Consider the following 71394-nt stretch of genomic DNA (forward strand, 5'->3'; position numbering starts at 1 on the left):
CTCCTTCCTAATTGTCTGCCGCGCAAATCTCACGACCTGGGTTCCGGGCCGAGGGGATGTGCGTTAACACGCGGTTTCCTGCTTTTGGGTGCGGTGCGGTTTCTGCGCGGGCGTGCCAGCACGGTCTACCGTGCGTCGAGGTGTTGATGAGTGTTGGATGGATAAGTGGTGCGCCTGTTTGAACTCGTTTTCTAATCAAACGGTTGTAGCCGAGAGAGGAACTGGTCTCGGCTGTTAGGTTCACGGCCTGAACTACAAGGCCGTTGAGTGATAATGTTGGTGGTGGGTTTTGGGCGGTGCTCCGGCGCGCTGTTCAGGGAGCGACGGTCGTATGATATATGGGGTGAGGAAATGAACAACAAGGATGGTGCTCCGGCGCCTTGAAAATCAAGGGTCGTATGATATATTGATGAACGAATTTTCCTTACAGTCTAACACTACTCCTAGGAAAGCAAGTAAAGATATTGAAAGTGCATTACAGGAAAAAATAAGTTGCTCCGTGGGAGGCTTTGTTTTGGTGTTGAACCCTTTGAATGTAGCTCGAGCTTTGTATTTATAGGAAGAGTTCCTGGAGGAGTAATCGAGGCTGAAAATCTGCATGGTGGAGTCTGATTAGAGCAAGTGGGCAGTCCAATCGACATTTGGGATCGTGAAGTATGGTGGTGTGACCCCAGAAATCCTGGTGAATCTCGGCCGCCGCTCTTGATCGTGGATTCTGAGCTTCTAGTCGTGGAGACGCATTTATGGCCTGGATAGCTGGTGAACCAATATCTCAAGCTGTCAGAATTCTTGTGAGAATGTCCACGTCTAATCACTCTGATCCTCATCACCAAATCCTGACCTCAGTCACTTCCCACCTTCGCTCATGCATTAAATGCTTATTTGTGGCCAGTGGGTTTGCTGCATTAAACAGGCACTACTTCATTAAATGAAGCCTGGGACCCTGTTGTCACGTGATGATTTGTCTTTAATGCCTCTGGCCGTGATTTCGTTCGGCCTCGGCCTCGGCCTGCACTCGAGGCCGAGATGATCATGCCTTAGCATTTATCTTTTGTCCTCAGGAAGGCAAAGCACCCTGTTGAAACGCTGCATTCCAGTTTTACGAGCAAGTGCCAGGGCCGAAAAAAGGGGCTCCTTCGGTCAGCTCATGGCCGTGATTTATTAGGCACAAACATTGCCCCCACATCCCTGGATTCTTTGGCCTCGGCATGGGTAGGGGCCGAATGGATTCCAAGGGATGGACCCTTTGTATTCTTTCTGAAGTGATTGACAACTGGGGCATTAAATGCGCAGGCCAGTCGGCGCATTTAATGCCTCAAGCACGTCGTGTAGGCCATCATTGCCCAGGGCGTCACTTCGTTTTGTCAGAGGAAACGACGGCCTCTGGGCTTTTGACACGTCATTGCGCCTGTTGAGCGTTCTGACAGAACGTTACGTCTCTCGAGAGAGACACGCCCTTTCGTTTCGAATTCTAGCGCCAATATAAAAACCCAGACTTCCTTGCTTTCTCCTTACGCTTTCAGAATTCTCAGACGCCCAAGCTTTGCCAAAAACCCTTCTCTCCACCTTCAAGCCTACCAAGCCCTCGAACCCTCAAGTTTACCGAAGATCCTTGCCTGGAATCACGATTCTCTTTCCCTCCTGAGCTTCTCGGTTTTTGAAGACCTGCAGACCCTCACCCTTTTCTGGATTTTCTTCCAGTGCTCTTCACGTTTATCAACTTGTTCTGCATTTTCCCCTTTAAACACTCATTTTAAATCTGCCTCCATGGCCTCCAGCACCTCTACATCTGCTGAAACTCGGTCCCAAGCCTTCCAGACTGAGTTCGAGGATATTTGCCGAGAAATCCAAGACTCGGTCTAGCCCAATATTATCACGCCCTGGTCCGATGACGATGGCGTCCCTACTGACTCCTGCCTCCTCGGCCCTTCTGTAATTGGTGGAATGCCAGAGACGCTAGTGGCGCTCCTGAAGAACAACCTGGTGGACCTCTCGGCCTTTGATAGGGGAGACTTCCAGGACTGGAACGTCCTCAGGCCGTAGCAACAGTGGCCAACCGTGACCCCAGACTGGGAAAAATGGCTGCCGAGGATGGAGCATTTCTTCGGTCAGCAATGGAAAGATCAAGGCATCTACCACTTGATCAAGCTATTCGATCGGCCGCTCGTCATGGATCGGTCGCTCTTGGCCGCGGCCCTGTGCTTCTAGTCGTCGGCCACCAACACCATGAACTTTCAGTTCGGCATGATGACGCCGACCGTTCTAGACATGGCCGCCCTGTTCGGCCTGTCCCCCCTCGACGTGGAAGTAAACGCCGCCCTTGTTGCTCCCGAGGTGGAAGGGAGCTTTAAAGCCACGTGGCCTACTCTTGCGAGAGTTGCTGGGAGCAAAGCGAAGAACATGATCAACTACTCCAGTTTCTACAGCAACTTTGGTGTAGAGGACAGCGCTGAAGACGACGCCATTGCCCCTCTGTTGCGTAGATTCAGCTGCACCAAAATGGATTCAGCTGCATCCTCAACTTGTGATACTCGCAAGTGCACGAGCCGTTGGTAGTTTAGCATATGTAAGTGCGAGGTCGATTCCACAGGGATTGGTGATTGAATGATCCAATTCAATTTTCCTACACAAAACAAAAATGAAAACAAAAGGAACAAAACAAGAAGAAAGAATGTACATTACAAGAAAAATAAATTACAACTAAGAAAACATTAAGGAAACTAAGAGAACTTTGAGGAAGAAAGGAAGTGTTTGAGAACTTTGAGGAGGGAGAAGAAAGTGTTTGGGAACTTTAGAGAATTTTGGAAGAACATGTGTTTGAGAGCTTTGAGGATTTTGGAAGGGAATGTGTTTAAGACATGGGGAATTTGGAAGAGAGTGTTTGAGAACTTGGAGGATTTGGAGAAGAAAGTAGAGAGGTGTTTTGAGAGCTTTGTGGATTTTGGAAGAGAGTGTTTAGGAACTTTGAGAATTTGGAAGAGAGTGGTTGAGAACTTGGAGGATGTTTGTGAACTTGGAGAATTTGAGAACTTAGGGAAGGAAGAGAAATGTGTTTGGGAAGTGTTTGGAGAAGAGAGTATTTGAAGAATTTAGAAGAAGAGAAAGGAAAAGTGTTTGATATTTAGTACAAAGAAAATTTAATAGAATGATCTTATTACAACAATTGAGAACTACAAAGGGAAACTAAGAGAATTTGAGGGAGAGAAGGGAAGGGAGCTCTAGAGAAGTGCTTGAGAGCTCCCCCCCTTGGGGTGTGTTTACAAGCTTAGAGAACTTCCCTATTTATAGGCCTAGGGGAAGTGAAAATCTGAATTCAATATGGCTAATGCATACAACACTTGTTTTATAAAATCTGAAATGGTTGATGCACTTGTATTAGAAAATCTAAATTGGGTGATGCACTTGTATTAGAAAATCTTGAATTGGTTGATGCACTTCACCAATAGATCCCACCAGCAGCCCTAGCTCATCTTCATGTCACCATGACCAAGCTTCCAACCAGAAATGATAGCTCATACCTAGCTCACCATGACCAAGCATCCAACCAGCACATGCTGAGGTCAGCATGACCAGCAACTTCAAGGGCTTACAACTTGGGCTTCTCTTAATCAAATTAGGACTTTAAGCACTCAAAATTGAAGTTCAGAATGTCTTCTTTCCAGCCATATGTTATTTGGGCCAATCCAAGGTCGGAGGAAGAAGTTAAGGCCGAAACAAATTGCTAACTCATTTTCCGCGCTGATAAGATCCATCATGAGCATGGTTCTGTGTTTGCTAGGTAACGGACTCCAGAGTTATCCAATGGGGCTGAATTTTGGATATGTTATAGTACACACCAATTGGAACAACTTTCATGAAGAATGTGGCCTCATTCGAGCTATGTAGGTTGTTGAAACAATGCTTGCAATATGACCTACGGAACTGGACTGGCAGGGGGCTGTAGCCAAAATGAGTTTGTCTTTAAGCTCTTCATCCATTCATCCAAATTAGGCCTTAACATGCTTGAATTGCATGAATTATGCTCTCTAAAGCCATCATTATTACCTAAAGCTCAATGAACTGAAAGATAAACACAAAAAGGATTAAAAGCACAAGTTTAACTCAAAAACATAACCAAATCATAAGTTAAAAGGGTACAAAATGATATGTAATTTATGCACCGATCAAATACCCCCAAACCTAGATTTTGCTAGTCCTCGAGCAAAACAAAAGGAAAACAAAGATAAAAACAAACAAGAAGTTAATTAAACCACTTTCGTAGGTAACTCGATTGCATTTAGCGTATGCAACAAGCCTTTAAACCTCTAGGCATCCCTAGTAGGAGGAGTTGTGTCTCCTGAGGGTTTAACAGATACGATACCCACAAACGTTTTTCTAACTCTACAAAACAAAATGGTTAGAAAACTTATTAGATTTGTTAGTCCTTAAGCAAAATAAAAATAAAAATAAAAATAATTATACAAACAAAAATAAAACCAAAAACCAAAAAATAAATAAATAAAATAAATAAATAAAAACAAAACAAAAGTAAGACTCAAAACAATCTTCCCGAACATTTTCTGAAGAGAAATGACTCATGCACATGACTCAAAAGTTTTTAACAATAAAAACTCAATTTTAGACATTATTCACAAAGCGGCAAAGTTCAAAACATAATATGCTCAAAGTGTAGTAGTGTGATAGCCAAATGCAACAAATTCCCCAATCTTAGTTTTCACACAATTTCAAAAATCATACAAAGCACAAGTTCAACTTCAAATCTCACCAAAGTTGTCCTCTCACAAATGAATCACTCAGAAGAGGGCTATAATGCAACACTCAGTTATAAACATGAGATTAGAGTTAAACCATAAAGACTTAACTCAAAATAGAAAGATGAAGAACTTGCATTAATATGATCTCAAGAAGGATGCCAAACACTTAAAAGCAGAAAATGAATGCAATTCAACCACATGACATTTAAGATCAATTTAGGTCTTTAGTAAAGGTTGTAATTGGGCCAAGGGAGTAAGGTGAGTAAGAAATGAAAGGTATGGATAATACAAAGTCCAAGGAACTCGCAATGTAAAAGCATAAAATAATTGTTTACAAGACTTCGAATCATCACGATTAGATTTTTTCTTTTACATGATCAAAACTCCTTATACCTTCATTTACATTGATTGATACTCCTTTCCTTTAATTGAACAAACACCAATTTATTTTGAAGGCCCAAAAATGAAATTTCAATCAACCACCACTTAAATTTTCTCTTTTCTTTCACCAATTGTGTGATTTTTTTTTCTTCGAAATGTAACACCCATTCCCAAACTTAGTATGAAAAACACATCCCAATTAAAGCTCATGAGTTCCTTAGAAAGGTAAATATTTGTTTTTCGGGCTAAGGCGAGGAAATAAAATTGGTAAATGAAAGAAAAGGTTTACATGTAGGCTCAAAATGGTTAACAATGGAAAATCATGCTTAAGCATGCATAAGGTTAGCTTGAAAGGCACAAACGATCCAAAGAGGGCCTTAATATCACTTCTTAAATGTCATGAAATCAAATTGCATAAGAATGAATGACTTTTAAGTTTTCAACCAAATCAATGAATAATGAGATCAAACAACAACTTTGATGACAAGAAAATAAGAGTATGTATATAACACTCATGAATTGAAGTACAAGGCTCAAAAGCTCACTTTATATGGTTGGTTATATAAGTCTAATTTATGCTTCATACAATTCTTTAGATCATGCAAATCCTTTAATTGGAAAATTATGAAACAAATGGCAAGTTTAAAGAAGGTTTCACGCATATCATGTTAGAACAATGCCAAATTAAATTTTTTTTTTTTAATTTTTTTTTTTAATAAAGAAAAAAAACACTAAAATAAAATGAAATCCAATTTTCATTTAAGTCATGCAAACATTTATCACAATCTCATCAAATGTGTTCGGAAAGTGAATAAAATCAAAATAAAAATAAAAGCAAGACTCAAACAAAATAAAATAAAAATAAAAACAAGCAAAAAAATTAAATTAAATTAAGGAAAAAAATCAAATTTACATGCTAAACTCCAATACCCCCAAACCTAGAAATGAACATTGTCCTCAATGTTTAAAAATTAGGAACAAGCAATGTCATAGCAAGAAATGAAAGGTACTAAAGTAAATATAAATCACAAAACACACAAGAATTAAAATACACAAATAAAATAATTACAAAAATAAAAATTACAAAACAAACAAACAAACAAACAAAAACTGAAACAGTAAACCCTAATCACACAATTCTGAAACCCAAAAAAATTTGAAGCCCAAAGCCCACAATGAAATTAACCCACCTTGAAACCCAAACAAGGTGAAAAACCGACCCAAAATGAATTCTGAAGCCCACACATTTTATTATTATTATTATTTTTTAAAAAAAAGAAGATAAAACGTGAATTATGAGCGCAAAGTGGGATTTCTGAAAAGAAAGCACGTGGTCCCTAATGTCGTCTCATGGATAGTCACGGGCAGAAAGCAGGAGCCACGTGTCGACGCATAGAGGCGCCGCAGACTCCACAAGCAGAAATTACGGGGCCATACAAAGTCGTGATGACTTTACTGAACGCGTCCGTTCAGAAAGGTCACGTCGAGATAAATGTGTTGGGTACGGTTGGAAAGCGAGAAGGTTGTGGGACTCGATGAATGCTGGAGATTCAGAAATGCTTAGACGCTGCAATGGCTAGGGTTTGTCAAAGACTATATCTATAAGAAGGAAAAAGAAGGGGATAAAAACAAAACCACAAACTCAGAAACACAAAAGAGAAAAGAAGAAAAAAGTGAGAAATCAAATGGCCTCTTCCTACCCATTTTCGTTGGATCTCAACCTAGCTCCACCGACTCAAACACGGGGCCAAGCAGCAGCACCAGTATGGATGCCCTACTTTGGCTCCTCACGGGGGCCTGTGTCTGTCAATGACTCAATACTCCTAGACAACGATGTTGCTATTGGAGTTGGCAGAAATTTAGTGACTCCCAAAGATATACATGTGTTCGGGACAAGGGATGACAACCGAGTCACGAGTGATGCCCTGGCACTGAGCGTGCAGAGTACAGCATGTGTTGCAAGTTTGGGTCATCGCCTACTTGCGAAGTCCCATGAGGTAGAGGTGCTGAAAGCTCAGTTGGCGGCGGAGCGAAGTATGGTTGAAGATTGTCAAAGTGCTATAAAGAGCTTAAAAAGGGAGAGGTCAAGGATAGTGGAGGTGAATCGACACCAGCTAGAAGTATTGCGGGACGAGAATAAAAACCTATCAAAGATGGTAGAGTTGTATTCTCGCGACATGCGAAAGCAGCTGGAGGACCTAGACCGACCGGGTAAACGCAAGCAAGCAGATCGCGAGAGTAGTTACGCTCAAGCTAAGATTGCGATCTTTGGGAGCTCAAGTGATGAGCCCCAAGAGGCTGTGCGTGAAGCCCCGGAAGAGGACAGCCAGAGGGCCAAACTCAAAGCTCCTATGGTCGAGACACCAAAGGCCAAGAAGAAATGATTTCAGTTTTTATTTAATTTTAAAGTGTATGTGTGTTTTTTTTTTCTTTAATTGGGAAATAAAAACGTTAGCTTAACTCAAAGAAACGATTGACCTTAAATTTAAAGAACGACAATCAAACAAAAACACGAAGACCCAAACAAGATTTTTTTTTTTAATTTTTTTATTTTTAGTTAAGTAAATACACAAATAACTGCTTCTTCTTTTAAGAGAAAAACTTAAGGATGACCAGTTAAGGGCCTCAGAAAACACAGCCAGGGGTTCCGGGAAGGTTGGAGGGGTCACAATGGTCCCGCTTAAAACCCTAACTTCTTAGACACCGAAGGTGTCGCCTTAAAGAACTCCTAGACACTGTATAGACTGCGGTTGCTCACTGGAGTTACCAAAAATTTAGCTCCTTCAAAGAATATCCTATGAGTTTTAAATTATACTACCTAATTAAATAAAAAACAAAATAAATAAATAAATAAATAAACTGAAATAAACACGCAATTCAAACAAGAATTTAAAAGAAGAGTTGAGATTCTTGCACCAGGTGTCCAAGACGCATCTTTAATTTTGTCTCTTCTTCCAACTACATTATTAAGAAACCTGTCAAACAAGAAGAAACTAATTGAAAATAAAATAAAATAAAATAAAATAAAAACTGAAAAAGAAAAAACACAAACATCAGAAAACAGGGAGGCAAAAGTAAGTGAAAGTGTAGACATGCTCCCTTTAATGAAGGGATCCGAGAGAAAAGAGCACAGGATAGCACCCTCGAGATCCGAAGTGCTTTCAGCTCCCTCGTCTGTATAAGTCTATTTAAACTCATCTCGGTGAAGTAGAAGAGTAACCCGCATTTCTTCCTGCAAATTCAGAGAAAAACATCAAAAAATCCAAAAACAAAACAATGGCATCCTCATGCACTCACCTTGATGATCTCAACCTTGAATTGTCCCTTGCGCCACCGAATGCGCAGATAAGGGCTCCTCAAAACCATGTCTTCCCAAACTCCACATATCATCATGGTACGGCCTCAAACTTTGCTGAGGTAATACCGAACTTTTCTGAGGCAGTGCCGAACAGAGCAGCACTGCTGGAAGGCATGATTGGCAGCAAGCTCACATCGACAGATCATCTGCATGTGGCAAAGAGGTCTGACAAGGCAGCAGTGGAGGAGTCCCACAATTTAACTGTGCTCCACGCGGTCTCGGCTACCAATTTGGGCATGCGTTTACTGGCGAGAACACGGGAGTGTGCCGCGATGAGCGAGGAAATAGTTTCCTTGAAGGCTATGGTGGCGGACTTGCAGAAGCGGCTCTACTGTGCCAATCAGCACGTGGAAGCACTGCAAAGAAAAAATGAGGACCATGTGGAGCTGCTGCAGATTCTGCAAGTAAGAGATAATAGAGGCATGCCATGAAGATGAAGATGAAGACGAAGAAGAAGAAGAAGAAGTTGTTTTTATTTTTAATTTATTTGAATGTTCTTTTTTGTATGTTTTTGTTTTTGTTTTTGTTTTTGTTTTTTTTTAATTTTTTACTTTTTTTTTCTTTGTTTGTAATGCAGTGTTTGAGTGAAATAAAAATAATATGTTTTTAACACTCAGAAATAAACTAACTAACCACACCACGTAAATAAATACATAAACTAACTTAACAAAACAAAAAAAAGAAAACAAAGAAGTTCCAAATTGATTTTTTTTTAAAATTTATTATTATTTACAACTAACTGACCACACAAAGAAAAATAAATAAATAAATAAAAAGAAGTTCCAAATTGCAATTTACAAGGATAAAAATAAAAACTCAAATTTCAATTTTTTTTAATTTTTTTAATTTTTAATTTTTAATTTTTTAATTTTTTTTATAAAACACACAAATATACAAGCAACTCATGGATGACCAGTTAAGGGCCTCAGAAAACACAGCCAGGGGATCCGGGAAGGTTGGAGGGGTCACAAAGGTCCCACTTAAAACCCAAACTTCTTAGACACCGAAGGTGTCGCCTAAAGAACTCCTAGACACTGTATTGACGGAGACGCTCACTGGAGTTACCACGAGTCAGCTAATATAAAAAAAATCTTTTTATTTTTTTTTTTAATAAAAGAAATAGAAAATTAAAATTACTAAAATAATAACAAAACAACTAAAGAGAAAAGATTGGAATACTCCCCCTTGAAGCGATTAGGTCGAGCATGGATGCATTTGGAGGTCGCGACTTCTCCCACTGCTCCACACTCCCCATTCTTATGATTGAGGTTGCCATCTCTCTCCATTTTTATTAAGCTATCATAAATTGCTAAAACGAACACAAAAAACTTGAAACAGAATTAAAGGATTACGAAATATATAAAAAAAACTAAAAATGAAAAGGAAAAATCAACACACGTCCAATTCCATGCTTCAAAGCAACAAGCACCAATGGGTTGTGTAAGCTGGGACTTAAACCCAGTTCTCTTGCTTGTTGGGCAATTGTCCTTTTCTGTTGGACTACAAACACAACTTGTCCATTAACGTCATTAACTTTAAAACTTGAAATTGTCCAGTTAAGAAAAAAAAAAAATTAAAGTAGGAAAGCCAAATAGAATCAAACAATGTTACCGATCCCCGGCAACGGCGCCAAAAACTTGTTGCGTAGATTCAGCTGCACCAAAATGGATTCAGCTGCATCCTCAACTTGTGATACTCGCAAGTGCACGAGCCGTTGGTAGTTTAGCATATGTAAGTGCGAGGTCGATTCCACAGGGATTGGTGATTGAATGATCCAATTCAATTTTCCTACACAAAACAAAAATGAAAACAAAAGGAACAAAACAAGAAGAAAGAATGTACATTACAAGAAAAATAAATTACAACTAAGAAAACATTAAGGAAACTAAGAGAACTTTGAGGAAGAAAGGAAGTGTTTGAGAACTTTGAGGAGGGAGAAGAAAGTGTTTGGGAACTTTAGAGAATTTTGGAAGAACATGTGTTTGAGAGCTTTGAGGATTTTGGAAGGGAATGTGTTTAAGACATGGGGAATTTGGAAGAGAGTGTTTGAGAACTTGGAGGATTTGGAGAAGAAAGTAGAGAGGTGTTTTGAGAGCTTTGTGGATTTTGGAAGAGAGTGTTTAGGAACTTTGAGAATTTGGAAGAGAGTGGTTGAGAACTTGGAGGATGTTTGTGAACTTGGAGAATTTGAGAACTTAGGGAAGGAAGAGAAATGTGTTTGGGAAGTGTTTGGAGAAGAGAGTATTTGAAGAATTTAGAAGAAGAGAAAGGAAAAGTGTTTGATATTTAGTACAAAGAAAATTTAATAGAATGATCTTATTACAACAATTGAGAACTACAAAGGGAAACTAAGAGAATTTGAGGGAGAGAAGGGAAGGGAGCTCTAGAGAAGTGCTTGAGAGCTCCCCCCCTTGGGGTGTGTTTACAAGCTTAGAGAACTTCCCTATTTATAGGCCTAGGGGAAGTGAAAATCTGAATTCAATATGGCTAATGCATACAACACTTGTTTTATAAAATCTGAAATGGTTGATGCACTTGTATTAGAAAATCTAAATTGGGTGATGCACTTGTATTAGAAAATCTTGAATTGGTTGATGCACTTCACCAATAGATCCCACCAGCAGCCCTAGCTCATCTTCATGTCACCATGACCAAGCTTCCAACCAGAAATGATAGCTCATACCTAGCTCACCATGACCAAGCATCCAACCAGCACATGCTGAGGTCAGCATGACCAGCAACTTCAAGGGCTTACAACTTGGGCTTCTCTTAATCAAATTAGGACTTTAAGCACTCAAAATTGAAGTTCAGAATGTCTTCTTTCCAGCCATATGTTATTTGGGCCAATCCAAGGTCGGAGGAAGAAGTTAAGGCCGAAACAAATTGCTAACTCATTTTCCGCGCTGATAAGATCCATCATGAGCATGGTTCTGTGTTTGCTAGGTAACGGACTCCAGAGTTATCCAATGGGGCTGAATTTTGGATATGTTATAGTACACACCAATTGGAACAACTTTCATGAAGAATGTGGCCTCATTCGAGCTATGTAGGTTGTTGAAACAATGCTTGCAATATGACCTACGGAACTGGACTGGCAGGGGGCTGTAGCCAAAATGAGTTTGTCTTTAAGCTCTTCATCCATTCATCCAAATTAGGCCTTAACATGCTTGAATTGCATGAATTATGCTCTCTAAAGCCATCATTATTACCTAAAGCTCAATGAACTGAAAGATAAACACAAAAAGGATTAAAAGCACAAGTTTAACTCAAAAACATAACCAAATCATAAGTTAAAAGGGTACAAAATGATATGTAATTTATGCACCGATCACCCTCTCGGCGAGGTTGAACACGTCGCGTTCTTGCTGTACTGGTTGTGCAAGTTTGTGTTTTGTACCCAGGCGAACAAGGTCACCCTGGAGTTTGCCCATGTGGCCGATTACCTTGCTCAGGGCGGAAGGTTAGCAATCGGCCCATTCCTGCTCGGCCACATCTACCGCACGCTTCATGACATCGTTACTGATGGGATGAAGCCGAAGCACGGTGGTCCACTGTGGGCCTTCCAGTTCTGGCTACAGGCCTACTTCCCAGAGCTGAGGGGGGTGGCCGCTCCCAAAGACAACGAACCGCTGGCCAACGCATTTGCTCGAGCCCCCAAGAAGCATAACGCCACGGCCTTCTGCTACAAATTCTTCTACGCCACGGCCTTCTGCTATAAATACAAGGCTACACCAAATACTCAAGGTACTTCTAAAAACCCTAGAAAAATACCCACAGCTCCACTCTCCCTCTCTCCTATCTAACGACAACACCATTGCTGCTGGCCTCTCCACTCTCCTTTCTCCATATATTCTCTACATGGCTCCAGCCACCACACACGGCTTCAGCCACCTAGTTCTCACCCTAGAGAAATCTTCGTACCCTTTTTTAGTCATTGTTTCACCTAGATTTAATTGAACTTAGGCATTGGAGGGCTTTTGGCCAACACCCCCTGGGTATGGTCTATTTACTCCGGTCTTTTTTACAGGAACCGAGGAAGAGAGAGAAGGAAGATCAAAGATTGAAGAATCCGCATGCGAATATTCTCCCATGAGAATTTTTGCACAAACATTTTGGTGCTTTCATTGAGAGCATGAGTTATACTCAACGCGTGCTCTTGAATAAAAGGAATTTATTTCCTCCATCTTTTCGTTCAATCAAAGCCTTCCGAACAACCATAGCCAAAAGTAAGCACACAAGGAGCAAGACTGCCGCGATGGCCCAACCGCGACGGATCCAAACCTTCACGACACTGCGCACCACGGCAACTGCCGCCGAGGCCACGACCATATTTTCCAGCAACATCGTGGCTTCCGCCACAGTCCAAACTGTTCCCACTATTCTTCCTACCGGCCCCACAGTTGAGACCACTGCTCCAGCCCCGGCTGCCGTCACATCGCATCATGGCCCCACGGTCGGATCTACCTTGCATGGCCCCGCAGTTGGAACAACCGTGCACCAAAGCGATGATTTAATTCCACAAGTTGCTTATCAATGATGTGAATAAAGAGGTCCACACGATAATGATAAAGGAGTGTGATTATAAGGGCTTTAAGATGTGATCTCCACTGAGCTACATATGCATCATCCATGTTTGGAATTTCGTCCAAAAAAAAAAAATCATCCATGTTTGGAACCTCAATTCCATGTTTTTCACAAAAAGTAGACACTTGATCAAGTAAGACTTCAAATCCATTATCTCTCATGTATTGTAGTTGTTTTTTGCATGTTTTGACTATGGGCATTGCATGCCCAATATCTTGATAATTCCTTCGTAATTCTTGTGACAAAGCATTTGTGCCACCCAATTGGGTGTGTGAGTTAGTTGCCTTCTAGCACATTTTTCCACAAGGACAATAAGACACAAGCTTGTACACTCTTCAGTTTGCACATGCTTCTCCCTTAGATGCAATTACTACCCTTTGTACACCTTAACTACCTCATGTGAAGTGTCACCGGAATCTGAACAAAAGAAAGAAGAAAAAGTTTCCCTAATTAGGTTCTCCAGCCACGAGGAAGTTTTTTTTTCTTTCTCTTCATATAAGGAGCATGTAAAGGTACCTGTAAGAGATCTAATATCCAATATACCACTGAACATTTAGTAACTAGCAAAAATCACTTTCTCATCAATTGACCTCATCCTCAATAATAGGAGCAATAATAGGAGAAATAAAGGGTAGAACTCACATGGTAGTGCAAATGAACTACCATGAGACACCATGCTTCTTAAAAGTTCAAATCAACCAACATATCAAACAAGGTAACATTTTGACAAACCTAAGGACAAAGAAATGCCACATCACAAGACATCAAAGAACAAAACAGAACACAACCTCAATTATTTTTGTAAAGATACAATGCATGTAGCGCAATATGGTGCTAACCTTAAGGTATTGTTTTTTTTTTTTTACACCACTCCTACTAAACTTGACATTGGTTCAGCTAATCAAGACCAAAACCAAGAGAGTAAGCTATCAAGCTACCATGGTGATGTCTCAAGCACATTTTGTAAGATTTGTGTCAATGATGCATATGCCTTATAATTTGTGCCAAGTTAACTTTAGTTGCTCTTAAATGCTCATATAAAAGAAATTTCATTTCAATATGTTTCCTCCTTTTCGACCAAGATGACCGATGGAATGAACTTTTGGTCCTTCTTCTTTAAGATGCATAGGCATTCTACCACCAAGCTACTAAATGGCTTGGATGAAAATTTTCATACTGATGTGTTTGCGCTTCTGACTTCTAATTAGCCGATTAATTGACTAAGCAAGAAACTTCCTCTTAGCCTAGGTTCTTTCACTTCCTCGAGATCAAGGATGGTTAAGCTTCGTATATGTATTTTTGTGATTTTAGGTTTTTAATGATAATGGTGTGATTTAATTAAAACGTGATTAAACTAAATGACAACAAGTAAAATGCGACAAAATATAAGCGATAAACAAATGTAAACGAAGAACAGAATGAGAATGACGAAAACAATAAAATAAAATGAACTTCAAATTAAACTTAACCAAATTTAATAACAAAATAATCTAAAGTTGAATGTAAAAACGATATAATTTAAATTGTAAGAAATTAAACTTACACTAACCGAAAAGTAAAAATCTAGCCTAGAAAAAGAAAAGTGCGAGACCAAAAGTAATATTTGTGTGTTGATTTCAGCAGCCGCTGGGTCTCGGCTGTTGCGAACTCTCAATTCGATGGGAGGTGCGCGACTTCCTCGGCCGCTGGGGATTGTAACCACGTACAAACACAGTGAAACCTTTTAATATTTTGCATGTAACTTTTAGGGTTGATTGGAAAACACCATCATGAAGTTTGGGCCACATCCAACTTTATCGCATTACAACTTAACATTTTGCTCCTCCCATTTGGTCAATCCATTCGTTGTAATGTTGAAAACTTGGAACACATTTTTAAGCTGACTTGAAACACACACTTGCGCCACGTTATTAAAATATAACAAAAGAAACTTTTGCTCTATTTACCCGTTTTGATGTAGTTCCTGTGGTGGTAGGGTAAAGTTCCCCATTGACTTGAAAACCATTGGTGGTCAATGTTGTGTAGATTCAGCTGCACCAAAATGGATTCAGTTGCATCCTCAACTTGTGATACTCGCAAGTGCACGAGCCGTTCGGTAGTATAGCGTATGTAAGTGCGAGGTCGATCCCACGAGGATTGGTGATTGAATGATCCAATTCAGTTTTCCTATACAAAACAGAAACAAAAACAAAGAACATGAAAGAAGGAAGAAAATAAGAAAGTAACTCAAGCAAATAAGTTCCCAAGTTCAATTTAGATTAATGGATTGATTCTAGCTAAAGTATGATTAAGCCATGGTGTGTGGTCATAACCTTGTGTTCCTAATTCCCTAATTTGATCATTTGTTGTCTAACCTAAAATTAAGCATTAGGAACCCATTAAGCATAGAAGAACAATTTAAACAACCAAGTATGTATCTAATCCCTGTTGTCGAATGTCCATACATACTCTTCCTATTCATAGTTCAATTCGAATTAAAGCATGGTGTATACTCTTAATTCAAACCAAGATAGCTAACATGCAAGCCTAAATGGTGATCAATCATTCAAACTAGCATATTAACTTATAAGCATAATGAATAAGAACAAAAACCATAATTGAAACTTGGAAACTAATTCAACTTGAAAACTTAAGAAAAGAATTTACATAACAAAGAAAAATAAATTACAACTAAGAAGCAAAAGGAAAGCTAGAATTGAGAACTAGAAAGCAAAATTAAGAGAATTTGAGGGAGAGAAGGGAAGGGAGCTCTAGAGAAGTGTTTGAGAGCTCCCCCCCTTGGGGTGTGTTTACAAGCTTGGGAAACCTCACTATATATAGGCCTAAGGAAGCTGAAAATCTGAATTAAGTATGGCTAATGCATACAACACTTTGTTTTATAAAATCTGAAATGGTTGATGCACTTCACTAATGCATACAACACTTCCATTATAAAATCTGAAATGGTTGATGCACTTCACTAATAAATCCCACCAGCAGCCCTAGCTCATCTTCATGTCACCATGACCAAGCTTCCAACCAGAAATAATAGCTCATCCTGAGGTCAGCATGACCAGCAACTTCAAGGGCTTACGAATTGGGCTTCCCTTAAGCAAATTAAGACTTTAAGCACTCAAACTTGAAGTTCAGAATGTCTTCTTTCCAGCCATATATCATTTGGGCCAATCCAAGGTCGGAGGAGGAAGTTAAGGCCAAAACAAATTGCTAACTCATTTTGCGCGCTGATAAAATCCATCCTGAGCATGGCTCTGTGTTTGCTAGGTAACAGACTCCATATTTATCCAATAGGGCTGCATTTTGGATATGTTATATTACACACCCATTGGAACAACTTTCATGAAGAATGTGGCCTCATCCGAGCTATGTAGGTTGCTGAAACAAAGCTTGCAATATGACCTACGAAACTGGGCTGGCAGGGGACTGTAGCCAAAATTGAGTTTGTCTTTAAGCTCTTCATCTATTCATCCAAATTAGGCCTTAACATGCTTGAATTGCATGAATTATGCTCTCTTGCTCTATTTGCCTACAAAACACACAAAGGGAGGCAAATAACTTAGAAATCTAAGAAACTAAGCAAAAGAAGTAAGTAAATAGGGCATGTATATGTATGAAATTATGAGCTTAACACACCCCCAAACTTAGATTTTGCTAGTCCTCGAGCAAAACAAAAGAAAAAAAACAAAAAACAAAAAAAAAAACAAAAACAAAAAATAAAAACAAAACAAGAAGTTAACTAGACCACTTTCGTAGGTAACTCGATTGCATTGAGCGTATGCAACAAGCCTTTAAACCTCTAGGCATCCCTAGTAGGAGGAGTTGTGTCTCCTGAGGGTTTAACAGATACGATACCCACAAACGTTTTTCTAACTCTACAAAACAAAATGGTTAGAAAACTTAATAGATTTGTTAGTCCTTAAGCAAAACAAAACAAAACAAAATACAAAAACGTTAACCTTCCAACCAGACAGAAATTTTAACTTCGTAGACATGGCTCAACAAGGAACAAAACAAGCACTAAGGAAGTTCTAAACATTATTCAAGTGCTACCACAATCTCACAAAAAATCATGCTCAAGGTGTGTGTGTGAAATAGCCATGAAGATACAACTCATGCTTCTCAAACAACGATATGAATTCCTGCAAGAATGAACACAAGTTTGCCAAGCTAAACCAAGATCAATAGGACTTTACTTATGGATGTAATGGGGTTATGGTAATGGTTAGACAAAGAATGGATATGAAAACACAAAGTCTAAGGAGCAAAGTAGAGCATGACATGTAAACAAGATCATGGACGTTTGAAATGTAAGGCACATAAATTGAAAAGCTCACAACACCAGATTTTGCAATTGAATTACTTCACAATTTGATTTTGACATTTACACTCTTTGTATAATATTTGGCCCAATTTTGCGGCTCTTTGCCCTAGATCACCTTGATTTCTCCTTGTATCACCCTAGGGTCGTGACTACATTGGCCACACTTCTTTTCTCTTTTTCTTTTGATTTTTTTTTATAGCTCATTTATTGCCTTGAATACATTACAATCTCAAATACAATCATACTCTACATGTCCCCTAGATGGTAGGATGTTTAATGGATGATAAGGTGATAGAAAGAAATGGCTAAGTGTTTGAGCACAAAGGGGTTTACAATGGAATATGTATTGTATGGGTTGATGGAGGAAAAAGAAAGAGGCTTAACAAAGATGGCCTAAATCATATCTTAGTTATAACTTAACATTCCAGTGAATCACACAAGCAAAAATGCATACAATTGGGTAAGACATGCAAGAGTTGTATAATCATGGCTAGGTGCATAGAAAGCTCAAGAATAATTATGTGAGACTTAGCTAGCAAAAGAATAAGATTCAGACCTAACATAATGCTTATCAAATTCCTGAGAGCCATATTAGAAGTTAGACTCAAGATTTATTATTGGTGTGGGAAGGAAAACTGAAAATGACTCAAAGAAAAGAAACAGAAAAGAAAAACGTGAGGTTTCAAATTGCTGTTTTGCTCAATTTCAACATATAATCTGTTTTGACATGTAACTTTCAAACCACTTGGTCAAATTTAACGTTCTTTATGTCGTTGGATTCAGCATGAAAAAATGAAGAACACAGCGTGGACCAAACATTCAAAACAGTAGCAGAAAAAAAAAATTGTAGCAATGAAGAAGCCTACGTTTTCAGACACAAACACAAAAGCTAAAAACTTTCCAGCACCCCCAAACTTAAATGAAACATTGTCCTCAATGTTTAAAAATTAGCCACAAACAATGTCATAACAACAAATGAAAGGTATTAAAGCAAAAAAAAAAAAAAAATCACAAAATCACAAAAGAAAGCAAAAACAAAATAATTATAAAATAAAAATTACAACACAAACAAACAAACAAACAAACAAAAATGAAACAGTAAACCCTAATCACACAATTCTGAACCCAAAAAAAAATTTGAAGCCCAAAGCCCACAATTTCGAAACACAAACCACGGTGAATTTAACCCACTTTGAAACCCAAACTAAAGTAAAACCCGACCCACAATTTGTTTTCATTTCCGGCTTTTTATTATTATTTAGTTTTGTAAAAACAAACTATCGAACCGTGATTAGCAACACAAAGAGCGGGATTTTAACATGGGTCATGATGTCTCGGTTCAGTGTAAGGGACCAACAGACAGGGCGAGACACGTGTCGACGCATAGAGGCGCCGCAGATTCCACAAGCAAAAATTACGGGCTCATGGAAAGGCGCGAAGACTTTACTGAACGCGTTCGTTCAGAAAAGACACGTATAAATGAGTTGGGTATGGTTGGAAGGCGAGAAGGTTGTGGGACTCAAGGAATGCTGGAGATTCAGAAAATGCTCAGATGCTGTAATGGCTAGGGTTTGTCAAAGACTAAGTCTATAAGAAAGGGTGAAAAAAAAAACGCAAACTCAGAAACACACAAAAGAGAAAAGAAAGAAAGAAGAAAAGAGAGTGAGAAATCAAATGGCCTCTAACTACCCATTTTCGTTGGATCTCAACCTAGCTCCACCGACTCAGACACGAGGCCAAGCAGCGGCACCAGTATGGATGCCCTACTTTGCTTCCGCACGGGGGCCTGTGACAGTAACTGACTCAATACTCCTGGACAACGATGTTGCCATTGGAGTGGCTAGAAATCTGGTGACTCCTAAAGATATACGTGTTCTGGGGACAAGGGATGACAACCGGGTCGTGAGCGATGCCCTGGCACTGAGCGTGCAGAGTACGGCAACAGTCGCAAGTTTGGGTCATCGCCTACTTGCGAAGTCCCATGAGGTAGAGGTGCTGAAAGGTCAGTTGGCGGCAGAGCGAAGTATGGTTGAGGAGTGTCAGACTGCTATAAAAAGCTTGAAAAGGGAGAGGTCAAGGATAGTGGAGGTGAATCGACACCAGCTAGAAGTATTGCGGGACGAGAATAAAAACCTATCAAAAATGGTAGAGTTGTACTCTCGCGACATGCGAAAACAGCTGGAAGACCTAGACCGACCGGGTAAACGCAAACAAGTAGATCGCGAGAGTAGTTACGCTCAAGCTAAGATTGCGATCTTTGGGAGCTCAAGTGATGAGCCCCAAGAAGTTGTGCGTGAAGCCCCGGAAGAGGACAGCCAGAGGGCCAAACTCAAAGCTCCAATGGTCGAGACACCAAGCACCGAGAAGAAATGATTTCCTACTGCATTATTGTTGTTTTTATTTTATTTTGTTGTTTTTGTATTTTCCTTATTTTGTTTCGGAAATAAAAGAGTAAGGTTGCAGAAAGAAAAAGAAAAAGAAAAAGAAAAAGAAAACAAAGACGACAAACGGAAAAGAAAACACATTTCCCTAACTAAAATAAGATAAAGATGATAGCCGAAAGGGAAAAGCAAAAACACAAAGCTCTAGAAAATGAAAGTAACGGGCAAAAACATTAAACACCAGAAAACACGGAAAAAAGAAAAGTAAAGCGAAAGTAAAGGTGCTCCCCCTTGAAGCGATTAGGTCGAGCATGCCCGGGAAATCCGAAATGGTGTTGGCTCTCTCTCATCAGCATATGTCTATTTAAACCATACCTCTGCAAGCGGATGATACCCAGCATTTCTTCCTGCAAACTCAAGGAAAAACATCAAAAAAATTCAGAAGCAAAACAAATGGCATCCTCATGCACTCACCTTGATGATCTCAACCTTGAGCTCTCACTTGCACCACCGAATGCCCAGACAAGGGCTCCTCCAACTCCTGTCTTCCCAAACTCCACATATCATCACGGCACGGCCTCAAACTTTGCTGAGGCAATACCGAACTTTTCTGAGGCACTGTCGAACAGAGCAGTGCGGCTAGGAGGCATGATTAGCAGCAAGCTCACTCCGACAGATCATCTGCATGTGGCACAGAGGTCTGATAAGGCAGCGGTAGAGGAGTCCCACAATTTAACTGTGCTCCACGCGGTCTCCGCTACCAATTTGGGCATGCGATTACTGGCGAGGACAAGGGAGTGTGCCGCGATGAGCGAGGAAATAGCTTCCTTGAAGGCTATGGTGGCGGACTTGCAGAAGCGGCTCTACTGTGCCAATCAGCACGTGGAAGCACTGCAGAGAAAAAATGAGGACCATGTGGAGTTGCTGCAGATTCTACAAGTGCGAGAAAATAGAGGTAAGCCATGATGATGATGGAGATGAAGAAGATGAAGAAGATGATGATGATGATGTTTTTTTTTTTTTTTTTTTTTTTTTTTTTTTTTTTGTTTGTTTTTGGTTTTATGCAATGTTTGAAATAAAAATGTGTTTTAACACTCAGAAATAAACTAACTAACCATACCACGTAAATAAATAAATAAACTAACATAACAACACAAAAACAGAAACAAAACAAAAACAAAGACTCAACATAAAAGAAAACAAAGAAAATAAAATAAAAAAACTTAATTTAAAAACACACAATATACAAGCAACTCACGGATGACCAGTTAAGGGCCTCAGAAAACACAGCCAGGGGATCCGGGAAGGTTGGAGGGGTCACAATGGTCCCGCTTAAAACCCAAACTTCTTAGACACCGAAGGTGTCGCCTAAAGAACTCCTAGACACTGTATTGACGAAGGTGCTCACTGGAGTTACCATAAGTCAGCTCATATGAAAAATAATTTTTTTTTTTTAAATTTTTTTTTAAAATATATTCTCGTAAGAAAAAGAATCAAAAACAAATTAAGATAACATGAAAAAACAAACCATAAACGAAAATGAACTAAGTACTCTAAACAAGCTCAAACAAACGATATAAATTATTGTACTAAAAGAAACAAACCAAGAAACCAAAGAAAAAAAACAAACAGCACTTTCTATCACCTATTTATCACCATTTGGACAGATTCGTTTCTATGTTTTTCAGCTTCGACCTCTGTTCAGTTTTTAGGCTATAACTTTCCAACCGTAAGTCCAAATTTTACGTTCTTTATATGGTTGGATTCAGCATAGAAAAACAAAGAACTCAACGCGGACCAAAAGGCAAAACAAACTACGGAAATAAACAGAATTCAAAGAAGAGAAAGGATTGAAATGCTCCCCCTTGAAGCGATTAGGTCGAGCGTGATGCACTTGGAGGTCGCGACTTCTCCCATTGCTCCACACTTCCCATTCTTATGATTGAGGTTGCCATCTCTCTCCATTTTTATTAAGCTGTCATAAATTGCTAAAACAAACACACAAACTTGAAATGGAATTAAAAGGATTAGGAAATAAAAACTAAAATGAAAAGGAAAATCAACACACATCCAATTCCATGCTTCAAAGCAACAAGCGCCAATGGGTTGTGTAAGCTGGGACTTAAACCCAGTTCTCTTGCTTGTTGGGCAATTGTCCTTTTCTGTTGGACTACAAACACAACTTGTCCATTAACGTCATTAACTTTAAAACTTGAAATTGTCTAATTAAGAAAAAAAAAAAATTAAAGTAGGAAAGCCAAATAGAATCAAACAATGTTACCGATCCCCGGCAACGGCGCCAAAAACTTGTTGTGTAGATTCAGCTGCACCAAAATGGATTCAGTTGCATCCTCAACTTGTGATACTCGCAAGTGCACGAGCCGTTCGGTAGTATAGCGTATGTAAGTGCGAGGTCGATCCCACGAGGATTGGTGATTGAATGATCCAATTCAGTTTTCCTATACAAAACAAAAACAAAAACAAAGAACATGAAAGAAGGAAGAAAATAAGAAAGTAACTCAAGCAAATAAGTTCCCAAGTTCAATTTAGATTAATGGATTGATTCTAGCTAAAGTATGATTAAGCCATGGTGTGTGGTCATAACCTTGTGTTCCTAATTCCCTAATTTGATCATTTGTTGTCTAACCTAAAATTAAGCATTAGGAACCCATTAAGCATAGAAGAACAATTTAAACAACCAAGTATGTATCTAATCCCTGTTGTCGAATGTCCATACATACTCTTCCTATTCATAGTTCAATTCGAATTAAAGCATGGTGTATACTCTTAATTCAAACCAAGATAGCTAACATGCAAGCCTAAATGGTGATCAATCATTCAAACTAGCATATTAACTTATAAGCATAATGAATAAGAACAAAAACCATAATTGAAACTTGGAAACTAATTCAACTTGAAAACTTAAGAAAAGAATTTACATAACAAAGAAAAATAAATTACAACTAAGAAGCAAAAGGAAAGCTAGAATTGAGAACTAGAAAGCAAAATTAAGAGAATTTGAGGGAGAGAAGGGAAGGGAGCTCTAGAGAAGTGTTTGAGAGCTCCCCCCCTTGGGGTGTGTTTACAAGCTTGGGAAACCTCACTATATATAGGCCTAAGGAAGCTGAAAATCTGAATTAAGTATGGCTAATGCATACAACACTTTGTTTTATAAAATCTGAAATGGTTGATGCACTTCACTAATGCATACAACACTTCCATTATAAAATCTGAAATGGTTGATGCACTTCACTAATAAATCCCACCAGCAGCCCTAGCTCATCTTCATGTCACCATGACCAAGCTTCCAACCAGAAATAATAGCTCATCCTGAGGTCAGCATGACCAGCAACTTCAAGGGCTTACGAATTGGGCTTCCCTTAAGCAAATTAAGACTTTAAGCACTCAAACTTGAAGTTCAGAATGTCTTCTTTCCAGCCATATATCATTTGGGCCAATCCAAGGTCGGAGGAGGAAGTTAAGGCCAAAACAAATTGCTAACTCATTTTGCGCGCTGATAAAATCCATCCTGAGCATGGCTCTGTGTTTGCTAGGTAACAGACTCCATATTTATCCAATGGGGCTGCATTTTGGATATGTTATATTACACACCCATTGGAACAACTTTCATGAAGAATGTGGCCTCATCCGAGCTATGTAGGTTGCTGAAACAAAGCTTGCAATATGACCTACGAAACTGGGCTGGCAGGGGACTGTAGCCAAAATTGAGTTTGTCTTTAAGCTCTTCATCTATTCATCCAAATTAGGCCTTAACATGCTTGAATTGCATGAATTATGCTCTCTTGCTCTATTTGCCTACAAAACACACAAAGGGAGGCAAATAACTTAGAAATCTAAGAAACTAAGCAAAAGAAGTAAGTAAATAGGGCATGTATATGTATGAAATTATGAGCTTAACAGTCAACAAGTCAACTTTCTCTTGTGTGCGAGCGTGACACTGTTAACGATTAAAAAAAACCCTATCATACTATGAAATGTAATAACTTGCGCCCCAAGCTATTGACTTTGATCAAGTGATTGTGAATTTGGGTGAGGAATATCTCCCAAGAAAGTTCTTTTCTTGCCTCAAACTGGTGAGGACTTTATAATTTCCCACAGTAAAAACTAGCAAGTCTAGGCAAAATGAGTGTTTGAAAATAAAACAAACAAGTTCAAAGAGCAATGCTTATTATACAATTAAACGAAAGAGACTGCCAAGTCTGGAAGGACATCAAAACATTGGGCTTCAATTTCTGCTTAGATTGTTGTCTGTGGCTCAGGCTGGACTGGATGTGTCTGTATTGGAATTTGCACGTCAACACCTTCAACTAATAGAGATCAGTTGGAAAACGATACCAATGTTGAGATTGGCATAAGTATAATTAATTTGAGCCATTGAGAGGCCTGTAGAACAGGCATAACTAGGATTTCTCCGATCTGGATTGGATTGAAAGGGGCTGGATTGACAGTTGCTGGCCTGGAATTGCACTTCAGTATCTGTTCTGCTTGACTGAGGATCACCTGTGAGCTATTCTAGGGATCTTAAGGCCTCTGAAAATTTGTTGAGGTTTTCATATTATGAACAACATGGGTTCTGCTTGGATCACCTATTCTGAACCAAATTTGTAACGAGAGAAATCTTGTTTTCCTTGTGAATTACTTCTCCGAGCTGGGTTGAAGTCAGAGATTCGAGTTCTGCCTGTTTTGTTGAAAACTGGATGGCTTTTGCAAGCTAGATAGCCTGATTGCTTATGAGTTTGAAGACTTTTAAGATCATGTGATCTTGCTTGATTTTTGTCAGTATGACTAAGAGTTTTGTTCTGATTTGATTTTTTTGTTGTCCTTTCTCCAGTTCACATCCTCTTGTATTTATAGAAAATCTGCATGATGATGATTCTTAAATATCTGGAGGATATTTGCTGAAAAGTATTCGCTCCAATAAACAAGGGAGTAGTAGTTATTCTGACAAGAACAACCCATATCAAGAGTCAGTTATGGTTTATTTTTGCTCACGACTTTAACTCAAGGTGTACCCTCACCACCCATCTCAACACTTGACACGTGTCCCTTGGCATAACCATAGTTAACTCTTTACTTTGTATTTATGCAACCATGGTTATACTAAAGGACACGTGTCAAATGTTGAGATGGGTGGTGAGGGTACACATTGGGTTAAAGTGGTGAGCCAAAATGCTCCCGAGTCAGTTATGGTGATCTGTTTTAACTTTTGTCAATCAACTCCCTTGAATACCTCTTGTGAGTTTTTGTAAAATGGAATTAGATGTTTTTACTGACGAAATCTTCATGGGTATGGAGGGAAACCCAACCTGTTTTCCTGGAATTTAATGGCTATGGGGAGTGGTTTCTATTTTCACCTTTCCACCAACTCCCCTGAATGTCCTCTGTCTGTTTCCTGTTGACGTCTTGTCGTTGGAATCACGTAGGTATTGCGGAAAGAAACTCAACCCCTCTAGCTATAGAGCCGCTGATCTGGCTTTGAATCGGTAACCAACAGTGATGATCAAACCTCAAGCCTTTAAAAATTGTAATCTAGAAACTAGGTAAAAATTAAACCAATCAAATCCGGTCTTTTAGATTAAATCACCATTTGTGGTAATTAATCTCTATCCCGTGAAGATTAATTCAGGTAATTGGTTTCATTTTAACTTCCCCTTTTTGAAATGACCTGGACTGATCTCCAATTTTGGTAAATAGAGCCTAAGTCCATTTTGTCAAAATAGCCCAATAGCCAGATGGGCCGGCACACAGAAATTAGGCCCAAACATGATCATATAATTTTTTCTGCAAAATAAGATTCAATCAAAACTCCAAGTTCTCAATGACCAGGAGTTGCCAAATCAAATGAAAACAATTGAATTACAACCCAAAGTATAATACTCATGCTAGAATTAAACCTCAAAACTCAACTTAAACCATATGAAATTGTTTATCCAAAAATGGCATGGAAGCTTTTGAGGACAAAATCTTAGTCCTCCTTCTAAAACTCTTGGACCACGATCGCATAAGATCGAGTTCATCTTTTTCAATGAACAAACCTAGAATCACTCTATAACTTAATTTAAATAAATAGTTACTCCCACTTCAGATGGGAACTAATTACAAGTGATGCCTTTGTTTGCATACTTACTTTCCTCACTCATGTTTCAATTAGAGCCCCAGTAGAATAACTGGATAAATTTGTCCTTTGAAATATTTTCTTACAAATTGTTCATTTTAGTATGAAATTTCTGGAAATATTGAAAGAGCATATGGCTTTAAAATGCATTTCCTATGCAGGCAGTTTTTATTAACAATTATGGAAAGCATTGGGTCACAAATTCCCTCAGCTCCATTCAAAGAAATAAGAGCACATAATAATAGTTCATCATTTTGTTTTTTCTTTTTCCTCCATTGATCAAAGGCGAAATCTACAAAGAAAAGCTTGAAAATACAAATATTACAGACACCTGATACAATATGGGGGCAAGGCCCTCCACCATAACAGAAACCATTGTGATAAAACCAAATTAATATCAGGAAAAAAAAAACCAAAAAACAAGCAAACAAGCTCATGACAGATTCTAAGATAAGACAGAAACCTGAAACTTGAAAAAGGAAAAAGAACAAAGAACAAAGAAAAAAGGGCACCAAAATGATAAATTGATAGTCAATTACTTTTGCAATGAGTAAAAGACTAAACTACGTATAAAGTAACTTGTAATAATCAAACATTCAGTACTAAAATTAAAAAGGAAGAAGGTAGGAAATTGCACCTGATTAGTCATCAACTAAGCAACATTTAACTACCATCTTGGCTGAAATCAGTACTAAAATTAAAGCAATCAACGAACCCAAATTAGAGAAACTGTGATTATCACTTTATATCTTGTGTTGTGGAACTATATATGTATTAAAAAAATAATCAACTACCCGACCATCATGGATTCATACATTTCAAATTCACCATATACAGACCAAAACAGAATATATAGAAATCATATCGGCAGCATTTTAAATTTCAGAAAAGTTGAAAAAAAGTACCAGAAATTAACGATCAACAGTCTCACAATGCAAGCGGGAAGAAAACTCCAAATCAGATTTCTTCAATTTTAATACTATCTATGAACAGTTACCATGTGAAATATATGGCAACTCAATCCTTTTTCTAAAACTAGAGGCCACCTTAGGCAAAATGGAAGAGGACTATTTCACCTTCAATAAGATTTGACTGAACTACTCTAGTAGAAGAAAATGCCGAATCATATAAGTTCAGATATTAGAATTATCATTTTTCAGACCTTGCATGTTAAATCTCTCTTGTTGCTTAGATTGTTGCATCTTTATGATACCATCTTAAAAGGATTCCACAGAAAAAAAATACAAAATAAAAAATAAGAAAGAAAGAAAAGAAAGCATGAATGCCCAATTTCAACATGGAACAAAACATACCACATTCAAATACCTGCTCAATGTTATATCCAGGGCTTGGATCACTGGAGAGTGTTAATACCCTGGCGAATCCATCCAAGCAATTTCCAACGGCATGTCAATGGTCTCTCCAAAGATTCGATACCACCCTTCACCATATGCAATTACCTGTGTGTTCCCACACTGACATACAACATAACAGGATCATATGCACCTGTCACAATCCTTCCCATCTCAATACGTGCACTGCAATGATTAACTGCAACAATGGGCTTCTTCCATAGCTGTGAAAGAACCCTAACAACAATGGCAGCAACTTGTAATGGTGCTCCCATGCCAGGACCCTTGGTGTAACAAAGGCAATCAATTTCCTTGGCCGTTATTTGGGCAGTTTCCAAAGCAGATTTAATCAGTGGGAGAACGTGTTGGAGATGGTGCTGTGCAGTTTCGTGGGAAGGAACCCTTGGCCGTGAGGGGTAATGTATGTGTTGCACGAGTTTGACAAAATTGTTACCCCAACACCAATCTTGTTGGCTGAACCCTCAAACCCTAGAGCTATCATCTTCTTCATTCTTGTAGAAGGCACACTCTGTAAATCAAAAGGAAATTCAAACAAAGTCCAAAATGTTCGACTCACAAATACTTTTTATGCACCTTGTCTGCAATATATTCTGGGTGGCTTAATTTCCATGGAACTGGCAAAGTTTGATCAGCGGATACGATGGGCAAAAGGCTCAGGATCAGCTTTGGGAGCTGGTTTAACCTCCTTAGGGTCCCCAAAAACATTCCATAACTTCAGTGTTTCATGAGCTGCTGATGCTACTGTGCAACCATTTGGGCTCTGAGTCATATAAAGGACTGTAGAAGTATGACCAGTGAGTTCTGCAATTCTAAACATTGATGGGTATTTCCAAAGAGTAAGCTGATTCTGAGTAAACCCACGTGCGCTAAGCAGCTCTCGTTCATTCATATTCCACAGCAAAGCACAAACCTGAGAGCCAGTGTCAACAGAGTTTAGGCATGCACCTGTCTGAGTGTTCCAGAACTTTATGCACCGATCATCATTCCCGCCTCCACCAGAAGCTAGCAAATTTCTCTGGAAAGGACACCAAGCAAGGGCTTTTACAGCAGCTGTATGATCTTGGAGCCTGTGAAGCCACTGTGTTCGTGAATATGATCTGTTGTCCCATATATGGAGCAGGTTTTCATTTCCTCCACTTGCTAATTGCTGGCCTGAAGCTGACCATTTAAGCCCACAAACCTCTTGCTCATGTCCTCTGTATGTCTCAACAACAATGTGCGATCCAATTCTTACATCATTGTTAACGATGCGGCCATCCATTCCTCCAGTTGTAAGAATGTGATTGTTCCATGCCAGTGAGCCTACTCGCGATCGGTGGCAACCTCTCAAGGTTATCACATGAGAACTGGCCGTTGTATCCCATAGCTCTACTTCGGAATTGTTCAGTCCAATGGCAATCTGGCGTCCATCAATAGCCCAATTGACGCTGGTAACAGGTCCCCTTTCATCCTCAAATGTGGCCAGTTCCCAAGTAGAATCATCAGTAGCATCCCACAAATAAACTGTGTTTGCAAGAGCTATTGCAAGAACATTGGAGCTTCCCCAATCCAACAAATTAAGGTAGTAATCATCCATAAGGTAGGGAGCATCAAGTGTTCTGTCTGCACTTGGAGAAATATATCTTCTTCGTGCCTTAGGGGGGTTTGATTCTGTATGTTTATCCGAAGAGAAGTTGCTTGGGAGGAGCTCTACACGGGGAGGAGTCTTATTCTTGAAAGCAAGAATTCTACTGCGGTTCATGTTCATGGCCTCAGCCAACAGCTTCCGATAGCCTTCTCCATATCTAGGTGGATTTTCTATTACTTCAATCAAATCCAATTAATCTAGTTAGTTTCACATTTTTTTGACTCGTGGTGCTCGTACATAACGTAATGAGAAAAATGAAATTTTGAGATTAAAAAAAACAGGACTCGTTGCACAAGGTTTCTCGTATAGACCTAGAATCGATTAGGAGAAGACATTTAGAGCTCCATTTTGGAAGAGTTTACTGTTTACTGATCTAATTTTGGTGAATTTGATAATACGTCTGTCACTAGTTTTCACTTAAATTTGCAGAAAATAGAGGAAATTGTAGTAAGAATTCTTGCAAACTAAAATATTCAAAAGTATCTGTAATATATTCAAATTCAAAAGTACAACCGTAATAAGAGCTAAAGCCCAACAAAACAGTATCAATACACTGAATCTCAATGATTCAAAGTTAATGATATTATGTGCTTCTTGGACTTGGAAAATCATTCCAAATACGGCTTGAAAGGACTTAGCCTTACCTGATAAACCTAATAAAAAACAATACATTAATTTACAGAGCCGAATGGAGATCGAATTGAGGTTGATGCATACATAATTTTTTTCGATACCAAGGTACATGTGGGGCTTGAACCTGTCAATTGGAAAACATGAAAACATAGTAAGCAAAGCAAAGCAAAGAGGATTTAATTTCACATATATATATTTTTTTTAACATTCATTTAAGGAAAAGAAAGATCTCTTCAAACTATCCTTCAAGTGTAAGGGAGAAAAATAAATGTTGTCCTCTAATCTAACCATTTTTCTTCCTCAGTCATCAAACAATCCTCTATGAGGAAGTTATGTGAAGTAAACAACTTCACAACTCATGTGGAATGAAGAAATAGGCCTGTGTGACAGACTAATTTGAGTTCCTAATCCGGCTTTCCAGGTGTTTTCAATATGAAGTTTGATGCAGGAGCAGCAGGACAGAAGCATATATACATGCATACACATACGCAGAAAAACGCACACACAAGCATATACACACATAAACACGTGCTCACACATTGACATACTGTTATTTTGATTTGTGTCTTTTAGTGTTATTTAATTAGGATTTTCCTTTTGGGAAAAGAAACACAAAGACAAACTTTATTGATAAAAAGAAGAAAAATTACAGGCATGGGCAAGATAAGTACTCCTTAGGTGCTTAAAGCAGGAAAAGATATAAAAATGAATATAAACGATGTATTCCTTAGGCAAAGGCTTAGACAATCATACTAAACAGTCTTTACATAGTTCAATGGTAGGAAACTCAAAGCTAATTACTCATGCAAATATCTTCCCAAGTGTCAATTCTTTCTGTACAAGAAACACCATACCTCAAGAATTATAAGATTTAGGTAGTCTCATCCATGAACCCGTTTAAGTTTTTCTGACTCCTCTTTTAGTCTCCAGATTGCTTCCACTTCATCAGTTCGGAACCGTTGCGTAAAAGTCGATTCCTCAAACGGGGTTGATGAGCCATGAGCAAAAGCAAGAAGACCAGTATAAGCAATCATGGCACCGTTATCAACACAATACCTATCATCAGTTGCAAACAACCTTCCACCCCGTTCAGAGCACATAATTCTCATCATCTCTTGCAAGCGTTCGTTGCAACCTACACCGCCAACAATAAGGACATCTTTCTTGTCACAATGTGCCATTGCTCGCTCCGTTATCTCCACAAGCATTGCAAACACATTTTCCTGAACCAAATTAATAAAATTAAATAAATCATGTAAGTAGTCCATCATTACAGTCATCATTCTTCCTCTTTTGCTTGCAGAGAGTTATTAAATTGGAAATTATTTGTTGCTCTTTTTTCCTGATAAGTCCCATTTGCTAAATCCTATTTTCCCATCAAAATAGCTTTGATTCCAAAGTTAACCTGGAGTGAGTAGCATAGATCTGCAGGGGTGCACTCACTATTCTTGAGCTTCTCCACAGCAGTGGCTTCAATGTAGCTCAAAATTCCACTAAAAGACACATCCATCCCTTTCACAGCATAAGGAAGGTCTATAAACTGTTCTCCTTTCTTTGCAAGCTGGGAGGGGAAGGGATCACACAAGTCATGCTGGAAGCACTTCCACAAAATATTCAACTAAAGCATGGGATAGAAACGTAGCTCAAATCAAATAATAAGCATAATAGTGGTAATAATGATGACACTAACGATGATGATAATTCAACTTCAAGAGTTATTACATATGGATTTCTTATGCCCATTCAGTGCAATAAGCTTGACTGCATCACCTGATCATCCTAAAATTTGGCAAACTATATGACTCTAGTTTATAGAGATGACTATGAGTTTGAAACCATCTGTAAACATTAGGGAACTATACATGTATTAAAAAGATAATCAACTATCCGACCATGATGGGTTCGCACATTTCAAATTGATTCACCATATACAGGAATGCAATAGGCCACCCACAACAGAATATATAGAAATCATATCAGCAGCATTTTAAATTTAAAAATGTTTTTAAAAATAAGTACAGAAATTAACAACCAACATTCTCACAATGCAAGCGGGAAGAAAACTCCAAATCAGATTCCTTCAATTTTAATAAAACCTATGAACAGGTACCATGTGAAATAGATCATACAAAATATGGCAACTCAACCTCTTCGCTAAAACTAGAGGCCACTTACGCAAAAAGGAAGAGGGAAGCCATTTCACCTTCTGCCTAAATAAATGCCACTAGCTCCCATATTATACACTTTTCCAGTTTCGTTTTCTTTTTGGGGTCACAATAAGATTTAACTGAACTACTGTAGTAGAAGAAAATGATGAATCATATAAGGTCAAATATTAGAATTATCCTTTTTCAGACCTTGCATGTTAAATCTCTCTTGTTGCTAGATTGTTGCGTCTTTATGATTAAGAAATCAAATTAAGTCCAGCCCAAGTTAAACCCCAACATAGTAACAAGTAAGAACAGCTAGTTCTCAGATTTCTTGGAAAAAGAAAGGAGAAAAAGAAAGGAAATCTTGATAAGATAACTTAAAAGGATTCCATAGAAAAAGAAAAGAAAGCATGAATGCCAATTTCAACCTCTACTGATTCAATGGAACAAAACATACCACATTCAAATACCTGCTCAATGTTATATCCAGGGCTTGGATCATTGGAGAGTGTTAATACCCTGGCGAACCGATCCAAGCAATTTCCAACAGCGATATCAATGGTCTCCCCAAAGATTCGATACCTCCCTTCACTATATGCAATTACCTGTGTGTTCCCACCACTGACATACAACACAACAGGATCATCTGCACCTGTCACAATCCTTCCCATCTCAATATGTGCAACGCAATGATTAACTGCAACAATGGGCTTCTTCCAAAGCTGTGAAAGAACCCTAACAACAATGGCAGCAACTTGTAATGGTGCTCCCATGCCAGGCCCCTTGGTGTAACAAAGGCAATCAATTTCCTTGGGCGTTATTTGGGCAGTGTCCAGAGCAGATTTAATCAGCGGGAGAATGTGTTGGAGATGGTGTTGTGCAGTTTCGCGGGGAAGGAACCCTTGGCCGGGAGGGGTAATGTATGTGTGGCGTGGGTTTGACAAAATTGTGCCATCTAAGGTGACAACCCCAACACCAATCTTGTTGGCTGAACCCTCAAACCCTAGAGCTATCATCTTCTTCATTTTTGTAGAAGAACTCAGGCACACCCTGTCAATCAAAAGCAAATTCAAACAAAGTCCAACATATATATGCAATTTCAAGCCCAAATAGAGACACTAAAATGCCAAAATTATTTTCAAATACATTTGTATATGTAGATACACGAAATAGACCTTCACCTTTCAGAAATTAACAGGCACTGTTTTTCAGAAACACATACACTCCTTTGACTGAAACTGAACTGACGATACTAAGCAGAACTGAATTAAAACAGCAAGTCAATGTGAAAAAAGAACTTATCTTCCACAAAATATCCCAAAATTGTAAACAAACAAAAACAAAGAAACCTAATGACTGAGAAAGGGTGACGACAGACAGAAGAAATGCTAAAAAGAAGGGACATGGAAAGGGCCTAGGCAAATCGGTGTGGCCCAAAAAGGATATGGGGCGGTTCATAGAGACCCATAATGACAGTGGGCCGAAAGAGAAAAACGTTTTACTTGGGTCAAATGATGCACCCAAATGTTACAGTGACGGTGGACCTATTATGCGAACATTTTGGGCCTTCAATATCTGATTCCAAGTTTTACTCTTCTTTTTTTTTTTTTGGGTCAGAGTAGCAATTCATTGCAAACCAACAAAAGGGCAAAGAACACTACAAGCAAAGCCGGGCAAAAACACCCGCAAAGGAAAGCAACGAAAATTAAACCAGGTACCGATCTAACTAAAACCAAAGTGCGGCATAGCATGAAGATTGTAATCCCAAACGGAAAAGAAACTAAAGCGGCATAAAGCCAACAAAAACAAAAAAGAACACAAATGGGCGTAAAGCCCCCAAAAGGAAATAACCCCGCATAAGGCTAGAAGCCCGCATAAAACCTAAGACAAACAAGGAAATGATAGCTGTCACAAGCAAACCAAGCCAATGAAACCTTGAAACATACAACAACCGAGGTTCACCAACATTACTGGAATTGACCCCGTTCAAACATCCCGAAGAAAGCATCCAGCAAACAGAGAATGAGAAATCCCATCCCAAAGCAAACATGGTAACCAGAACCAACAGACAAGAAGGAGGTGGTGTAAGCACTCGAGCTATAGCTCTACACACCTTCCAATAGATACGCGTAAAAACGAGTTTAATTTTTGCAACTGCAAGTCGAGGATGAAGCCAAATCAAAAGGGATAAACCCTAAACGGGATATTTGGGAAAATGGGTGAGTAAGCGGAAAGGTCATGAGCAAAGTCGTCATGATAACCAAAATGGGATTTTTGAAACGGAAAAGTTCCTTCTAGTAAAGAACTGTCAAAGGAATCCCCAACCCTTGACAATTCCATGACAGTAGTATCATGACGCACATGTGGCTGTTGGCCAGCCACCACCGCCAGATATCTTCAATCTATGTTCCTCCGCTTTCATCAGTTCCAATGCCACAACGTCTATAGATTTGCACTAAAATGTCAAAATTATTTTCAAATACATTTGTATATGTAGATACACGAAATAGACCTTCACCTTTTAGAAATTAACAGGCAACTGTTTTCCAGTAACACATACACTCTTTTGACTGAAACTGAACAGACGATACAGTAACCCAACTAACAAACTAAGCAGAACTGAATTAAAAACAGCAACTCAATGTAAAAAAAAAAAGGATGTTAAACAACTGATCTTCCAAAAATATCCAAAAATTGTAAACAAACAAAAACAATGCAACCTAATGGGCCACCCCCCAACATTAATAGTGCGGAAAAATGCCAACTTATACAGCATGCTTTGAATGAAAAAAACATATATAAACATTTTGTAAAATTATAACATGAACGGTCTCATTTGCAGCTCCTTCTCTCATTTTTCTCTTCTTTTTTTTGGGGTTAAAGTCGTTCCTTGGGCCACACCACACCCTTAAATAGTAAGTCTGTAGCTTCATTTTTCCTTTTCTATGGATGGTTTTCGTTTGTTGGGTGCTTGCAGTGCGATTTACCTATTGCCTACTCGTCCGTTCCTTCTTACACTGGCGCATTCTTCCTTGAATTCAATAGTAAATTGCGAAATTGCAATTACCACCTGATAAGGTAATTAAGTTTTTCTATTTAAATCCAACGTTCATCTTAACCCACACTTAAAAATTTTGCTCTGTAGTTTTATCATAGCATATAAAGACAACAAAGGACACAAGTTCATCTATACACCCAGCTCAGTAACCTATCTATCCTTTTAAGCATACAACACACACAGCTCATATTGTTTTTGGATTTCTTATATTCACCCAATTCCTCTTGGAATTTCGAAAATTAAATATTATTTTTTTATTATAAAATTTTTACTATTAATCAATAAAATCTAGACATCATTTGAATTTGGTTATAATGAATGAACTAAGACCTCTAAAAAGTAATTGGAAGGAGTAACAAGTAACCTGGTGGAGCAGATGCAGCAGCAGCAGCTACTGCTTTCAGTGAAGAAGAAGAAGTCCTTTCGAACCTTATTTCTTCTTTCTTCTTCTTACTTCTTCTTCTTCGTTCTTCTTCTTCCTTCAGCAACTTTTCTGTGAGTTGGTTGGTGCCGCCGTCTGTTTTCAAAATGGAAAAACCTAGTCTTTCCCTCTTTCTGTCCCTCTTTCTGTCGAGAACACGAAGCCTTGAGTTATCTGGCCAAGTTTTACAAATTACATTTTGACTCCATATTTGTCATATTTTTCAAAAACACCACATTCTTTTTAATTAATTTCAAAATAGTTCTACCCCATAACCGCCAAGTATCGGGGTAACATAGAATAGAAGGCACAATTACAAGTTTATGTAATGTAAACCATTATTTGGGCTCAATAGCATAGGAGAAGAACACAGTTGCAGTATTTTTCATTTTCGCAGCCATTGTTTTTCTGGCCTAAAAGAGATTTTCATTTTCACTGACAATGTTGTTGCTGGGTTGGAAGCTTGTGCACAATTTCTGCAAATTTTGTGAAAGCAAAAGTATGCTTTTGGTCCCCTTAGTTGCTGGTTTTATTATTTTGGTTCCTGTAGTTTTCATTCTGTCAAATTTATCCTTGTAGTTTCAATTTGGCATAATTCAAGGACACGTTTCAATTTCTGTTGAATTCATCCAACTTCCGTTAAATTTTGACCACATGCCTCTCACGTGGTTCTCAAGCCATCTAACGTAAAATCCAACCTGGAGCTTTTTCCATTCACTTTAGGCGCGATTATGGGGCTTAGGGTTTCAATAAAACACAACCCGAACCATAATGGTTTGGTTCAATTGTGGTTGTAAGTTTTAAGAAACCGACCTAAATTAAACAAGATAAGCCAGTTATATAATCACATATATATATATATATATATATATATATATATATATATATATATACATAAATTCTCCTATGATGACATCCGGACGTTATTATCGTGTAGACGCTATGTATTTTCTACTATCCTTCTCTGCTTTACTCCATGTTTACAATGGCATCTACATGATAATAACACGCGGACATCTGGATGTTCAAATGTGAGTTGTAACTGATAAATAGATATGAATGTTGAATTTGAAGTTTGATGAAATATTGAAGTTATTTATCTTTGAGAATGAATGGCTACAACTACTTCTTAAACCTAGCAAGACATGGGCAACGGGTCTAACCCAGTGGAATAGAGTCTTGACTTGCAGACCAGTGGTCTCAGGTTCAAACCCTCATAAAATATAAAATAAAATAAACCTAACAAGGCATGATCATTCCAAGCCAAAATTAAAAATAAAAACAAGGCATGAGTAATGCATTAGAATACTCAAAGCAATTGGACGGATTCAGCTTTCAGAAAATCATCGACAGACCAATGTCAAAATGCAAAAGTTCTATTTAGAAGGGCGAGTACAATATTTTTGATGCTATACAAAACAAACCTCATATCAAATTTCACGTGTCATGCGCATGGCTCGATTCAACTTTCCTTGGGACATTCTAACACTGCTCTACGTTATTGCATTGTTAAGCACGATTCATATGGAATGGATGGCTTAAATAAACTGTACATGGACTCAACAACTTTCCTACTGACCATTTGCTGCAGACAACAACTTATGCCAAGCAGTCCAATGAATGCCATTGACAAAAACATCCCAAGCTATATAAACTAACTAGACACCTAAAACTCCGGCAAACGACAATGTATATCGTAAGCCAACACTGAAATCAAAGCAATGTCTGCAGCATTCTCCACTGCATTGCTTTGATTCTGTGTTTCACCAAAACAAAAAGTGCTTTGATCGCCATAGAAAAACTATCTGTGTTGTTGCTGTTCTTTGCCCTCGATCTCCTTCACACTCTCTACTATGTGTTGGATCTTCTTTGATAGACTCTCATTGTGCTCTTCAATGTGCTCAAATATTAGGTCGAGATGTCTTTTATAGGTCGCAGCACGCTTTTTCTCTATGGCCAACTGCTGAGATAGTTCCCGAATCTTGTCATGTTCATTCTGAATAAGAAGGCAAAAGGCAAATTAAAATACATAACAAGCTATTATTTGAAAAAATATATAATATTTTCATACTTAAAACTTCAAATCGATGGCTGTTTTGAGCACAAATCACAAGGTCTTTGTATATTACCGTTGTTTACAACTTTCAAACAGAATATCTAGCATTCAAGAATTCAAACCCGTTTCAGAATTTTCACAAAAATAACACCCACAGTTTCTGACCATGATTTTGAGCATGAATCCATAAAAAATTCTCTGTGCAGGACGTCCATTTTTGTTAAAGTGGGCGCACAACAATATTGTTAAAATGTATCGATAACATGTCGGTATGTTTTGTTGGTAACAATGATATGGGCACAATAAAGAACTGGACGTCCATTCCATAGGTGGACTAATCAATCCATTTAATGTATGGATTAGTGACTATGAAGTATGGTGGAAAAAGAACATAACTCTTACATGTAATGTATTGGTTTGTAAACTCAACTTACTGCATAAACATATAAATACTACTCAGAATTAATTAAATCATTCACAAACCAAGACCGTCCATACGAAGACATGCAGAAGTACATTCAACCAGGAAAAGCTCAAATGTAAGGAACAGATTGTCATATGCTACCAACAATTTGTAACAGTCATATATGCAATTTTGCCTAGCATTAATGCCCAAAAAGAGAAGAACAATAACTAACCGGATATTGATCATAAATGCAATCCCTTCGACCTTTCCCAGGTGTCAAAGGATGAGTGTGCTCCTTTACAAATTTTGTAACGACCCATTTACCAGAACTAACTTTCCTCACCAAAATCATTGCCCTGCAACCGACCCTGGTCTCTGCTCTCTGCCTTACAATTTTTTCGCGCTTGTCAGGCATTCTATAACCCTCTTTGTTACATACAAGTGCACGACCAATGGCAGTTCCATCACGCCTTGATCGAGAGAGTTTGCTTACACGAATTATGAATCCCACACGAGTGGCATATGCATTATAAAATGCATGCGCAGCTGCTTCAGTTTCGAACTCTTGACCCACATATGGCTCATCTGCTGGAACCACCGATACAACAGGAACTGCTTGTGGAATTATATCCTTTCCAGGAGAATCTTGATTCATTTTATCATCCTGACCCAGTTGGAATGCTCCTTCAATAGAACTTCCACCCGTTTCATTTTCATCACCTGCTCTACTAATTTCTACCTCAGCAGAACTTCCTACCACCTCGCCACTAACATCACCATCAACCGAAAATTCCACTGCAGTAACAAGAAAATTTTCAATAATTTACCCCACAAACAAGTGATGTTCAGCAGACGCAGATTTGCAAAAGTCTTATTATTTGCCAGATATAATGAGGAAAGAAAATCTACACACATATCAGAATGTGCTGTTTAGATAACAACAAAAACTTCAGCGAAGGACACAATAATTGTATAAGACTTGGGTTAGACCCAAATTCTTTGGTTCATAGCCAAAGAACCAAAAAGAGAAAAATTCCCAGTCTTGTTTTCTATGTCAATTAGGCTACCTAAAATAAAATAATCAAAAAACCAACCTAACTAATTAACAACTGAATAAGCTTTGTTTAAATGGAAAGAAGTTAAGATAAAGGGTCAAAGAGATTGATAAATGATATTTGACGATTCAATTTCTTCTTCTCTCTTCCCACATTCCCTCAGCAATCAAACAGCGCCCGAGTTCTAATTTTCCTTAATAACCATATCCAATTTCATAAAGAAAAAGACAATTGCTAATTAAATTCTAGAGCTGTGCCTTCCTTTGGTAAGAGAGTAAAAAGGCAAAACAATCCAAAGTCAAAAGCTTTTTTCACCACCATTCATATTCCCACATTTCTCAGCAACCAAACGGAAAACTAATCAAGAAAAACAATCAGAGATATATGAATCCATGCAAGTTATCACATAAAACGCAAGAATTGACCCAAAAAAAACCCTAAAATAATCACATAAGAAAAAGAAAAGAAAAATTCCCCAAATTTTAAAATCAAACTAATTTCCAACGATAAGAGACTTACTGAAAATTCGTGACGACCCTTTTGTTAGATGATCATGGAGGACATGGAAACGCTTTGTTTTTGGGTCTCGACGCCACAGAGACACAGAGAGAGAGAGAGAGAGAGAGAGAGAGGCAAGGGTTCAGGTTGTAAATATGAGGACTCAAGTTCGTTTGACGTGTCAAAAGCACATTGGATTTGGAAAGATATAAAAGTCAACATTTAGCGTTAAGATGCTGATGTTTGGACACGTGGTTTATTGGGTGGACCTGGGCTTGTGGAATCGCAGCTCATATTATAAACCGCCGGTCCATAGCGGTTTAAATCCGGTCTAGTTCTCGACCGTGCAGTCTTATTTCTCTGCTCTCTCTCTCCCTGAAAATTTGTTAGTAAAATGGCAAGAGCTGTGTTTAGTATTGCTGTTCGTAGAGCTTCTTCGATTCTCAAATCGTCACCTTCCAAACCTCTCTTCCTAAGGTACTCTCTCTCTCTCTCTCTCTCTCTGCATCATATGTTTGCCATATATTGTTTGTTTGGTTGTTTTCTGCTATCTAAGAATCAATTTTCTCTGCATCCAAACTCTTTGCTCCACACAACCCATCGAACCCCTTAATTGGCTTATAAGAAATAACTTTTCGTCCAACTTCTTTAAAACTGAAACCTATATGGATTCTCAAGAATGCAAGTCCTATCCAGCCAAATACTTAACTCACTGAGCCCCCGTTGATGGTTCCTTTAGATAATGATTTTTTACTGTGGAAAATCTATATGGAATGGGGTTATAGGAAATGGAGTAGTGAGAATGAGGAAATAATTGGCTATTTTGATCACTAGGTCACTCACTTACACATTAGCATTGCGTTTTCACTACGTTCTTGCTACATTTTCTGTCTCTTCCAGGTCAGGTTTTCCAACCCGAGAACCAATTTTCTTTCCACCCGAACATTTGCCTCTGCCAATCCCACCAAACTCATCATGGGTTTTTAGAAACTTGAGCCATGGAACGGTGAATTTGGTTATATCACAAGGGAAACCCAAGTTCGAGATGCACGAGATCGATCCTCCGAAAAAGGAGAAGTGGAAGACCAAGAAGAGGTTTAAGCTACAGAGAATGAGAGAGAAGCAGGAGAGAAAAGCAGCCAATAGGAAGGACCCGCGTCGGCTCGGCATAAAGAGGAAGAAGAAAAGGCAGAAGTTTGCCACTGCTGAGGAGAGGATCAAGTACAAGCTTGAAAAGGTGAGCTGAATTAACTCTTCTTGTTGTGGTGTCTTTCCTATGGATGCCCACGTCATTGGCTTTATGATCATGATCCAAAGAGGAAGAGCTATTGTATGGATAGAAAGCTTTAATGATCTTAAGTGTTGGTCCGCTTCCTAGAACCTAGCAAGCATAAATTTCATGTTTTCCCCATGGAAAGTTTGAAAAAGAGGCTAAGAAGTTGGAGTGATGGTAGTTGTCGCAGGTAAATAGTGTTCAGATTGCTATCGAGTCTAGAGTTGACTGTCCACTAGTGGTTAATCATTGGCTAGATGAGGTTCATGCTGTGACACTTACAAGAGTTTCTGGATGAGTTGCCACCCATGAGACATATTGACCTTGCTATTGATCTAGTCCCTCGATCTTAGTTTCCTAATTTTCCACATTATAGGATAAAGATGAATCCTAAGGAGCATTGCAAGTTGAATAAGCTAGTAGAAGGTCTTTTAGATAGGGTTCCTATTGATCATAGTTTTAGTACTTGTGCTGTTTCTGCTTTGAAAGTTTTGGTGGATGTGGGTAAAATTCGTGTCAATAAAATAGAGGACAGTCAACTATAGGATTCCCATTCGCCACTCGGCCATTCATAGGCTTGAAAACATCAGAAATAGTGGTAGGTTCTATTTCGTTCTCCAAGGTGGATTTTAGTAGTGTCTATCAGCAAATCAGGATTCGACTTGGAAATGAGATGGAACATTACCTTTGGTTTGTATAGTGTATGTTTACGAGGCTTATAAAATGTCTTATGTCTGTGTATAGCTAGATAAGTTTGTGGAATGTTTTATCATATTCAGATTTATAAAATTCTAAAGAACTCATAGTGTTGGGTAACATTTTTAATACTTCCGTTACACCAAAAAGAAAAAGGTTTAAGAACACTTCAGATTTTGTTGATTCGGAGAGTTAAGGAAACTGGATATCAACCTTAAGAAATGGTCTTTCTGCAGACCAAGTGCTTTCCTTAGTGCAGAATGACTTGCAACAAACTCTAAAATAAGGTCAATACAGGGATTGGCGTTAATAAGGCTAGTCTTTAGGTTTGTAGCATGCATGATCCACTTTCTGAAAGTTTCTTTAAAAAATTTGAAAATCTTAGTGTGTGAAATTGAAGTTTAAGGAGTGCTTGTGCATATAAGACCAATTTGGGACTGAACTGGAAAAAAGAAAAGAAAAGAGAAATAAGAATACCATGTTCAGAACCAAGCTAACTTGCAAGTGTATTTTTGGGAAGGAAAAACATTTGTGAACAAACGTTTCTTAGTGGTCGAGATTTCAGTTGTTTGATTGTTTAGTATGAAAAAGGTGATAACTCCCAAGGGACCCCATGGCAAAAGTTTAGCTCTCACCCTCATCCTCACCCTCCCCTGAATTTGTTTTTTTTTATTTAAAGAAGTTTATTTTTAAACAAATTGTGTCAGGGAAGATGCTAGTGTTTATGAATCCTCTCATTATAGCAGCTCTGCTCTTCAGAGATAGATATTTTGTTGTGTAATTGTGCTTCTTTTTCTTAGGAAGCTATCTCCTTGCCTTCATTGGGGGACTTGGACAATTATGTTTAGATAATGTAATTGTACCTTTTCTAACGATGACCTGTGATCAACTTCTTTTTATTTTATTGTTATTTTTTGCTTTGTTCTATTATCATGTTGGATTTCTTTCCCTTTTTTCCCTCCCAATTTGACAAGACCTCTTACATTTTCCTCCTTTTCATTAAGTTCTGTTTCACTGTCATTGGTTTCTTATGGTTGGTAGGGTTGAAGTCATTTAAACACTTCTAAACCAAATATCAATACTTTCAAACTCAAATACTGTCCCTCCTATCCTGCTTGTTTTGTCATTCCTTTTAAAAATCTCTTTTGATAGCACTACACTTATGAAGATTAATTTATTGCCTTTTTATCACAAATGGTCCCTGAGGTTTGTGAAACTATCACCTTTCATTCCAAACGTTTTTTGTGACACTAATGATCCTTAAGGTTACCCTCCACACATCAAAACGGTCCCTGCCATTAGCTTCCGTTAAATATTCTGTTAAATTGCTGATGTGGCACATGTGGGGAGCCCACACATCCAATGGTATAGAGCCATGTGATAAAAATGTAAAATCCATTAAAAAATTGTTTTAAAGAAACTTAAGTCTTTTGATAAATAAAAAATAGGGAGTTTCACTAAAATACCCAAAATGGGGGCTGAAATTATAAAAATACCCAACACCCAAAACACTTTATAAACATACCCAAAACTCATCATTACACACACTCAAAACCCATTTATAAACATACCCAAAACCCATCATTACACACATACCCAAAATCCATTTTGGGTATGTTTCTATGTTTAAATAGTGCTTGGGTATTTTTATAAATACATGTCTAGAATTGGGTATTTTTAAAAATATCTATAAAAAATATTAAAACTGAAAAAAAAAAAAAAAAAAAGACCTACACCAGCCCCTCTGTGTTCTCCCTCTTCCAGCGCCAACCCCCTTGCAGACCCTCTCCTCTCTCCTACCCTTCTCTTTCTCTCTCTCCCTCTCCCAGCGCCTCACAACACCGTTCCTTGCACTACAACTAGTCATTTTTCCTCCTTAAAAATTGGATTTTTCTTTCAAAACCCCAATCTTATGGATCCTCCAAACCTAGATAATTCTCTCCTTAATTACTCGTTGCTGTTAACAAACTGTCACAGCCACCTGGGTCTTCTTCAAATCCCCTGATAAAAAACTCTTGCAACCTTTAGACGGTCAAGACTTGGGTTGGTATTGTTCTATTTGTAACATATACCTTTTTCTTGTTCTTCTTCCTCCAAAGTTGAAAGTTTCAAACCCTTTGAAAGTGTGTTGATTTATAGGCACAGCAGGGACTTCAAAGAAAGAGGAGGAATTTAAGGCCATTATGAGAGAGAGAGAGAGAGAGAGAGAGAGAGAGAGAGAGAGAGAGAGAGAGAGAGAGAAGAGAAGGGAGGAAGAGGAGGGAGAGAGAGGCAAAGAGTGGGTCTGCCAGGGGGGATGGGGGAAGGCCCTGGCAGAGGGAGAATGCAGAAGGGATGGTACAGGTCTTTCTTTTTTTTCTTTTTTTTTAAATATTTTATACTTAAAAGATTTTAAAGAAGTTTAAAAGTTCAGGTGTATTCAATCATGATTTTATAGAAGTTTATACAATTCTGGGTGTATTCAATTCAGACTTTTTAAACTCCATTTAAATTTGAATGTATTCAATCACAACTTTAAAAGACTTCATAAAAGTTTGGGTGTATTAAAAAACTCATTGATTTTAAAGGAAATACAAAAAGTGGTGGATGTCATTTGATTATATACTAATTTTAGGCCATGACAAATCTTTGCTTCCCCTGAGAGAGTTTGATAGATATATTATTTTTATTCTCAAGATATGATTTCACCACTTCTACTACCTCCATCTTATCATGGCTATCACCACCGCCACCACTACCGCCACTGCCGCCACCACCACCACCACCACAGTCATCGTCATCACCGCCACCACCACCACCCCCAGCACCAACACCATGACCGCCACCTCCACCACCACCCACCGCCGCCCCCACTACCAGCCCCACCATCACCCCTACCGTCACCACCACCATCGCTAGCACCATCACCATCACTGCTACAGCCACCACCTCCACCACCACACCACAACCCTTACTCTCACCACCACCACCATTACCACCCCCACTATCAGCCACACTGTCACCACCACCACAGCCACAGTCGTCGCCACCACCACTCCCACCTCCACTGCCTCCGCCACCTCACTCCCACTTCCACCACCACTACCACTAGCACCCCCACCTCCTCCCCTAGTACCTCCCCCACCATCACCCGCAAACCACCATCGCCACCGCTATTGCCATCACCATCACCATCACCATCACCACCACCGTCATCACCCTAAACCCTTTGTTTTTTGAGTGCTATAAACTCCATTAAAATCAATAATAAAACTCAAACAAACTTAGTTAAAATCGGTACACGAATTCAATCAAAATTTATATGGAGTTTGTAGAATTCAGTCAAATTTAATTAAATTCAATTAAACTCCATCGACTTTATAACACTTTTAAAATCGTTTAAAATCTAAACTGAAAGTTTCTTTTAAATTCTTTTTTTTGGATTTTAAGTTTTAAAAATATTTAAAATATATTATATTTAAAGCCATGTGGCTCTATACCATTGGATGTGTGGACTCCCCACATGTGCCACATCAGCAATTTAACAGAATATTTGACAGAAGCAAATGGCAGGGACCATTTTGATGTGTGAAGGGTAACCTTAAGGACCATAGTGTCACAAAAAAACGATAGGGTGATAATTTCGCAAACCTCAGGGACCATTTGTGATAAAAAGCCTAATTTATTATCCCAGTCTTTGCTTTTCTTGACTTTGTTTACTGTTCAGGCTAGAATAAAGGAAGCTTTGCTGATTGAAAGACTTAAGAGGTATGAAGTTCCAAAAGTTCAGGGTCCTGAAGTAAAACCGGATGACTTGACAGGTGAGGAGCGGTTTTATATGAAGAAAATGGCCCAAAAGAAGTCTAATTATGCACCAATTGGCAAACGAGGAATATTCGGAGGTGTTATTCTTAACATGCATATGCATTGGAAGAAACATGAAACCGTCAAGGTGATTTGCAAGCCGTGTAAACCTGGACAAGTACAGGAATATGCCCAGGAAATTGCCAGACTGAGTGGTGGGATCCCAATTCAAATAAATGGAGATGACACCATAGTATTTTATCGAGGAAAGAACTATGCGCAGCCAAAAGTTATGTCACCTGTAAATACTTTGTCCAAGAAAAAGGTGAGTTTTCAAGCTTCCTCTATTCAAATGCTGGCATGTGTCTCTCTTCTTTCTCATTTTTGTAACTGTACAATTTTGAACTCAAATTTATTGCATTTTCCATTTGAGTTCGAAATGTGAGGAGAAGCACTTATGTAACTAGATATTGCACTGGCACCCCTTCCAATTTTTCCTTCCCGACCCCTTCTTTACGTACATATGCTGACATTGCACTCTCTCAAAATATACATGACATGTTAGTTCTTTGGATCATGCAACATCTTAGAATATAAAATAATTGTTGGCTTCACATCATAACAATTTCTGTTTTGGGGAACAATGAAGAACCAACCAAATTTAACATGATTTTGATTCCCTGGAATTGCAACCTGAGACGTGAGGGGGAGTATTTTGTTGCCTCAGTTCTTGGATTCGTCATTTTATTTGTTCATCAAATGGACGTGGATGTGATATCCACTCCTCATACAACATAAACATTAAATTATTTGCATAAAACTTCTTAGCCATAAGTGAAAATTAGCATGCATAGTTTGATACTTCTTGTGCCTTCTCTCACAATTCACTGTGAGGTCTCATATGTTGTATTCTAAGATTTCCACTGTATGTTATCGCTTCTGGCCAGCTCTCTTTAGTAGTATTGTGTGTCCCTTTAAACATGGATGCCATCAGTAATGTGCTGATGTGGGTCTTAAAGAAGTATCGTGACGTTCATCACCCATTGGGCTTTACCGGACTGGGCTCAGGCCTAATAGCTTAGCCTAGGGCCGAGTCAAGGCCCATTGGCTCGAGGCCTGCAGTTATTTCTGTGTTGAATGGTCAACGGCCTGGCAGCCTGGCCTGCTGATTGCCCTGACCTTCAGATGAAGTTTCTGATCTAGCATGAACCAACTTCAAAGACACATTACAGTCAAACTCCTCTGTCCAGCTAATCTGTGTTGATGCTCCATACAAAATGTTTTTCTCGAAAGTGATGAAAATTCATGAGCATTTTGATGCATTCATGTTGTCTTCCTGATGTTTGACAGATGCTGAAGATTAGCTCAGACTATTCTATCCTTGATCTCTGATGGTTTAACCCACCCAACCATATCATTTCACTGAGCCCATTTTGAATCCTTTCAGCTGCATAGTTGTAAATGAGTTTGTAGCACTAGGATGAAAATTGAGTAGTAAGTATTTTGAAGTCCATGAAATTCAACTTTAATGACAAGGAGCTGATAAATATTGAAGATTTGGTTAGAAGAATACCTTTTTTCTTACACTTTAAAAAAATTGAGTATGTTACTAATACTGAAGCCGGATAGAGGCAATGCCATGCAATTTGCATTACCCGTCCGTATATGTAGTTTCTTGAATTTGTTTCCTATTGATTGTTTGGAGTGTTTTTTGTTAGGAAGACTGGAAAACTTGATTTTGTGGTACTTCAATGCAAAAATTATCCCTGAATAAAGAAAATGTTATGTATTAATCTGTTCAGCAGCGTTGATGAGCTGAGGATACTTGGGGTACATCTTTTCTTTATTTATACATTTATTTTGTCATAGATTATATCTTTGGTGAATTGCTGTTGTAATGGAGGCTGAAACTTTTTTTTTTTTTTTTTTGGGCCGAAAGAGGCTGAAACTTATGAGTGGTGGTCTCACGCTACTGAGTTTGTTTCCCCTGTTTACAGGCACTGGAAAAGTTTAAGTACGAGCAATCTCTCGAGTCTGTGCGGCACTTCATTGCTATTGCTGAGAAAGAATTGGAGCTCTACTACAGGCATATTGCACTTTACGGCGACCCAAATGACAGAAATCCCTTGTCAATCTTGGATAGTCCAACAGAAGAGACCAAGGAATCAGGGAACCTTAAAATACTTAGAAAGCAAAAACTAGATTCCACTAGTGGTTTCTTTTCCGCGGCTCTCTCAGGGACAGAAGCAGATTCTTCAAACTCCGAGCTATCAGAAACTGATGGTTCTGAACATGACAACTTATCACTAAGTGAATCAGATTCTGAAGATGACAAGATATATAGTTCTGCTGATGATGAAGCAAGCACCTCGAAGACGCAACTGTTTGATTTTAAGCATGAGAGATTGGAATGTAGACAAGAAAATTTGATATGAATCTTTATTTTATTCTTTTTATTTTATTTTCTCCTCATCTTTGGAGCACTAAGGTAGGGTACCTGGTACCCTTGGCTTGTCCTCTTCCTCTTTTGTATATATTGAAAGGTAAAGATGTACAATGGAAAGACTTTTTCTTTTTTTCTTATATTTTTTTTATTGGTCGAAGAAGTATATTTGGTAGGTAAGGATGGGAATTATTGCTAATGGGCGTGCGAAAAGCAGTGATGTTTGGTATGGTTGTTAAGCATCAGAGATGTTTCAATTTTTTAAAATTTTTGGTCATAGAGATGTTTCAATTTAAGCAGATTTTATTCTCGAAATGTCATTTAACTTTTCCCACTTTAGCCAGTTTTTATCCAAAGCCATTGATTAAAAGACAAGTTACCTATTTCTCTTACGATTCCTACAACAATTTCAATTTTTGGTTATTAGATGTTAGTTTTTAGTTTTCATTTTTCATTTTTTTTTAAAGTTCGGTAACTAATTTTAGTTTTCAAAAAAACTGAAAACTAAACAAAAGTTGTTTGGCAATTTATTTCAGTTTTATGTGGAACTTGGAAATGCAATTTTTTGAGGTCAAATTGTGAATATGATATCATAGAATGAGAGTGTATGTTACAAAGAGTTCGTAGTATTTTTTAGTGAATTAGGCTGGATTTTTTTATTATTAATTTTGGATATGTAGGTCCCAACACTTGGACTGGATTGGTGGCCAAACGCAAGAATCGAGCAGCTGGGTTCAAGTCGGGAGGTCCTAAATACCGATTTTTGGTAATTGTAGTGCATTTCATGTGTCGTGATGTAAAATTAATGAATGAAAAACAAAATATGTTACCAAACATGTTTTCAATTTTCGAAAAAAGTGAAGTGAAAATGAAATGGTTATCAAACAACCCGTTATTGTTCTTTTTTAGAGAGCACATCCACGAATTTGTGTTGCCACGTGTCTAGGTCACAAGTTTCTATATATCGAAATTGTGAATGCAAACTCCGAATGCAATGCATAATATTCATAGGAAAATGCTAGGGAGATCACATTTTACATACCACTTTGTATAGCACCTCTCTAATAGAGCTGGAACCCATTGTATTAGTTGACTCCACCTCTATTAAAGAGGTGGTTAGTACACAATGTGATATATAAAATGTGATCTCCTTAGCATTACCCATATTCATATATAGTTATGCACACTGTAATACAATGTCATATGTATCCATTAAGGTGTGTAGTTGCGATGAAACAAATAGCCACAAAAACACACTAAACATTTGGTTGATATGGTAATAAATTTTGTAGATTTTACTTAAGTTTGTGTATGAATATGAGAACTTACAAAAAAAAGATTAAGACCAATTTGGAATCAGCCCCGTGATTTGAGGATGTTATCTAATTTCTACATACATAATTTGGGGTGATTTTATATAATTGGTACATATAATATATTTTTTGTTTTTTACAATACGATATTCTAAATTATTATAACGTACGGAAAAATGAATCGAATTCAAATGTAAGGAGACGAACACATTGCTTTAACAACTCAAATATGCATGCATATAATATACTTTCTACATATAATTTGCTTCAACCTTAGAATACCAGTTTCAAGCCGCATTGCATTGAAAAGTAATACCACGAGCTATTAACCAAATCCATGTTCCAGCTCATGCCAAAGTGGTGCACACCATGCCCGCCTTTTGTATTTGGACTCTCATATGGCACTTTAGACTTTTGCTTGATAATGAAAATTTTCATTTCCTTTGACCAAAAAAAAAAAAACGCAACTAGTACTAATCTAATGCCCTCTATTTATTTTTATAATAATAGGGCAATGTAAGTTGTGAAAAAAGTTATTTACATTAACACCCATGAGGTTTTCAGTTTTTTTCACAAAATTCCTTGAGGTTTCAGAAATTATACGAGTACCCACTGAGGTTTCAAAGTATTTTCATAAAACCCCTTTATGTATTTTTTGTTCAAAGAATGATAATTTTATATTTTAAAAAAAAATTCTCCAAATGCAAAAGTTAGCCTTTAAGATTAGATTGCACGGTTAAATTTGTCATTTACATAAGTTTTTTTAATTATAAAATCATTAATTTTTTTGACGAACTATCAACGAAAATGAGTTTTGTAGGAGGTGTTCGTGTAATTTGTGAAACCTCAATGGTTTGTGAAAACACCGAAGACCTCAAAGGGTGTTAATGTAAATAACTCATTGTGAAATGAATAAATAAAAAAAGTACACGTGTGTTGCATAGCATGTGATGTACTACGTGCTTTCCTCAGCTCATGATGTGCTTAGGAAAATCCAACCACAATACAACATGAAATCATCAAAACTTAAACAAAAAGATATGATATTGTTTTGTTCAAACTCCTTTTCTCGTTCTTTGTGTGAAACCATATACTGACTGACTTACGCCATAACTATTGGCTGAGAGTTCCAGCTGAAATAATCTGTGTGCACAAATTATAAAGCACCAAACCCTTTCAAACTTGTATTCTATTTAAGATTTATTAAAAGTGAAACCAAATAAGATTATAAGTCCACTTATCCAAGGACAAATAAACTAAACAAAAAATGGAAAATGCTTCAAAAGATTGAGAAAGAAGAGGTGGATAGTACTTACATTTCAGCAACCCAAACTTGACCATGACACCACACTCCCCCCCGGCCCCCTACAACAAATACAATGCGCTAAGAAACGTAACAGACAAACCTATTTTCCATCTCACAAATCCCACACAAAAAAAAGTCTTAAATCCCAAATAAATTATCCATAAACAAAACCTATATCAATCTCACAAATCCGTTGACAAAAAGGGACATTAGTGAATTGAGTAATTAATTAATGAAAAAGGATGTTTTTAACCTTTTTTTTTTCCTCCTTTGTTGGGCTCAGTATCCCAAGTGGGCCCCACACAATGAGAGAAATTAATTACCCACCAGAATCAAGGCAATAGGATTGAAACGGTAGTTAGGTTAATTTCACCTATAATATTTTTTTTAAGACTAAAAAAAAGATTATAGATTTATATAAATAAAATTAAAAGGAAAGATAGATAATAGTGAAAATATTTAGAATATTCCAAATCAAAATATCATAAAATGCAATTAATTAATGAAAATATTAAGAGTTTAAACATTAATTAAATGAAAATCATATAATCATTTTAAAGTTTTTCATATTAAAAATATTTAATAAAAAATAAAATCAGAACATAAATATTATTTTTATGTAACACAACTAGATTTATTTTAACTTTTTAAAAATTTTAAAATAAAAAACTAAAATAAAATAAATAAATAAACAACCACACGTGTGCCAAGAGATTAGTAAATTATTTGGAAAATTTTAATTTTGTCACAATCCTTTCTTTTTTAAGGTCTCCTCATAAAATCATAATCCATTTCACTCCAAATTATCATAATTTAATTTTAATTTTATTAGAAATCCTAATCCTTCCTTTTTAAGGCTTCCTCTCATAATCATAATTCATAATCCATTTTATATTCGGATCATCCTCTTCCTCGGTTTCTCGCACTCCTATAAATACTCCCCCCACCTTCCATCCCCATTCTCTCTCTCTCTTAATATTTCCCTCACCATCCACCAAACCCTTCTCTCTCTTCTCTCTCTGCTCTCTCTCTGTCTCTCTCTCTTTAACAGCTATGGCTAACAATGGCGTACCGGCGACCGGAAAAGGACTGATCGTGAGTTTCGGCGAGATGCTGATCGACTTTGTGCCCACCGAATCGGGCGTTTCGCTGGCCGAGGCGCCGGGCTTCCTCAAGGCCCCCGGTGGTGCCCCCGCCAACGTGGCGATCGCTGTGGCCCGCCTCGGCGGGAAGGCAGCGTTCGTCGGAAAACTCGGCGACGACGAGTTCGGCCACATGCTCGCCGGCATCCTGAAGCAATACGGCGTCACCGGAGAGGGCATCCTCTTCGATCAGGGCGCCCGCACCGCCCTGGCCTTCGTGACCCTACGCGCCGACGGAGAGCGTGAGTTCATGTTCTACCGCAACCCTAGCGCCGATATGCTGCTCAGGCCCGACGAGCTCAACTTCGAGCTCATCAAATCCGTACGTTTTCTCTGTCTGACTTTTTTTTTGTCTGCGTTTTTTATTTTTGTCGGAAAATTTGGAGGGAGGAGGGTGCGAGGGTGAGGGTGGGCGTGATAATCTCACCAGCCGTTGACGGAACAGTTATCGCTGACTTTTGACACGTAAGCACGACCGCCCTGGGACCCAAGACTAGATCCAGGATCCACTGGATCTTACTCACCACCACCTCTCGGCACCCGTAATTTTCTGATGTGGGGGTGGGTCCCGCTTATTACAGATCTATTAGTAATGTTAGTACAAAACATAAATAAATAAATAAATAAAAGAAAATAAAGTTTGGCAGCGTGTGGATTTGGGAGCGTCTGTGTTTTCTTTCATCACACGTTCTGGTAAGGGAGTGGGGGTTGTGATCTAGAGCGTCTTTTGTTTACTTAGACCAGATGTCTCCCCACGCGCACCAACACAACGTCTTGCGTGAAATATGACTTTTCAAATCATTTAAAAGAAATAATTGTTGAAATTTTTACCCAAAAAGACGAAAAAAAAGTGTTGAAATTTTGGTGGTCATTTTATTTTATTTTTATTTGTTAAATTACAAAAGAGTAACCCATCATCACAGCATGGGAAATGATATCAATGTTTATATTATTTTTCCACTTTTTTCTCTTTTTCTTAGTCCAATGAGGGAAACGAGTCCCATCACTCCTTTTCACTGTTTTTTTTGGGTTACATACGCATATGTTTTTAATTGAAATTTTGGTAATGGGCCCTACTGGTTTATGTTACCCAAATCCAGCTTTAGCAAGCATGTGCCATGATCAATTCTATGTAAAAATATGTGGATATGGTTGTTTTCTAAGACTAATTTTGGTTTTGTATATATTTATATAGGCCAAGGTGTTCCACTATGGATCCATAAGCTTGATTGTGGAGCCATGCAGATCAGCCCATCTAAAGGCAATGGAGGTGGCCAAAGATGCCGGTGCATTGCTCTCCTACGACCCGAACCTACGGCTGCCGCTGTGGCCGTCTGCGGAGGAGGCACGCAAGCAGATCATGAGCATATGGGAGAAGGCTGATGTGATCAAGGTTAGTGATGTGGAGCTTGAGTTCCTCACAGGGAGCCCTAAAATTGATGATGAGAATGCATTGACTCTTTGGAAGGACAACTTGAAGCTCCTCCTCGTCACTCTTGGTGAGAACGGTTGCAGATACTACACCAAGGTCAGTTCATTTTTTCTTGCACTAGCATTGTTGTGTAGTTTTGACAAAGCGATATTCTAAACTAATATAATGTCTGGGGACGGGGATCTAACTTGAGTGCAAGCGCCGCACACTGTTTTGACCAACTAGCCTAAATCACATTTGCATTGTTGTATAATTAATTCCGACTTTTTGTTGCTTTGGTCATTGGGGTTAGGTAGAGTTAGGTCATTCTTATGATTTTGGTTTGTGGACAAAGGAAGTTGGATTAGTGGGACCCATATCTCAGTATTCCCTTTTTTTTTCTTCCGTTAGTGGGACCCGTATCTTAATATATGTTGATCTGAAAGGAATCATATCGTGATCTATTGATTTGAATATTAAAAAAATAGAAAATAACAACAGAACCTTTTCAAAATAACAAAAGAAATTGGAAAGTGGATTTGAGTTATTTGTTCTTTATTTTGTTGACAACTTTTGGAATTTGGTGCCAGCGTGTTTTGGAATTTAGTATGTTTTTATAGATAGGGGTTTGGAGGTATTGTATTCTCTTTAATGTGGGGGGGGAGGATGGGCTGCTGGGTGGTTGAGTTTTATATATTTATTTATTGCTTTTGTTTAATGGAATCTACGCATGGAAGGGGACTTAAGCATGATGCAAATCAACACTCCCTTGTAAATTAACTCAGTTGCAAATATGTGACATGTTAGTTAAGATCTCATTATCATAATGTTGGTTTGCTCCGACTGGTTGATTTTTTTTTTTTTTTCCGGGTCGATTGCTTTGATTGATTGTTGTTCTTTTCGTTTCGGGTTGATTAGTTTGATTGATTGTGTGCTTATAAAACAAACGCAGCATTTCCGGGGATCCGTGGAAGCCTTCCATGTGAAAGCAGTGGACACTACTGGTGCTGGTGATTCATTTGTGGGTGCCCTGCTTGCAAAGATTGTTGATGACCAATCTGTTCTTGAAGTAAGTATTATTATCATCCTTAAAAAAAAAACAATAAATATTATGGATTTGATCCATATGCATGTTTAATTCTAGAAAGAAGAAAAACTTGATGAATTATTTAATTTACGTGATTGAATTGAATGCGCAGGATGAGCAGAGGTTGAGAGGGGTGCTGAAATTTGCAAATGCATGTGGAGCCATTACAACCACCAAGAAGGGAGCAATCCCTGCCCTTCCCAGCGAGTCTGACGCCTTCACCCTAATCAAGGGAGCTTAGAAGAAGAAGATCTCAAAACAAAATTACTTTTGCTCTCTTATTTTTTTTCTTCTTCTTTTTAACTTTGTAGGACCTTTGTTTCAATTTCATTTGCTTTTTGATTGGAGAAGGGGTTTTCCAACCTCAGTTATCTTTTTGCCTCTGCGTGTTATGATGGAAAATTGGCATCGCCTTAAGCATTGCTGAATAAGTATATAATTTCCTCACACATTTTCAGTTTATTTAGTTTTTGGATGTTAGCTATTAGTATTATTTTATTATTCTATTTGTTATTAAAAGTTTAGACACGTCAAAGCTTTGCAATTAAAATTGACAAAACCAAAAGCTGCAATTAAAATTGAAAAGGGAATTTCTATATATCCTACCTACACTAAACTATTATTTTTATTTTTTTATACAAGCGATATTCTATTTTAATTTACGGAGAGGAGAATTTGAACTCTGGTGTAGAGTATCTGTTCTAGCCAACTTGACTAAGTCCATATCTGCATCCTACACCAAACTTTTATCCTACCATAAAAAGTTCTCATTTACCCTATAAATAAAGGTTACAAAAATGAGAGGTTTGGCCCTTTAGGGATTTAAAACAAAAGTGGGGTATAATGAGCAACTGGTATTGTGTACATACAATTTCCCGTATCTTTTTTTATGCGCATACAATTTTCCTTTTAAAAAGGGTACAGATTTATAGTATAAAATCTACTTGGGCCGTAGGATTGATGACTTTATGCATGCTGTTGCCTAGAGAAGCCCATGTTGCGCTCGCTGTTCTGCTACATAACATGGTCTTGCAAAGGAGGGGGGCTCTCCTCCATTGCTGGAGAGAAGCCTCCTCATTTACTAACTTCAACACTAAAGGGAACAAATTCTTAAAATTCAGGAAAATATAGCAGGGAGAGTTCCTTGCTAAGGAAAACCAAAAACCAAAAAAGAAAAAATTCCTAACCAAAGGATCCGGATCCAATTCAAAAACCTCTCTCGCCCTTACATTTATAAGCCGTAAGGCAGTCGAATAAAAACCACAATGCGTTTTAAAACCGTTCAACCATGTCTATAGTAAAGTGATTTTCTGAATCTTCAAGCCTGTAAAATCTTTATAAGTATGGCCAATATCACATAGAACTAAAAGTTAGGTCAGCATAAGCAGGAAATTTGATTGATAATGAGGCATAAATATATTTCCTGTCATTAGCTAATTTCGCTTTCACAAATCATGACGAATACCCATAAAACTATATTATTTAGTCTAGCTGTACATGATGCATACAAAAATGTCCTTTTACATTACTCTGCAACCACATTACCATTGCAAAAAGCCGTGCAGAAAAGCAAATGAAACCTTGAAAATACCAAGGTGTCAAGAACTTCTGCCAACATCATACTAAACTAAAAACAATACTTGCATACATAATCAAAATATTTGCAAAAACAATTTCAGCTCCGTGAAGAAACAAGAAACATTTTTTTGAAGCTCAAGAGTCAACAAGAGAAGATGACCCCACTAAAAAAAACAAAGAAAAAACAAATTATGTGGAGCAAGCATTCAACAAGGTGCTCGAGCACGCTTTGCAATCATGCAAATTTAACACATATTTGGGGCCAAGACACACTAAGAGATTTTATGTCAGCTTTGCATACTAACGCAAAAAGACGAGCAAGGCCAAGTGGAACACTGCTTACAACTAATTTGAACTATGTACAATGACTACTAATCTAAACTACTACCAACCTCTCTTTTTCGCCGTGATTTCTCTTACGGATTTTCTGCTTGCATTTGGGGCAAGCCAATAGTATCAATCAACATTATCCTCTCTTCCTCTTTTAGTTGTTCCCTATGAAGTTTTTCCTGCTTATTTGAAATAAGCTCTTGATCTTGAGAATATCTTCAATGAAGCTTCTCATTTCACTTATGCTCCACTTCTTTTTCTCTGTTCTAAATTCTTGGAAGACAACCTTGCAGGCACAGTCGAATTGTCTTGAACGTAATCTATCTTTTTCCTTAAAAAATTGTTTGCGACCATTCTGTCTACTGGCCTTTCCAAGCTGATAGATGTATCACTTGCAACATCGTCTTCCCTTAAACTTATTGAATCCAGATAAGGAGATGACATTCCCAGACTCGCACTTTTTCTATATTTGGCTTTTTCTTCAAACTATTCACCATCCATTTCTTATTGTGTTTCAGTACTTGCACAACAGTGTAGAAATTGAAATGTGGTCTTGTATTTGCTGGTACATCTCCATCGGCGGTATTATCTGGAAAAGTATATAAAATAAATAATTCGAAAATTTGAAAAGTGAAACTATTAAGATAAAAACATATTAAATATTTTTACCCTATTTGGTCGTTGACACCACTTTGTTTCATTGCTTTAATCTGGGCATAGTACCCACAAAAATAATTCACTGCAAATTGCATGGCTGAGCAACAGTCCATTAGAGAATCAGCAACACGCTCAAAAGTAAATTTCTTTCCCTTGTTGAAATACTCCCATATTCTTTTCCAATACCCACTACTTTTTTGCTCATCTCCATTATCTGCATCTAAGCAAACATTGAGCCAAACAGACACAAGCTGATTGTCTTCATCGATTGAGAAGTTACGAGATCTTTGTTCCATTTTGATGGATTCTATTTGAGCAGGAATTTGAGATGATAGAAGAGATTCATTGGAAGATTTATCAACCGACATGTACCCATGCGTTGAAAAGGTATCGATAGGGTCTGCATCGCTTGTATTCTCTGTGGTCATTATGCCTATTGGTCTCCACAGGCTAATAGATTTATCACTTGCAACATCATCTTCCCTAAAATTTATTGAGTCTGGAGTAGAAGGAGAAGTTGTAGGACTTACAATTTTACTTCTTTTGGACATTTGTTTTTTCTGAAGTCCCCACCACAAACATTGTATTGTCCTTCAATACTTCTTGAGAGTTAAGGGAAAACACTAATAAGAAATCGCATCTAAAGGTGGATGGAGCAAAAAAAAAATCCGTACAAATAAAAAATCCCTACCATGTTTCCCTACAAGTATTACAAGGCACAATCCAAAAAGGATTCATAGCCTTTGTTACACATGTTAGTCCAATCATGTAATAGAATGAGAAACCAAAAATAAAAGTCTGCACATAAAAAGAATACTAAATTGTAAAATGCAAGAAAAAATCTAAAATTTCCATTCTGAAGTTTAAACTCACCTCCAGAGGATTGCAATTTGCAAATTCATAGATCTACAATATATATGAACTTTATTGTGACAAATAACATCAAACTCCTTAGCCCAGTATTTCTCAGATTGAACCTAACAAGGAAGTTTTCTTGGAGGATACATGATTGCATAAATACCATTTCAGTCCATTTTCGTTTTATTAACTCTATTTTTGAGGACGGTGAGTGAAGGAGTGAAAGCAGTCAGTTTACAGCGCAATGGGCCGTGGTTTTAGTTCACTAACCTCCATCTGCAAAGACCTCCAAGCAGGCCTGCATATTTCCCACTTCCCCTGCATATGAGCCAAAAATGCCTCTGCCCATTTTTCCTTGCTCCCTCTCATGCTTAGATCGTAGGGGACCGAGAAACTATTCAACCATTTAACAAAAAGTAAATTCCAGTCATGTTGGTTATAAACCATCAAAATAATCATTATGATATTAAAAGTTTGACCGTCTAAATGATGAACATGGTTATCACAATATTACACCATCTCACAATTCGAAATAATAAAAAGTGACTCTTATGACCATAATTTCTAGATTTCTGACTTTTTTCCAACATGAAACCCGACTGAAACAATGAATGACTTCTTTGGCAGAATGATAAGAAAAAAATACTAGATTTTCTTTCTTATGCCCATCAATTGATTGAGCAGTTGAACGAGGGCGAAAACGGATGGTCAATCAATCAATTGAAGTACAATTTGAAAGAAAAATTTGGAGATGATTCAAGTAGCCAATTCCCACCCCAAATCCTCATTTCCCGTTGCATATTGAAACTAAATCCAACTTCACCCAATGCTCCTTTTTCCCTTCTCCTTGGCTCTCCCACAAAAACCCTCATAAGTCTTTTAACTCTGCTGCCACCTAACTTGGGATTCTGAACAAAGACAAAGAATGAGTGGGTAAACTTTCCAAACCGATTGCAGTAAGTGTGCCTCCCTACCCCTTGATATGAAAACATTCTTCCACCCTTCCAAACTCTTTCTTGCTTGGTAGACAACAAGGTCCCAAAACTTACACCCTCTGGGAGTTCCACCCGCATACGCAAGATGCAGATGAGACAATAGGTCTTCTGTCTAAGTCCCTTAAAATCCCAAATTTTCCCCATGGCCATCCATTTTTCATTAATCATTACTGAATACTGACATCCTTGGCTCTACCTCAGCCATCTCCGACGAAAAACCCTATTCCTGTAGCACAAAGTTCAAAATTCCTATTCCACGTTATCATAAGCATTCTTTAAATCAATTTACTCTCTAACTCCTCTTTCCTAATTTTCCCACAATCCTCTATCAGCTCATTAGCCACAATTAATCCGAATTGGTCTCTCTTGATTAGAATTTTACGCAGACATGAAACCAAGCTGATCAACCTAAAATTACTACTCTTCAATGAATCCAACTTCTTCAATATAAAGTCTAATAACTCCCATTAGGACACCCTTCCTAAATAACTACTAAGCTGAATTAATTTTCCCATTAGGACACCCTTCCTAAATAACTCCTCAAAAACCTTCCTAAAGTCTAAATTTATAAACTCCAGCAATGTTGAAAGAAATCCATTGAAAATTTATCCTAGTATTTCACTGTACAAGGCAATAAGTCATCCTTCCTAAAAAAACAGAGTCCTAAGCACAACAGCATGGAATCCCTAAGCCCGAATCGAAGGACTACTTAGGAATATGGGGTGGGGTTCAAAATAACACAAAAGTCACCTCAGTTAGTAGCAGAGATGCATGCACCACATAACATCTCCCTCATATTCTGTACTGGTGTACTCGTTCCCTAATGGATTTTTTTATATTAATATAATCCATAGTTCATGCACTTAAAAGCAGGCTTTTCTGTCTTATGCATTATTCTTTTCTACTCGCACCAGATATCCATTAAGAATAACACTAAGTAAAAATTTAATGGAGTGTTACCTCAAGAGTTCTTCGAGTTCAGATTCTTTATTGGGGGTTCCGTTCCTGCAAGAATTACAAACTTTTACGTCAACAAGCTACATGTATAAGTCTCAATGAGTTCCAATGTACCACACATACACTACTTTAATTTAAGCAATGTATTTGTAAGAAGACTGACATTTGGTTCGTACTGTTAAGTAAATTAATTGCTCAAAATTGAGAACTATTTCATAGTTTTCCATACATCTTAGAACACAATGTGAGATTGGTATTCACACTAGTTTCTTAAGCTGAAGTTCACTGGAACAAGCAAACGTACTACAAACACAAATTTACTTTTATTGGTTATTGGACTTCTTGCAATCCTAGACATTGCGTCTCATTACTCCTTGTAGGATGGCATGTTAGTACTTTTAAAAGAACAAAAATATTTATATGTGGCCCAAGAAGGACATTGAATATCCTAGTAAGACAGTAGGTATCATGATTCAAATCCTATGGTAATTATTCAACATATCATAAAACAAGAATCTGAAAAACTAACCTGCATACTGATATTCTATAGATGTGAAGATACTTGCTAGAAATATTACGAACAGCCTTAACGCCGTGCTCCTTGATGAACATGTACACAACTGGATAACCAAGAAGCCATCTGAAGCAGTTAAACAGCTATTTTTAGTGTATCAGACTGAAATGCTAATCCAAACATTCTGGATAGAAGAGAAATGAAAAATGGTAATAGAAATTCATACTATGTAGGCGAAGGCAGATACTCTTGATTTAAAAATTTTAACAATTACGCATCGGTAATTATAAAACAATGCAATGCAGCCATGGAAAAAAAGCTTGGCAACCGTAGAAGTAATCTTAAATATTGGAAACTAAGTATTATTTGAATGGGGTTTACATGCCACTTCTAACAGAATTCCTTCCTTAAAAGGTTATGAAATTGTGTCACAATTACTTCTGGATTAAGTCAGCTTCAACTTTGATTCAGTTTCTAACAACATGTCAGTATGCACATTTTCAAGTAATGCTGAATTTTTTCACAAACGTACATAGAAATCTGAAGCAGCACAATATTGCACCCCAGGTGTAGTAAAGTTGCATTCAAACGTGAGCTTAGGTTGTTACCCATTTAATGTTGGCAGAGTGACCTGAGTGTTTTGCATGCAGCTACTAAGATCAATAAAGTCAGATGACTGAGAAGGGATAAGTTCATTTCTGGGCGGTTTAGCATCAACCATGTTATCTATACTGCGAGATGATGATGCATCATCTTTCCTTTCACCAAGAGGAAATGACAAAGAGAACAACTTCTGAATTGATATAAGCTGCATCACCAGTGGGCTTTTTTCTGCTTCTGTTATCATCTGTAGCAGAAAAGAAAGAAGTGCATTAACCAAAGAGTATAAAATAAGCATAACCAAAGAGTATAAAATAAGCATGTCAAAAGTTTAAAGGTAAAGATTACAGGGGAAAAAAAGGGCATACAGCAGGAAGCAACCTTCAGAGGATCCTGTTCAAGGTCCACAAAGAGCAGCTGTCGTTCTGAGTTCAAGCTTGACCTAACATGATCAGCAAGCGCTCTAGTGTGAACTAAATATATCATTTCTTCTATAACCATTACTCTCAGATGCTCAAAAATGGGCAAATCCTGTACAAAAGTTTTAAAGGTTATTTGAGTTTCAGAAAATCAATAACTCCTAATAAAGAAAAAGAAAAGAGGACAGAATAATATCAAGACATGATAGTGAGCACCATTTCTTAAGACCAGGTAATGCAGAATATCAGTTAAAGCTCGGACTGCATCCTAGCGGAAATATAAGGGGAAAAAAGAGAGCTGAGAGAGATAAGAAATGATATTGTGCATGGATATGAAAACCAACCAAAGATACACTAACACAGAGTAGTATATGAGTATACTTGAGAGAAACACACGAGTGAAATTTTTTAAAATGAAACAGAAAAACTTTAGAAGTCATAGAAGTAAAAATATATAAAAACTTATATTGAGTTGGAAATGCCTTTCCTATTGGCAAAAATATTAACAGAGTAAGAGTTAGCAAACTTGGATATAGTTTCAGTGTGTACTATGACAGCAGCAGCAGCAATACTAATTTAGTGAAGTATTAAAAACTGAAACCTTTTGACAAAGTTTTAAAAGAGCGCAAAATCTCTCTTGCAGTTCAGGCATCTTTCCACCATAGTCTATCATTATCACTGGCCTCATTCCTGTACACAAAGCTAGAATATCTGCAAGTCCACAAAATCACAAGTCAGTATACATAATGACAAGAAATAACTTAGGTTAAAAGATTTATAAATACTTTCCTAGTAAGCTAAAGGAATTTGCAGTAACAAATAAACATAAAGATTCAAGAACTTCTTCAACTTTAAAAGTGAAATCACCAAAAGTATCATGACAGAGAAGAAAAAGATTGGCTTTCATAATATATGAAAATAGCACAGAAGCACAGGAATGAACTGAATAGTTTTACTTTTATTCCCATGTTTATTCTATGGAACAAGGAAAATAAAATCAAGCTTATATCTAGTCTTTATTGCTTGTTTCCATTTCGTTATCACCAAAAAAAAATCTTTTCTTTTTAATGAATTAACAAATTTCATTACTATCAATCATGAGTTCTCCATTCTGAAACAAATGAAATTGAAAGAAACATAAAAATATTTCAAAAAAGGAAAAAATCTTCATGAAACAAACGCGCCCCAGAGCTCTCCGACCCTGGACCATTAAAAAACTATGTCTGAATACCCTACTGAGCTCTATACAAGTATAACCATTTGGCCGCTTCTAAATTCCAACAGAAATGTTGAGTTATAAAATTGAAAACCAAAAGACCCACAAGAAAAATTATCTCTAATTGAAAAGAGACAAACAAACATTTTAATCTGAAGTTTATAAAGTTTCAATGAAGCATAATTAAGTCTACAATTTGAAAGAGATAAATTATTAAAACCAGAAGCTAAATTCAGTTGTGAGAATTGAAACAGACGAAAGTATTAAAACCCAGAAGCTAAATTGAGGTAGTGAGAGTTGAAAGACACCAAAACTGATAAAAACCCAAAACCAAAATAGAGTGTTCATTTGGGAAAGCAGACCAAGAAATGCTAAAACTCATAACCGAAATTGAGTAAGAAAAATAGCAGAGACTCTAGACCAAAAGAGAGAGAAAAAGAAAGACCTGTCTCAAGTCGACGTCTTGCATATTTGAGTCGCCATTTGATTTGAGACAGAGAAGAATCCAACACTCTCAATGCTTCATCTAACTCGGCGACTTCAGTTAAGAATTGCTTCTCTTTTTCTTCTCGAGGATCCGCCATTGATAGAAAACACACCGCTTCCTGGAAATGCTAGTGTTTGTTATGTTAAATGCTGTTTTACCAGCAGACTAGTAGAGAAAAGTAGAGCGGCTTTTGGCATATGACCCAAAAAGAAAAGGTGCGTGGTGGTGGTGAGCGACCTCTAAAATATTGATCATTTCGAAAACATCGGTATTTTGAAAATACAAAAATTTTAATAGAAATTTCGGAAAACCATCGATATCGAAAAATTATTGATATTGATAAAAATTGAATTAAAACCACAAAAACTGTAAGAAAAACTTAGAAATTTTTCTTAAAACTTTGGAGGATGTTTATTTAGTCAATTATCTATTACTTTATCACAAAAAATTAAAATGAAATGCATTGCATGATGAGTTTAACTAATTTAAGTTGATTATATAGAGAGCTAACAAACACTGCGAGTGTAGAAAACATATAATCTATATATATAAAGTAAAAGGCAGAGAATGGTGAAACATTCAAAATACCAGAAAATGCCCTTAGTTAATGCAAACATTAAGAATTGAAATTATTAATTAAATGAGGATAATATGGTAAATTCACACTTTTTCATATTTAAAAAAATTAAAATTAAAAGAAAAATCAGATAATGGCCTATTTTTATGGAACATAACTACCCATTATCTTTTTTAATTCTAAAATAAATTTTAATTTTTTTAAAAAAAGCCTCACGCAGGCGCGGAAGAGCGTGCGGAGAGGCTAGTAATTAATGAAAGAAGATTAAACACACCACAATCATTTCTTTATAATATATAAATGATTTACATTTTATACATTGCATGGTAAGATATTTAAGTGACTTAGTACCACGTAGAGTTCCTATAAGGTTCAAATTTGAGTTATTTACACTAACACCCCTTGAGAGGTTTTCGGCTTTTCACAAAACTCCTTGAGATTTTATAAATTATAAGACCACCCCTTGAGGTTTTAAATTGTTTTCACAAAACTCATTTTCATTGATTTTTCATCCAAATATTGATGATTTTATACAAAAAAAATCTCCAAATGACAAAGTTGGCCTTTGAGATTAGATTGCATATACTTCATTGCGGTTAATTTTGTCTTTTGCACAAGTTTTTTTTTCCAATGAGATCATCAATTTTTTGACAAACAATCAACAAAAATGGGTTTTGTGAAAACAAACTGAAACCTCAAGGCGTGTTCATGTAATTTTTCTGACATGAGGGGGGTTTGTGAAAACACAAGAAACCTCAGGGGGTGTTACTGTAAATAACTCTTCAAAATTTTCATTGTCTTTATCATCTCTATATTATCGATCTTATAGCGACATTTTGGCCAAATTTTGTTGAAATGTGAGAGAAATTATCGACGTCGATATTTTCCGATATTATCGATACTTATACGATATGTGTATCGATATGTTCCAAAATATCATAGACCCGAAAAAATGATAATATCCTCAATATTTGTCGATATTATCGATATTTTAGTCCTTGGTGGTGAGTAGTAGGAGGTACTCATTCAAATTCAACTTGTAAAAGAAACTGAAACAATTTGCTTTCTATATGTTTTTTTTTTTCCTGTTACCCTTGGTTTGGATGGAGGAAAATAACTCGAGATTTAGCTTAAAAGTCGGGAATTGAAGAGAAGAAATTGATATTTCCATTATTTGGCAACTTAAGCATGAAACTTATTAAATGAGAAAAAATGGTGGAAATTGGTATCAAGATTCCCGAGTTTAATTTCCGTCAAAAGAGGCGTCATCACAATTTTTATTGAGTAGAATTCGTTTTTCACGGTAATTTTTGTAATTTACACAATTCGACATACATGCATCCAAACACTGAAATTATAAATTGCCAAACATTTAAACGATGGAGATCTAAATTCCGTCATTTAAGAATTCTATGCAATTTTCAATTCATTCACCCAAATGGATGGTTAATTTTTCTTCTAGTTATGTTTTACTTTTTTTGATAATCTTATTTAAGGATGTTATTTTTGTAAAAGGAAAATTTTAAGAAGCTTTTTTTTTTTTTTTTTTTTTGTATTATCAATATTTTTTTTTTTTTTGTATTGTTCTCTAAAAAAACATTTCTTTTGTATTGTTGAATAAAAATATTGTGTTTGACTAATTCGATTTGGTTGGATTATAATTGGGCATTATTCTGGGGTTATGTGATTGGCAAATTGAGAATTTATCTAGGGTTGGTTTACAACTTAACCCTAGTTGGAGTATGCAGATCCCATAAAGTTTGGTGGTTTAAGTTTTTTTTCTTTCCTTTGTTTGCGGCATAGATTTTGCTTGGTCTCTACGTGTGTGTTTTTTTTTCTTTTTTTCTCTCTCGCTTTCTAGTTTTTTCTGTGGCCATAAAATGATATTTGCGTATGAAATGAGTTTTATTCTACTAAACTGGAATGTTGCAATAGTTTAGTATTTAGATAGAATTGATTAGCTTTTTGCAGCTTTCTATATATTAGATTTCTAAAGTTTCTTTTTCTCTATCATTGGCACTATGGCCCTGTGGCTCTCTTAGCCACTTTTTTTTTCATGTATCATTTTCTGTCTTTGGCAATATAATCATTTTTTTTAAAGGGTTATAATAATTTTTTGTAAGAAATAAGAAATAAGTTTTTGCTCTCTCTCTCTCTCTCTCCCTCTCAGACACCATGTTGAAATCCAAAAAAAGAAAGTTCATCTTTTACTCTAAAATGTCTTTGTTCTTTGTTAATTAAAGGATATGCTTTCTTTGGAACAAGTAATTTGACATGATACACACTACCACTACAACTCTTGTTTATTAAAATTAGCAAGGATGTCCTTTTTCATATATATATTTAGTACATTGGTGTTCTTTTAGCTGTGCAAGGATTGTCGGTTCCTTTATTCATCCAAAAATGGTTTTTTTTTTTATAAAAAAAAACTCTTTTTGTGTTTTTGATTAAAATCATTAAGACATAAATAAGTTTAAAATTATGTTTCCAAAAGAGGGTTCAAAAACTTTTTCCTTAAGAATTTCCAAAGGGTGATTTTATTAGCACCCCATTATTTGCTCTTTGCACCTCATACTAATTTTAAACATGAATAACCTATTTTACTCTCGTACATAATTACCGTTAAGGACAAAAAACATTTAACATAAAAATTAAATTTACTCACTACACCCCACATATGTTCCTACAACCCTAGTTAGACTGTTTTCTCAAACCATCATGTTCCTACAAACCTAACGAGGTTTATACGCTTATATTTGTGAAAAAATATCTTGTATTTATTCATGAAGGATGAGACTGAAGTTAGAGAGTCCTCGAATGAGGTATGAGTTTATTTTTTTTGGCATTTTTCAAGTTTAGGATTTCATTGTGGTCGCTGGTTGCATTCAGCACACCAGTACCGAACGCGATAGGTACATTCGGTGGGATGCCACCAAAACATTGCTTCTATTTCAGTTGTGTCTGACCGGCCGTTAACTTAAGATGCGGTGGAGATCCACCGTAACATGGAACAATGTTTGGTGGTGTATTACTGAATTTTTACATATAATTTAGTGGCAATGAATCGAAATATATTTATTTTTTTAGTAACTTATTGTCGACCACAAATTTAATGCAATCTATTTTGACCTTACTCCCATTGAAGGAACAAAAACAAGGTGACGCCCCTACTGAAGGCAACAATGTTGGTGGGACAAACTTCATAAGGGTCAGAATGAGTTCTAAATTTCTAAAGTTCCAAAGTTCCATGAGTTCTAATACAAATATGCAATAACTAATCAAAACAACAAAAGTTCCATGAGTTCTAATAAACGAATGCTAGCAAGTCAGTTAACCATGACGACGTTGATATGTCATGGTAGACCATCTATTTGTACCCTCTAAAATCTGTTGCAAGGTCTCAACTACTTGATAAACTTTGGAATGTCATGTACGCAATGCAACTGTTTCCCCTAATGCCACGAGCGGCCTAGTAAAGGACAACATATGCTCATCACGCTCCTGTAATGAATTTGAATTCAATGCCCTAGTAAAAAGTACAAAATTGAAAAAGTGGAAGTCATAACAAATTTATAATTTTACTTGATAATATCTGCTTTGCATTGAGGCAAATGTGTCAAATGCAGCTTCATAATAAGGATTCTGGACAAACGGATATCCCACGTTGAGCACCCAGACCCCCATGAATAACCAGCAACACTATCAAGGTCTCTAAGTAGTCTATGGTACACAATTTGGACTCTCGTGCTAGTCTTGTTGTGCACCCGAGAGATATAGCAAATATGCTTTGGTCGAATACATGTTGTGCTCCTCTGAATCTGTGTCTAAAACATCGGAGAATCGCGCTCGTAACCATGACAAACTCACATACTCATCACTATATTGGTGCAATTGTTCAGTAGCCTCTTCATCAGTCACTCCTAAGTAATTAACTAACAACTTGAAATTTGTGTCGTTATCATCTTCAAGCGAAGCTACCACTGCACCATACACAAGAATGCCTAAAATAGATGACACATCATCCAATGTGAAGGTCATCACACCAAAAGGCATGTGAAATGTGTTCGTTTCGGGATGCCACCTCTCAGTGAAGGTAGATACAACAATCTTATTTGCATTCCGATAAGAACACCTAATAAGTTGCTCTAATCCAGACCTCTGAATGAACCCTTTAAATATATCATTATTTGGATTAGCCCACCAATTCTACTCATGAAGGGTAGATGTCTTCGACATGCACCTAAGGGGCTCACATTAATTACCATGAACTAGACTTATATTCTGCCTTATATTGTTATAGTAAAACGACTTACCTGGTTATTCTAAATTGTAGTTGCTATGTGAGTTTTAGTGAATTCATTTTTTAGTGGTAGTCTACTCGAGATGGCTCAGTAGGCTCAGCATCTACCTCCACATTACTATCATGAGTAGCAGCTGCATCTTCAACCTCTATAGTATCCTCAAAGTGGTCTGGGGGACCATGCTGGAGTTGGTCCTCTTGAGGGGCTAACCTTGCCACTCTCGGTCTCCTCGTTGAGGTTATGGGACGCTATTTATCAGGTTGAGATGATGAAACCTCAGTAGTACCTCTACAAGTCCTCTTCATATCTAAAAAACAATATTAAGTACAAACTTAGTAACGAATTCGGTAGATGATCACTGAAACAAGAAACGAATTCAATAGACTACCACTGAAAAACGGAAACAAATTCAGTGGAGTACCACTGAAAAACTGAAATAGATTTAGTGGACTACCATTGAAAAACGAAAACACATTCGGTGGACAACTATGGAAAAACGGAAACAAATTCGGTGGACTACCACTGAAACAAGGTAAAGATTTCGGTGGTAACCCACCGAAAGTAACATATTTTGGTAAAAACAAGGTTCAAATTCGGTGGACTACCACTGAAACAATGCAATGATTTCTGTGGTAATCCACTGAAAGTAACATCTATTTTCGTAAAACCAGGTTCGAACCATACATCCACAAAGTTGAAATCAAACCTTGGCTTAATCAACACTCATAAATTGAAAATCAAGCCTTGGTTGCAATGGGGGTTTGCGATTGGGGTTACGGTGTGCGATTGGGGTTGGGGTGTGCGATTGGGGTTGGGGTGTGCAATGGCTCTGTTTCAAATGGGATGGGGTGTGTGATTGAGGTTGGGGTTTGCGATAGAGTCTGTTGCAAATTGGATGGGGTGTGTTTGAAAAGCCAGAGGGTTTGCGATGGGGTGTGTATGCAAGAGGAGGGAGTTTTCCATGGGGTGGGGTTTAATACGGGATGGGATTTACACAGGTAAGTTAAGGAATAAGGTTCATGAGGGCAATTTAGGAAGAAAAATGGGGTGTAGTGAGAAATTTTAAATTTTACTAAAATTCAATGGGATGTAAAGAGAATGAGTGGTGTGTTCGGTTCATTTTTACACATGATTTTTCATGTTATTCACCCACTATTTTGAGTTAGTTCTTGACATTTTATAGCTTTTTACTTCCTTTTTGTGTTTTCTTAGATTTTGCCTTGGTTGGGATGAAAATGAGCTAAAAGTGCATTATTAGTTATAAATTCTGTTTTTGTTCATTTTCGTAGGTCAACTTCTTGGCCTGGGATCAACATGCTCTGTTGCTCGGATGAGGTCATGATCTTCATGAGACTTGTTCCAATGGATGTTAACTACAACATATCCAAATTTGAGCTTCATTGGACAAGTATTGCCTATCCAACCAATCCATCATGTTACCACAGTTCTGGAAATCCGGATTTGGCCAGCTTTTACCTCCCTTGTGTCATCTTAACTTCTTGTTACCATAACTCTTGGTAACAAGGAATTACATTTGTAAAATAGATATTTTCTGAGCTTTTGGCATCTTTGTGAAGTCAAAGCTCCATCATGGCAAGGGGACAATGGGCTAAGGCTTTATCAAAGGTGGTAGTTTTATATTAAAAGGTAAAAGCTGGAAAGGAGGAGAGAGGGAGGAGAAGTCAAAAATTGCAATCTGATATTGGGAGCCTTTTGATCGTGGGAAATCAGGCTATTCCACATTCTACACAACTTGAGAGCAGCTTTTGGGGAGCTAAGAGCAAGGAAGGAGAAGGAGGTGCAGCCAAGGAAGAAAGGAGAAGACTTCCACCATTGAAGACTTCAAGCTTTCATCATTTCCAAATCTGTAAACTCCTTCTAGTTATATTTCGAGTTTGTATTTGGAATAAGTATGAGCAACTAAACTCCATAGCTAGGGCTTAGGTTGAAGCCCTAAACATGATTACCTTATTGTTTTGATGCTTGAGTGTATGAATTTCTAGATGTTGTTGATGAACCCCATTCACTAATTGAATTTTATGATATGTGTTTGCTTCCTTTGCTTAATCACCTTAGGTTGTATGCATGTAGCTAAAGTTGAGAAGTTGTGTAAGATAACCAAGAACACAATTTCTAATTAGCAACAAATGATTGAACTTGTTTAAGTGAGCATCATGTGAATTGGTTTCTTGACAACAATTGATGAATTCCAATTCACCAAATTAATCTATCCTTGATGTGTGTTTTCCTTGATTGATTACCTTTGAAAGCATGCTTCTTGAGGTTGTTGGGATTATGTGTATCTTCATGTTTTCCTAAGCAATAGATGGATGGAGTAAGAACCATCCATGTGAATTGGTTTCTTGAATACCTAATGTAAACACCATGCTATTAGGGTTCTTGTGATGTTCATATTCTCTTTGAACTTAATGGGTTTTCCTTGCAATCGAATTGAAGTACGAACCATACCTAGGTTCGGTTATGAGGAGGGCACAAGTATTGTAGCACGAACCATGCACTTTACGTATATTAGAGAGAATCAATGCGTCTTGAGCCACGACCCATGGTCTTGATTGCGAACATCTTCATCAATACATTTAGAGTTCATCACTTGAGTATCCATGAACATGGGTAGAATTGTTTAGGGTGGATTCCGAAACCCTAGTGTTTGTTACATTTTAATTTCACATTTTGATAATTCATCTCTGCCATTCACATTTAAATTCAAAGTCCATTTACTTTCATGCAATAGAAATAGGTCACTTGAACCAAATCAAAAAACCCCCCCAATGTGTGTGTGAGTTGCGTGTTTGACACGTTTTGTGTCTTTGTCACTGAATTTTGTTTGTTTCCGTAATTGTTTTGGACTTTTGGTCCGCGTTGTGTTCTTGAATTTTCTGTGCTGATTCCAACCGTATAAAGAACGTGAATTTTGGATAAACGGTTGGAAAGTTATAGGTCAAAAACTGGACAGAGGTCGAAACTGAAAAACAGAGAAACGAATCTGTCCAAATGGTGATAAACGGGTGATAGAAAGTGCTGTTTGTGTTTTTCTTTGTTTTCTTGTGTTGTTTCATTTCTTTTATCTTCCTTACTTCATTTTTAGTTTCCAATTTGTATTGTGTTTGTGTGTTGTGTAAAATTAGTGTTCTTTACGTACTCAAATTAGAACTTATAGGAAACCGACAAGTTCTTCGTGGGATCGACCCCGTACTTACATAATCTATACTTCATTAGATTCGTGCACTTGCGGGTATTTTTAATTGGTTGTTTGCACATTAATTTGTGTCCTTTTAGGAATGCAACATGGTGCAAATAGCAAATTTGGGGGTGCCAATAAAATCACCCATTTCGAAAATAAGTGCAAAATTATCCTCATGGCTACTAGTCTTAATATGATTGTATTTAGCTGGACTAGAAAATGCTTTGTTTAACTTGGGTTTAAGTAGGTTTTGATGAGCCTTGGCTGACCTCCATGTATATATATATATACATGAACCTTGTTTTTAAGTTCCTCAGACACATTAAACCAAAAAAAATTGAAGGGGGAGTGGCCTTTTATAGGCATCCAACACTCGTAACTTCCAAACACATTAAACCAGAAAAATTAAGGCAATGAATAGAAAATAAAATTTTAAAATTTAAACAATTGTAACTCCCATAATAAATAAAAGAAAATAGCCAAAATATTAAAACAAAATCAAAACGTTAAATTTTAAAAACCTTTCAAATAATAACAATCCCCCACAAAGGGTTTTAAAATTTTACAATAGCAAAAGAAAAGAAAATATACATATGGGCAACATAATACTATGCAATAGGTGTAGGTGCCTTCCGGGCTTGAACCTTCACTTAGTGATGATAGTTTTCATTTGAAGAACCTGAGAGTACACAGTATTGAACTCGACACCTTTGACCAAACTTCAACATATCCCACACATAGTATTGGTTGAGACTTGGAAGCGGGTAGCGCTATTTCTGGCCATGCGCTAATCTTGATTCTCATGAGAGTTGCAAGAGAATAGCCCAATTCTCACAATAGCGGCCTCACGATGCCTCTCACTTAGGTGAGTTCTCCAAGAGTACATGTGACCTGTACCCTGCAAGAGATTGCTCGCCTCGAAACTCATTCATGAATAACTCCCTTCCTAACGTCACATTATATAGCATTGATGTCATAAGGATGAGCATGAGGACATCTCTAGGATGCCTCCACATTATATAAACAGTGTTCAATGAGTCACGCAGAATGGATTGTTTCT

At 37.4% G+C, this 71394-nt stretch overlaps 6 protein-coding genes and 1 pseudogene across 6 annotated transcripts; 2 read left to right on the forward strand and 5 right to left on the reverse strand.

Annotated features, from left to right (window-relative positions):
- Window positions 1-27039: 27039 nt before the first annotated feature.
- On the reverse strand, window positions 27040-27812 carry LOC110745942 (uncharacterized; annotated as a pseudogene).
- Window positions 27799-29853, reverse strand: LOC110745944 (cell division cycle 20.2, cofactor of APC complex-like). Its single transcript, XM_021946106.2, has 4 exons — window positions 29834-29853; window positions 29647-29669; window positions 29557-29565; window positions 27799-29088 (listed from the first exon to the last, which is right to left on the reverse strand). Exons 1-4 carry the CDS (start codon window positions 29851-29853, stop codon window positions 27914-27916), a joined length of 1227 nt encoding a protein of 408 aa, XP_021801798.2. The 3' UTR covers window positions 27799-27913.
- Window positions 29383-35333, reverse strand: LOC110745948 (Actin-like ATPase superfamily protein). Its single transcript, XM_088246811.1, has 5 exons — window positions 35118-35333; window positions 32166-32745; window positions 30951-31106; window positions 30400-30768; window positions 29383-29669 (listed from the first exon to the last, which is right to left on the reverse strand). The coding sequence occupies exons 2-4, from the start codon at window positions 32718-32720 to the stop codon at window positions 30427-30429; spliced, it is 1053 nt and encodes a 350-aa protein (XP_088102937.1). The 5' UTR covers window positions 32721-32745; window positions 35118-35333; the 3' UTR covers window positions 29383-29669; window positions 30400-30426.
- A 1201-nt stretch (window positions 35334-36534) lies between these two features.
- Window positions 36535-39368, reverse strand: LOC110745946 (Far-red impaired responsive (FAR1) family protein). Its single transcript, XM_021946108.2, has 3 exons — window positions 39211-39368; window positions 37869-38431; window positions 36535-37170 (listed from the first exon to the last, which is right to left on the reverse strand). Coding segments are annotated over exons 1-3 (759 nt in total). The 5' UTR covers window positions 39212-39368; the 3' UTR covers window positions 36535-36975.
- A 139-nt stretch (window positions 39369-39507) lies between these two features.
- LOC110745945 (RNA-binding CRS1 / YhbY (CRM) domain protein) lies at window positions 39508-47524 on the forward strand. Its single transcript, XM_021946107.2, has 4 exons — window positions 39508-39666; window positions 40090-40426; window positions 44865-45266; window positions 46939-47524. The coding sequence occupies exons 1-4, from the start codon at window positions 39584-39586 to the stop codon at window positions 47374-47376; spliced, it is 1260 nt and encodes a 419-aa protein (XP_021801799.2). The 5' UTR covers window positions 39508-39583; the 3' UTR covers window positions 47377-47524.
- Window positions 47525-50895: 3371 nt separating this feature from the next.
- Window positions 50896-54103, forward strand: LOC110745947 (putative fructokinase-4). The gene is made up of 4 exons (XM_021946109.2): window positions 50896-51467; window positions 52341-52673; window positions 53509-53625; window positions 53756-54103. Exons 1-4 carry the CDS (start codon window positions 51057-51059, stop codon window positions 53882-53884), a joined length of 990 nt encoding a protein of 329 aa, XP_021801801.2. The 5' UTR covers window positions 50896-51056; the 3' UTR covers window positions 53885-54103.
- Window positions 54104-57037: 2934 nt separating this feature from the next.
- LOC110747555 (uncharacterized) lies at window positions 57038-62462 on the reverse strand. Its single transcript, XM_088247367.1, has 7 exons — window positions 62213-62462; window positions 61153-61262; window positions 60514-60663; window positions 60141-60379; window positions 59548-59658; window positions 59022-59066; window positions 57038-57460 (listed from the first exon to the last, which is right to left on the reverse strand). Exons 1-7 carry the CDS (start codon window positions 62349-62351, stop codon window positions 57301-57303), a joined length of 954 nt encoding a protein of 317 aa, XP_088103493.1. The 5' UTR covers window positions 62352-62462; the 3' UTR covers window positions 57038-57300.
- Between the last annotated feature and the right edge of the window lie 8932 nt (window positions 62463-71394).

This window comes from Prunus avium, chromosome 1, assembly GCF_965620075.1.
Source record: "Prunus avium chromosome 1, drPruAviu1.hap1.1, whole genome shotgun sequence".
Taxonomy (NCBI): Eukaryota; Viridiplantae; Streptophyta; class Magnoliopsida; order Rosales; family Rosaceae; genus Prunus; species Prunus avium.

Excerpts from the sequence above, each read along its gene's own strand:
- LOC110745944 (XM_021946106.2), bottom strand. The coding sequence starts at position 29,853 with ATGACTGAGGAAGAAAAATG. Across the intron at positions 29,670-29,833 it reads ATGACTGAGGAAGAAAAATG|GTTCAAGCCCCACATGTACC; the intron begins GTTAGATTAGAG and ends TCCAATTGACAG.
- LOC110745948 (XM_088246811.1), bottom strand. The coding sequence starts at position 32,720 with ATGAAGAAGATGATAGCTCTAGGGTTTGAGGGTTCAGCCAACAAGATT. Across the intron at positions 31,107-32,165 it reads CTGGATATAACATTGAGCAG|CTTGCAAAGAAAGGAGAACA; the intron begins GTATTTGAATGT and ends TTCCCCTCCCAG. Across the intron at positions 30,769-30,950 it reads ATCTATGCTACTCACTCCAG|GAAAATGTGTTTGCAATGCT; the intron begins GTTAACTTTGGA and ends AATTTGGTTCAG.
- LOC110745946 (XM_021946108.2), bottom strand. Across the intron at positions 37,171-37,868 it reads GCATTTATGATCAATATCCG|AATGAACATGACAAGATTCG; the intron begins GTTAGTTATTGT and ends CTTCTTATTCAG.
- LOC110745945 (XM_021946107.2), top strand. The coding sequence starts at position 39,584 with ATGGCAAGAGCTGTGTTTAGTATTGCTGTTCGTAGAGCTTCTTCGATT. Across the intron at positions 40,427-44,864 it reads TCAAGTACAAGCTTGAAAAG|GCTAGAATAAAGGAAGCTTT; the intron begins GTGAGCTGAATT and ends TTTACTGTTCAG. Across the intron at positions 45,267-46,938 it reads ATACTTTGTCCAAGAAAAAG|GCACTGGAAAAGTTTAAGTA; the intron begins GTGAGTTTTCAA and ends CCCTGTTTACAG.
- LOC110745947 (XM_021946109.2), top strand. The coding sequence starts at position 51,057 with ATGGCTAACAATGGCGTACCGGCGACCGGAAAAGGACTGATCGTGAGT. Across the intron at positions 51,468-52,340 it reads ACTTCGAGCTCATCAAATCC|GCCAAGGTGTTCCACTATGG; the intron begins GTACGTTTTCTC and ends ATATTTATATAG. Across the intron at positions 52,674-53,508 it reads GTTGCAGATACTACACCAAG|CATTTCCGGGGATCCGTGGA; the intron begins GTCAGTTCATTT and ends AAACAAACGCAG.
- LOC110747555 (XM_088247367.1), bottom strand. The coding sequence starts at position 62,351 with ATGGCGGATCCTCGAGAAGAAAAAGAGAAGCAATTCTTAACTGAAGTC. Across the intron at positions 59,659-60,140 it reads ACTCTGCCAACATTAAATGG|ATGGCTTCTTGGTTATCCAG; the intron begins GTAACAACCTAA and ends TAACTGCTTCAG. Across the intron at positions 57,461-59,021 it reads GAACTCGAAGAACTCTTGAG|TTTCTCGGTCCCCTACGATC; the intron begins GTAACACTCCAT and ends ATGGTTGAATAG.